Source organism: Medicago sativa, chromosome 3 (assembly GCF_051527215.1).
Source record: "Medicago sativa cultivar Bolivia chromosome 3, Bolivia_mono, whole genome shotgun sequence".
Lineage (NCBI taxonomy): Eukaryota > Viridiplantae > Streptophyta > Magnoliopsida > Fabales > Fabaceae > Medicago > Medicago sativa.
Window position 1 is genome coordinate 24,242,600 of NC_140751.1, and position 72,089 is coordinate 24,314,688.

Here is a 72,089-nt window from a genome sequence, read left to right on the forward strand (position 1 = left end):
ATATTACCCTCTCTGAGAGTGTGACATAGTTGAAAAGTCCAATCTTTAGCCATGTATTTTCTAACAATAGCTATCTCATTTCCATAATTGTGAGTGGAAACATCAACATACTACACTAGGTGAATAGTATGCATAGAATCAGTGTAACGAATAATGTCTCTCGGGCCTTCTTCCCAACAAATTTGAATCACATGCATTAATGCCATGATTTCAGCATGAAGAATATTTGAGTAGCCAATATTACCATGAAAGCCACACATAAATTGTTCATCGAAGTCTCTAATTAAGCCACCGAATCCTGTCATCCCCGGGTTGGTTTGAGCACTAACATCCACATTAAGAATGTATGAGTCATGATGGCCTTTTTGCCAAGAAATAAGATGAGGTTGAATGCGAGTAATCTCCTTATGCATGCTGCTGAAAGCTTCAGTAACATTATGAGTCATAACCTCGATCTTTGACAGAGTAGCCATTAGAGGCATGTTTATATCATCAAAAACCTTTGCATTTCTAGCACACCAAATACTCCACATGGTATTAGGAATCACAATGCCAAGCTTGTCAACACTATCATGGGACCACATGAATATCGAGCTATCCTCCTCAGGTAAACCGAAACTAGGACCCACCATCAAGTTCCATATACTTTTGCTCGGTTGCAATTAAACAAACAATGAATTAAGGTCTCGGGTTCATTATCACAAATCGGACAAATGGAGTCTAATGGGATACCTCGATGATTCAATATAGTTCGTGTTGGGATCGCAAGATGCATCACTTGCCAAAGGAAGAATTGGATGTTGGCTAGGATTTTAAGTTTCCACACCCAATTCCAAGAATCTCTAGGTAAGAGAGGAACTGTCTCTTCATCATTCAACCAACTATATGTAGATTTTGCCGAGTAGGCACCAGAGGTACAATTATTCCAAATCCAGTTATCAGTGACATCATCCACTAGGTGAGCCGTCGTTTCCAAAATCTTACTTCTGACAACTTGAGGCTGCATAGTATAAACATTTTGTAGGTTACCTCCATCCCTGGTAATAATATCTCGAATTTGAAGATCAATATCTTGAATTTGAACAAACGGCACAAGATGACATAAGGGATCTTTTAGCAACCAAGGTTCTTACCACATACTAGTGGTACCATTTCCAATTTTGAAATGAAATCCATCCTCCAATACTTTAAGTGCTTTATTACAATGGCATTCCAAATAGGAGAGCCCTTGCTATTTCTCGTAAGGAAAATATTAGATCCCTGAAGATACCTTGCTGAAAGAATTTGAGACCATAAATGATTACTAGTTTTAAACATACCCCACACAAGTTTACCAAGTAACGCAATGTTTTGTTTCCTCGCAATTCTCACTCCAAGACCCCCATGTTTTGTTTCCTCGCAATTCTCACTCCAAGACCCCCATAGACAGATAATAAATATTCATTTATTTATCCAATAAAAATAATAATATTCACTTATTTATCAATAAAAAATATTCACTTAGTCCACAATTCGACTTACCAGGGTTTTTTTTAAATTTTTTTGGTACAATTTACCAGGGTAATTTAATTTCATATTGTAGAGAAATAAAAAACCAAAGTTCATAATACCGATAACATCCTTCAAAAAAAATAATACCGATAACATATATTTATATATGGTAAATTCTAGACTGATACTACTCACACCACAAAATATCTAAGTTACAACCAAAAATTATCAATATATCCTTTGATTTAGTTCACGTGTTCACACACATTAGTTGTATATCCATAGTTTACTTAGTTTATGTAAATTGAGTTTACATAAGTTTTTTTTTTTGGTTACATGAGATAAGAAAGAGAAAAAAAACAAAAGAAAAAAGAAGCAAAGAAAAACTACGTCCTAATAAAGGACACTCCCATAGCATCAGCTAGTAAGGCTGAGGATAGACATGGTAATGGTTGATGTACCATCACAAGAGTCTCTGATTGATTAGCACCTATTTTTGCAAGTATATCCGCGCAAGAGTTTAATTATGTGGGCAAATATCATAACAATAATTATGTTAGCTATTTATCAATTGTGTGCCTTAGTTGATAAGTGATCAAATTAAGTAATAAGGCTATTAGATTTGTAATTGGATAATTAATTAAATATTTAATTAGTTAATATGGACTCAATGATTGGATGTCCGGATGGCCCATTAACGGAATAATGGGAAACCCTAATGGCCATCCAATATAAAAGAGGCTATGGTACCCAATACACTGTACACAGCGAACTCTCTCTTCTTCTCCCCATCTGAAGAGAACTTGAGGCATAAAGGTATCGGTTGAGGAAGAACCAAATCAGCCGCCGCTAACGTTCTTGTTTGTTTCAGATCACCTCTCTGTTTACCGTTGACATTGAGAGGGTTGCCATAAAGCTTTATCCAAGTATTCCTAATGCCCTAATTGTTAATATCCTTGATAAATCAAACATGTCGTAGATCCGTTCATATTCATGTTCAATGTTTTGTCTTGCTTCCGCTATTGATTCATAATTTTATGAAATCTCTTTTTATTAAGACCTAAATTTCCAACAAGTGGTATCAGAGCGGTCTTCATGTTTGATTTATTGGGATTAACCCTAAATTATACTATTTGAAATTCTTTCGATCCAAATTTGTGTGTAAATAATTTGCTGCGATCGATGATTGTTTGATGGATTCTTTCGGCTTTATTTGGTTTTGTTTCTCACGATATTTATGCAATTCATATGTTGATCAGCACGTGAACTACTTTTTTTTTTCTTTGGTTTTACACTATTTTTGTTGAATCAAATTATTTTGATAAAACGGTGTGCTGTTTTGGTTCCGAGATGAACACCTATAATGATACTTTGTTTTTGGGTTTTGGTTTTCATATATGAAACTTTAGTGTATAAGGTCAATAATAGACCATAGTACTTTTACATTCTTTCAAATTTTCACTATATTTTTAAGGTGTCATCATCAAAAGAAAAGGGGAAATAGTAATGTTTATCATGTTATGTAATTAAGAGCATTACTAATTTAAGTTTTTTCTCTTTGTTGAAATTTGAGACGCCAATGAAATTGTGTAAAATATTGGAACCGAAAGGAAATAGTTGTGTCTATGCATTATTGTTATTTTGGCAATTCATGAGCACATATATGGCTTATTGTTTTCTGACTTTGATAACTTGACATGATCTAAGGATTTGCATATGGTTTTCAAATTGATCAGTATAATCGATTCTCTTTATATAGATATATACAAGAATATTTGGATTCTGATCAAATTTAAACAATTGTTTAAATTTTGGTTTTCTTATTTTTCAATCAAATCTTTCGGTTTAACTTATTCATAAAGTTTGTTGCATTGTTATATCTATTCGGTCTTTCAATTGTTCTTTCAAAACCAATACTTGTTTAAAGACTTATAAATGTTATTCTATGGTCCTGCACACTTGAACAAATATTAGCACATCCAATTGAACTTTTAATACCTTGTTATCATCAAAACTTAAGCTGCCAATGTTAAACACATTTTGTTCCAACAAATCTCTCCCTTTTTGATGATGACAAACACTAATATTAATAGTCAATTGTTGTAAATCTAATTAGCAAGTTGACTTTAGGGTCTGAGGTTTGTAAGCTCCCCCTAAGTCTAATAGCCCTTAAGGTGAGGCTGTAAGCTCCCCATGAGTTCTATTCAAGTTAATTAAATTCATTTTAAACATAAAAATGTCACTCAGAAATAATTCACATGAAATCCAAAGACTAAGAGATGAGAAGAAGGTTCTCCTAAATTAATTTTAATCTTAATTTAGTGGACTCAGAGCCTAAATGTTATATGTCTTACTCCTCCTTTTGTCATCAACAAAAAGACTAAAAATTAAGGAAAAGAGTAAGAAAAAAATGGATTAAAAACATGAAAGTTTCTAAAGATATCAGAGCAAGAACATATCAGATGCAACATAACAAACAAAAATATTGTATCAGAGACAAACTAACAGAAGCATATCTGAAATATCATAAATAAAGAAAACAACAGAATTAGGGTGTGGAATTAGGGTTGTTGTTGCTTCATCATTTCAAGAAGAGTAGCAATCCCACTCTTAATCTCTGATTGCTCAGCCATGGTTTCCACAAGTTGTTTCTGCAATCTCATCTCAAGCTTTTTTGTCCTCTTGATTTGAGCTTCTTGAATAGCTATATGTTGCTTCTGCTCTTCCTTAACTTCTTCCAGTTTTATTCTAAGGTCTTCAGATACCATTTTCTGCTCAAATAAATCTTCCTGAAGTTTCTCAATCTCTTCAGGGTCTTCCATGTTCAGACTCTTCAGAACAGCTTTCTGTGGCTTAATAAGCATCTGAGTGATCCAAGAAGTGTCTAAACCTGATCTGACAGCTTCAGGAATCTTCTTTGAGTAATCAATGTAGTGTGGAGAGTCTGATAGTTGTTTCATTGATCTCTTGACTTCCACAGCTTCCATACTCTCAATTACTTCATCTAACCACTTCTTCAGAGCCTGGTTCAGAGCTTGAACAGACAATCTTTGAAGATCATCAAGTACTTTATTCACTACTTCCTTGAGATTGTTCTATTTATCTTTTTAGGTCTCAAGGTGAATAGCTTGATTCCCACCTGAGAGATTAACGACCACGTCATCACCGTTAACGCCCCAAATGGACGTAGGGACTAATTTGATTGAAATATGACAAATTCGGGGACGTTTTTGTTTGATTCGTGAAAATCCAAGGACAAATTTAGTTATTCACTCATTAACAAAAACATGAAGTATAAAAAATGCAGAAAAGCAAAAAAGGAAAGTGAAAGAAAAATAATATTATTACTAATAAGAGCAAGTTACATACATGATTCGATCAATAGTTACTAAGGATTTTTATATCCTAGGTAAACGGATGTGCAATCTAGTTGGCAAATTTTCATGAATGACACGTGCTTTTCTTAAGAAAATCTACTACTATCATAAGAAAATGGAAAATGTTATTTCTCTAGAAAAATAGTATCAAGAATTTTTAAAGACACAACTGACAAGTTTTAATTGCATGATTTATTTGTTCACTTCCTATTTTTCTGTCATACCTCCTTGAATTGTGGCAAATAGTGCATTATGATTGGCTGCTCTTTATTCTTGATGTTATTTTTCTAGAGATATATCATTGCTTTAAGAAAATCTACTACTATAATTTTTTTTAGCAGGTTTCAGTTAGTCTCGATATTTTGTATTTTTCTTTTCGGTTTTAGTATGTGATAATAGAATTTTTTTTTTTTATAATCCAACTATAATTTGTTTATATTGGTTTTCATCCACCTATAATAGATTTTTTTTTTTACTTCTCAGTATTTTAATTTGTTTTAAAAATTTGGTGTTGGTTGGGTTCAATTCTTGATACCACTCTTCATTTTCAATCTCTTGAAGACATTTGGACTATCTGTAACAAATCATGGTCCCCTTGGCGCAAACTTGTCATCAAATCTGCTATATTTCATCTGATAAATGTTATTTGGTTTTCCAGGAACCAAATAAGATTCAATGGGGAGATATGCAATTAACTCAATCATAGCCAATGTTAATTTGTCAGGAAACAATACTACTTTAGCCTTCTATTAGAGACTTTACAATTGTTAAGAAGTTCAATGTCAAAATTCACCCTCCCAAAGCTCCTTCCTTCAAATAAGTAATTTGAAGTCCTCCTTATGTTAATTGGGTCAATTGTAATACAGATGGAGCATTTGATGGCAGTGTTTCATCATGTAGAGGTATATTTAGGAACAATGATGCAGTGTTCATGTCTTGCTTTGCTGAGAGGTATATTTAGGGTCAGCTTATCATGCTGAGCTATTTGCTGCCCTTAGATCGAGAGTTGTGATCAGAAATATACCCAGTGGTCCCATTCAGCACCCCCCCCCCCCCCCCCCCCAAAAAAAAGTTTCTATCTCTAAATTATCTCTCATCACTCTATTGTTTTTGGTACATAAATTGTCTACTATATGATGCTTTGTATACATCTGTGATGATTGTTTACACGTTTTCCTTGTCTATTTATTTAGAACTCGATCAAGTGAGAAATGATAATTAAATGCAAGTATTGTCGCTGAATATAGGAGTGATTGATATGGGACGCAGGGGGTGCGGTTATGGTGCATAAAGATATTTCCTTATGCACCCTGCATAAATCCAGAAATGGTTTTGGAGTACAACTCACAGAAGCCATTTCCACAGTAAAATAGTTTTGGAGTACAACATACTATAATTTTATGCAGGGTGCTGGAAACCATTAAGTACATCTAATGGTTTTGGAGTACAACTCACAAAAACCATTTCTGGATTTATGCAGGGTGCATAAAGATTTTCCTTATGCACCATAACTTTTTGTTCATTTCATATGTGGTTATTGTACAAATGTAAATTAATACTGAGGTGTGGAAGCTTGATATCATGCTCAAGGGGGAGCAAGTCCACTTCAATCTCTTGAATGGTTGAATGCAGTAAGAGGGGAATTTTCCTAATATCAGAAACATTATCTTGCAAATGAATGGGTGAAGCTATTTCAAAGTTTGAAGCAATTATGCATTAAAGGCTCACACTATCTACAATGAATAGGTATAGTTTGTACTTGGTTATATCAATTAATTATTTTACTGTGATGAGTCACATATGATTGTTATTCACTTGTACACCATTACTTTCATACCTTTTACTTCAAATAGATGAAATGTGTTTTTCAAATGATGGGTTATATAGTATAAGAATGCAAACTATGATGCACAAAATAGGATCGCATTGCTTTTTGTGTCTCTTCTGTGATCTTTTGTGATCTTAAGTATATCAATTTGAAAAATAAGCAATCTTGGAAATAAGAAATGCACAAAATAGATATAATATTTCTGAACATAGTTGTTTACAATTAGTTCCTTCCTAACATATACATACATTGCAACTAGCTCTTCCCAATGAAAGCCTAAATAACTGTTTAATCAAGAATGATAATTTCTCCTTCTTCCCAATCTCTATTAAGAAACTTTTCCTCATTCAAATCATTCACTCCCATAATCTCATCCTTTAGAACCAACCCTACAAATATCTTCAATGGATTCAACTTGTTGCAATCTTGCAATGAATGACCGCACAGATTCTCCAGCTCGTTATAAGAAAACAAATTATCATCAATAAACGCCGTTCTTTTTGTGCTTTGTATCATCAATTTAGCAGCTTCTCTTTGTTTCTTCCTTTCCAAGTTACCTTTATTGCAACCAAACATATTACTTTGTGCATCCAATATGCTATCCACAACATGTTGCTTCTTAACCTTCTTTTCCACGGAATTCGGACTCTTCTTCTCTTCAAATTCAAACTTCCTTTTATTTCTTGCACTACAAGACATTGATCCACAAACTTTTGTGATATTTTCCTTTCCTTTGCTTCTGTGAGATACTTCTGTGATATTTTCTTCTTTGTTGTTTTGTCTCTCAGCTGCCCATCTTTCCTCCAAGGATTTCCACTTCATCTCAAATAGTTCACTTAATTTCATTGCTATTCTTTGAATTGTATGGCTCTTGTAATGCAACTTATTGGCATTGCAAAATATGATCCTAACATCACTTGCAAATTGATCTGTTGTGAGGTATAAACCCTTCTCCAGCTTCAACTTCACGGTTTCAAATTCCATTAATGCTGGACCTGTTTTTAGATTATTCCAAAATCACAATAGCAAGAATTAGCATTGATTCCACATTAATCACATATATTTGGCTACTTTTAATCAAGTCTAGAATTAGCAAGACTTACGAGGGTAATTTAATTTCATATTGTAGTGTGAAATAAAAACTAAAGTTCACAGTACTGAAACTATATATTTATACGGTAAATTCATTTAAAATCAGTTATTTCAGTTAAAACTTGACAAATCAATTTCCCTTAAAAAAATAAACCTTGAAAATCTTTTTAAAGTAATGAGCAAGACTTACAAGGTTAATTTAATTTCATACTGTATAGAAATAAAAACAGAAATCACAGTATCTAAAACAAAATATGATATATATGGTATATTCTCTTAAAAATCAGTTAATTCAGTTAACACCTTCACAAATCAATTTCCCTTAAAAAACCAAATAAACATTGACACATCAATTTGAACAAATAACAAAGCTTTAAAATACTGAACATACCTGAAATATCATTTGAATCACAACGAGCTAATCTCTTTGAATTCATTGCATCCTTGAAATCTTGTCCATCCGGATTTAACATTAGCCTTTTCAAAGTAATAATACACTGTCGTTTCTTGAAATTATCCATGTTTGTCACACCCATATTACTTCTTGAATGTACCTTTGCATGTATAGAATGGGTTTGTTGAGTCTCCTTGTTGGAATGAGAAACCAAAACATCATTGATTGTGTTGTTGTTATGGAAAGTGTGTAGTGATGTAACAGACTTTGGTTTGAGTTTCTTGTGAAAAACATCATAGAAAAATTGGTTTGCCATTGTGTTCGTGTTGTGTAGTGTAGGTTTCACGCTAATGTGTGATAATACTTTTTTGTTTGGTTTTCCCTCGGACCTTAGGGTTTTATGAATTAAAAGATAATGAAATAAAACTCAATAAAAAAATAGTGATGAAATAATTCTATTGGTGACTTTCTCATGTCTAGGATCAAGATCCAAATACCCTTCTCTCATAAATTCACAGCCGTAGATTTCCACTCCTATCAACGGTTTCTATTTTGACATCTTCTCATATTTTCCTAAAAATTCTTCAATATATTGTATTTGAAAATTTAGCTAAAATTTTGGTTGTGTTGTTATTTTATCCCTTTATTTTTCTCGTAACAGCTTATTTACTTAAAATCAAATAGATATACCTACTTGTGAAAGAAAAAAACTAGATATACTTTACATTGAAAACGAGTTGTACCTTACGATCCAAATAAAATCAATTATTCTAAATTCATACCCTAATTTGTAAAAAAAAAAATATCTTTTTTCTCTACACGTTTTAGTATATTTTTTTTGGTTACATGAGAAAAAGTCAAAGCAAAACAAAAAAAAAAAAAAAAAAAAGGAGACTATTGGCCGCGAGGATAAGCAACACCCATACTGTCTGCCGTAAGCAATAAACGAAGCTCAGCTGGAGGGTTATGCAAGATCAATAAATCACTCGTAGACCTTGTTCCAAGCTTGGCTAAGAAGTCAGCACACATATTACCCTCTCTGAGAGTGTGACATAGTTGAAAAGTCCAATCTTTAGCCATGTATTTTCTAACAATAGCTATCTCATTTCCATAATTGTGAGTGGAAACATCAACATACTACACTAGGTGAATAGTATGCATAGAATCAGTGTAACGAATAATGTCTCTCGGGCCTTCTTCCCAACAAATTTGAATCACATGCATTAATGCCATGATTTCAGCATGAAGAATATTTGAGTAGCCAATATTACCATGAAAGCCACACATAAATTGTTCATCGAAGTCTCTAATTAAGCCACCGAATCCTGTCATCCCCGGGTTGGTTTGAGCACTAACATCCACATTAAGAATGTATGAGTCATGATGGCCTTTTTGCCAAGAAATAAGATGAGGTTGAATGCGAGTAATCTCCTTATGCATGCTGCTGAAAGCTTCAGTAACATTATGAGTCATAACCTCGATCTTTGACAGAGTAGCCATTAGAGGCATGTTTATATCATCAAAAACCTTTGCATTTCTAGCACACCAAATACTCCACATGGTATTAGGAATCACAATGCCAAGCTTGTCAACACTATCATGGGACCACATGAATATCGAGCTATCCTCCTCAGGTAAACCGAAACTAGGACCCACCATCAAGTTCCATATACTTTTGCTCGGTTGCAATTAAACAAACAATGAATTAAGGTCTCGGGTTCATTATCACAAATCGGACAAATGGAGTCTAATGGGATACCTCGATGATTCAATATAGTTCGTGTTGGGATCGCAAGATGCATCACTTGCCAAAGGAAGAATTGGATGTTGGCTAGGATTTTAAGTTTCCACACCCAATTCCAAGAATCTCTAGGTAAGAGAGGAACTGTCTCTTCATCATTCAACCAACTATATGTAGATTTTGCCGAGTAGGCACCAGAGGTACAATTATTCCAAATCCAGTTATCAGTGACATCATCCACTAGGTGAGCCGTCGTTTCCAAAATCTTACTTCTGACAACTTGAGGCTGCATAGTATAAACATTTTGTAGGTTACCTCCATCCCTGGTAATAATATCTCGAATTTGAAGATCAATATCTTGAATTTGAACAAACGGCACAAGATGACATAAGGGATCTTTTAGCAACCAAGGTTCTTACCACATACTAGTGGTACCATTTCCAATTTTGAAATGAAATCCATCCTCCAATACTTTAAGTGCTTTATTACAATGGCATTCCAAATAGGAGAGCCCTTGCTATTTCTCGTAAGGAAAATATTAGATCCCTGAAGATACCTTGCTGAAAGAATTTGAGACCATAAATGATTACTAGTTTTAAACATACCCCACACAAGTTTACCAAGTAACGCAATGTTTTGTTTCCTCGCAATTCTCACTCCAAGACCCCCATGTTTTGTTTCCTCGCAATTCTCACTCCAAGACCCCCATAGACAGATAATAAATATTCATTTATTTATCCAATAAAAATAATAATATTCACTTATTTATCAATAAAAAATATTCACTTAGTCCACAATTCGACTTACCAGGGTTTTTTTTAAATTTTTTTGGTACAATTTACCAGGGTAATTTAATTTCATATTGTAGAGAAATAAAAAACCAAAGTTCATAATACCGATAACATCCTTCAAAAAAAATAATACCGATAACATATATTTATATATGGTAAATTCTAGACTGATACTACTCACACCACAAAATATCTAAGTTACAACCAAAAATTATCAATATATCCTTTGATTTAGTTCACGTGTTCACACACATTAGTTGTATATCCATAGTTTACTTAGTTTATGTAAATTGAGTTTACATAAGTTTTTTTTTTTGGTTACATGAGATAAGAAAGAGAAAAAAAACAAAAGAAAAAAGAAGCAAAGAAAAACTACGTCCTAATAAAGGACACTCCCATAGCATCAGCTAGTAAGGCTGAGGATAGACATGGTAATGGTTGATGTACCATCACAAGAGTCTCTGATTGATTAGCACCTATTTTTGCAAGTATATCCGCGCAAGAGTTTAATTATGTGGGCAAATATCATAACAATAATTATGTTAGCTATTTATCAATTGTGTGCCTTAGTTGATAAGTGATCAAATTAAGTAATAAGGCTATTAGATTTGTAATTGGATAATTAATTAAATATTTAATTAGTTAATATGGACTCAATGATTGGATGTCCGGATGGCCCATTAACGGAATAATGGGAAACCCTAATGGCCATCCAATATAAAAGAGGCTATGGTACCCAATACACTGTACACAGCGAACTCTCTCTTCTTCTCCCCATCTGAAGAGAACTTGAGGCATAAAGGTATCGGTTGAGGAAGAACCAAATCAGCCGCCGCTAACGTTCTTGTTTGTTTCAGATCACCTCTCTGTTTACCGTTGACATTGAGAGGGTTGCCATAAAGCTTTATCCAAGTATTCCTAATGCCCTAATTGTTAATATCCTTGATAAATCAAACATGTCGTAGATCCGTTCATATTCATGTTCAATGTTTTGTCTTGCTTCCGCTATTGATTCATAATTTTATGAAATCTCTTTTTATTAAGACCTAAATTTCCAACAAGTGGTATCAGAGCGGTCTTCATGTTTGATTTATTGGGATTAACCCTAAATTATACTATTTGAAATTCTTTCGATCCAAATTTGTGTGTAAATAATTTGCTGCGATCGATGATTGTTTGATGGATTCTTTCGGCTTTATTTGGTTTTGTTTCTCACGATATTTATGCAATTCATATGTTGATCAGCACGTGAACTACTTTTTTTTTTCTTTGGTTTTACACTATTTTTGTTGAATCAAATTATTTTGATAAAACGGTGTGCTGTTTTGGTTCCGAGATGAACACCTATAATGATACTTTGTTTTTGGGTTTTGGTTTTCATATATGAAACTTTAGTGTATAAGGTCAATAATAGACCATAGTACTTTTACATTCTTTCAAATTTTCACTATATTTTTAAGGTGTCATCATCAAAAGAAAAGGGGAAATAGTAATGTTTATCATGTTATGTAATTAAGAGCATTACTAATTTAAGTTTTTTCTCTTTGTTGAAATTTGAGACGCCAATGAAATTGTGTAAAATATTGGAACCGAAAGGAAATAGTTGTGTCTATGCATTATTGTTATTTTGGCAATTCATGAGCACATATATGGCTTATTGTTTTCTGACTTTGATAACTTGACATGATCTAAGGATTTGCATATGGTTTTCAAATTGATCAGTATAATCGATTCTCTTTATATAGATATATACAAGAATATTTGGATTCTGATCAAATTTAAACAATTGTTTAAATTTTGGTTTTCTTATTTTTCAATCAAATCTTTCGGTTTAACTTATTCATAAAGTTTGTTGCATTGTTATATCTATTCGGTCTTTCAATTGTTCTTTCAAAACCAATACTTGTTTAAAGACTTATAAATGTTATTCTATGGTCCTGCACACTTGAACAAATATTAGCACATCCAATTGAACTTTTAATACCTTGTTATCATCAAAACTTAAGCTGCCAATGTTAAACACATTTTGTTCCAACAATCTCTCCCTTTTTGATGATGACAAACACTAATATTAATAGTCAATTGTTGTAAATCTAATTAGCAAGTTGACTTTAGGGTCTGAGGTTTGTAAGCTCCCCCTAAGTCTAATAGCCCTTAAGGTGAGGCTGTAAGCTCCCCATGAGTTCTATTCAAGTTAATTAAATTCATTTTAAACATAAAAATGTCACTCAGAAATAATTCACATGAAATCCAAAGACTAAGAGATGAGAAGAAGGTTCTCCTAAATTAATTTTAATCTTAATTTAGTGGACTCAGAGCCTAAATGTTATATGTCTTACTCCTCCTTTTGTCATCAACAAAAAGACTAAAAATTAAGGAAAAGAGTAAGAAAAAAATGGATTAAAAACATGAAAGTTTCTAAAGATATCAGAGCAAGAACATATCAGATGCAACATAACAAACAAAAATATTGTATCAGAGACAAACTAACAGAAGCATATCTGAAATATCATAAATAAAGAAAACAACAGAATTAGGGTGTGGAATTAGGGTTGTTGTTGCTTCATCATTTCAAGAAGAGTAGCAATCCCACTCTTAATCTCTGATTGCTCAGCCATGGTTTCCACAAGTTGTTTCTGCAATCTCATCTCAAGCTTTTTTGTCCTCTTGATTTGAGCTTCTTGAATAGCTATATGTTGCTTCTGCTCTTCCTTAACTTCTTCCAGTTTTATTCTAAGGTCTTCAGATACCATTTTCTGCTCAAATAAATCTTCCTGAAGTTTCTCAATCTCTTCAGGGTCTTCCATGTTCAGACTCTTCAGAACAGCTTTCTGTGGCTTAATAAGCATCTGAGTGATCCAAGAAGTGTCTAAACCTGATCTGACAGCTTCAGGAATCTTCTTTGAGTAATCAATGTAGTGTGGAGAGTCTGATAGTTGTTTCATTGATCTCTTGACTTCCACAGCTTCCATACTCTCAATTACTTCATCTAACCACTTCTTCAGAGCCTGGTTCAGAGCTTGAACAGACAATCTTTGAAGATCATCAAGTACTTTATTCACTACTTCCTTGAGATTGTTCTATTTATCTTTTTAGGTCTCAAGGTGAATAGCTTGATTCCCACCTGAGAGATTAACGACCACGTCATCACCGTTAACGCCCCAAATGGACGTAGGGACTAATTTGATTGAAATATGACAAATTCGGGGACGTTTTTGTTTGATTCGTGAAAATCCAAGGACAAATTTAGTTATTCACTCATTAACAAAAACATGAAGTATAAAAAATGCAGAAAAGCAAAAAAGGAAAGTGAAAGAAAAATAATATTATTACTAATAAGAGCAAGTTACATACATGATTCGATCAATAGTTACTAAGGATTTTTATATCCTAGGTAAACGGATGTGCAATCTAGTTGGCAAATTTTCATGAATGACACGTGCTTTTCTTAAGAAAATCTACTACTATCATAAGAAAATGGAAAATGTTATTTCTCTAGAAAAATAGTATCAAGAATTTTTAAAGACACAACTGACAAGTTTTAATTGCATGATTTATTTGTTCACTTCCTATTTTTCTGTCATACCTCCTTGAATTGTGGCAAATAGTGCATTATGATTGGCTGCTCTTTATTCTTGATGTTATTTTTCTAGAGATATATCATTGCTTTAAGAAAATCTACTACTATAATTTTTTTTAGCAGGTTTCAGTTAGTCTCGATATTTTGTATTTTTCTTTTCGGTTTTAGTATGTGATAATAGAATTTTTTTTTTTTATAATCCAACTATAATTTGTTTATATTGGTTTTCATCCACCTATAATAGATTTTTTTTTTTACTTCTCAGTATTTTAATTTGTTTTAAAAATTTGGTGTTGGTTGGGTTCAATTCTTGATACCACTCTTCATTTTCAATCTCTTGAAGACATTTGGACTATCTGTAACAAATCATGGTCCCCTTGGCGCAAACTTGTCATCAAATCTGCTATATTTCATCTGATAAATGTTATTTGGTTTTCCAGGAACCAAATAAGATTCAATGGGGAGATATGCAATTAACTCAATCATAGCCAATGTTAATTTGTCAGGAAACAATACTACTTTAGCCTTCTATTAGAGACTTTACAATTGTTAAGAAGTTCAATGTCAAAATTCACCCTCCCAAAGCTCCTTCCTTCAAATAAGTAATTTGAAGTCCTCCTTATGTTAATTGGGTCAATTGTAATACAGATGGAGCATTTGATGGCAGTGTTTCATCATGTAGAGGTATATTTAGGAACAATGATGCAGTGTTCATGTCTTGCTTTGCGGAGAGGTATATTTAGGGTCAGCTTATCATGCTGAGCTATTTGCTGCCCTTAGATCGAGAGTTGTGATCAGAAATATACCCAGTGGTCCCATTCAGCACCCCCCCCCCCCCCCCAAAAAAAAAGTTTCTATCTCTAAATTATCTCTCATCACTCTATTGTTTTTGGTACATAAATTGTCTACTATATGATGCTTTGTATACATCTGTGATGATTGTTTACACGTTTTCCTTGTCTATTTATTTAGAACTCGATCAAGTGAGAAATGATAATTAAATGCAAGTATTGTCGCTGAATATAGGAGTGATTGATATGGGACGCAGGGGGTGCGGTTATGGTGCATAAAGATATTTCCTTATGCACCCTGCATAAATCCAGAAATGGTTTTGGAGTACAACTCACAGAAGCCATTTCCACAGTAAAATAGTTTTGGAGTACAACATACTATAATTTTATGCAGGGTGCTGGAAACCATTAAGTACATCTAATGGTTTTGGAGTACAACTCACAAAAACCATTTCTGGATTTATGCAGGGTGCATAAAGATTTTCCTTATGCACCATAACTTTTTGTTCATTTCATATGTGGTTATTGTACAAATGTAAATTAATACTGAGGTGTGGAAGCTTGATATCATGCTCAAGGGGGAGCAAGTCCACTTCAATCTCTTGAATGGTTGAATGCAGTAAGAGGGGAATTTTCCTAATATCAGAAACATTATCTTGCAAATGAATGGGTGAAGCTATTTCAAAGTTTGAAGCAATTATGCATTAAAGGCTCACACTATCTACAATGAATAGGTATAGTTTGTACTTGGTTATATCAATTAATTATTTTACTGTGATGAGTCACATATGATTGTTATTCACTTGTACACCATTACTTTCATACCTTTTACTTCAAATAGATGAAATGTGTTTTTCAAATGATGGGTTATATAGTATAAGAATGCAAACTATGATGCACAAAATAGGATCGCATTGCTTTTTGTGTCTCTTCTGTGATCTTTTGTGATCTTAAGTATATCAATTTGAAAAATAAGCAATCTTGGAAATAAGAAATGCACAAAATAGATATAATATTTCTGAACATAGTTGTTTACAATTAGTTCCTTCCTAACATATACATACATTGCAACTAGCTCTTCCCAATGAAAGCCTAAATAACTGTTTAATCAAGAATGATAATTTCTCCTTCTTCCCAATCTCTATTAAGAAACTTTTCCTCATTCAAATCATTCACTCCCATAATCTCATCCTTTAGAACCAACCCTACAAATATCTTCAATGGATTCAACTTGTTGCAATCTTGCAATGAATGACCGCACAGATTCTCCAGCTTGTTATAAGAAAACAAATTATCATCAATAAACGCCGTTCTTTTTGTGCTTTGTATCATCAATTTAGCAGCTTCTCTTTGTTTCTTCCTTTCCAAGTTACCTTTATTGCAACCAAACATATTACTTTGTGCATCCAATATGCTATCCACAACATGTTGCTTCTTAACCTTCTTTTCCACGGAATTCGGACTCTTCTTCTCTTCAAATTCAAACTTCCTTTTATTTCTTGCACTACAAGACATTGATCCACAAACTTTTGTGATATTTTCCTTTCCTTTGCTTCTGTGAGATACTTCTGTGATATTTTCTTCTTTGTTGTTTTGTCTCTCAGCTGCCCATCTTTCCTCCAAGGATTTCCACTTCATCTCAAATAGTTCACTTAATTTCATTGCTATTCTTTGAATTGTATGGCTCTTGTAATGCAACTTATTGGCATTGCAAAATATGATCCTAACATCACTTGCAAATTGATCTGTTGTGAGGTATAAACCCTTCTCCAGCTTCAACTTCACGGTTTCAAATTCCATTAATGCTGGACCTGTTTTTAGATTATTCCAAAATCACAATAGCAAGAATTAGCATTGATTCCACATTAATCACATATATTTGGCTACTTTTAAGACTAATGCTTAATGGCACGACACTGCCGTCGTCAAATACACACGACCCCGTGTATTCCAACAACACACTATTTGCTCAAAAAATTAATTTTAATTAAAATTTGATTTAAACAATTTTAGGGATGCCACGTATAAGTCGTGCACTGTCGTGCCTAAAATAAGTCGTGCATTATAGCAGTGCTCAAAAATCAAGTCTAGAATTAGCAAGACTTACGAGGGTAATTTAATTTCATATTGTAGTGTGAAATAAAAACTAAAGTTCACAGTACTGAAACTATATATTTATACGGTAAATTCATTTAAAATCAGTTATTTCAGTTAAAACTTGACAAATCAATTTCCCTTAAAAAAATAAACCTTGAAAATCTTTTTAAAGTAATGAGCAAGACTTACAAGGTTAATTTAATTTCATACTGTATAGAAATAAAAACAGAAATCACAGTATCTAAAACAAAATATGATATATATGGTATATTCTCTTAAAAATCAGTTAATTCAGTTAACACCTTCACAAATCAATTTCCCTTAAAAAACCAAATAAACATTGACACATCAATTTGAACAAATAACAAAGCTTTAAAATACTGAACATACCTGAAATATCATTTGAATCACAACGAGCTAATCTCTTTGAATTCATTGCATCCTTGAAATCTTGTCCATCCGGATTTAACATTAGCCTTTTCAAAGTAATAATACACTGTCGTTTCTTGAAATTATCCATGTTTGTCACACCCATATTACTTCTTGAATGTACCTTTGCATGTATAGAATGGGTTTGTTGAGTCTCCTTGTTGGAATGAGAAACCAAAACATCATTGATTGTGTTGTTGTTATGGAAAGTGTGTAGTGATGTAACAGACTTTGGTTTGAGTTTCTTGTGAAAAACATCATAGAAAAATTGGTTTGCCATTGTGTTCGTGTTGTGTAGTGTAGGTTTCACGCTAATGTGTGATAATACTTTTTTGTTTGGTTTTCCCTCGGACCTTAGGGTTTTATGAATTAAAAGATAATGAAATAAAACTCAATAAAAAAATAGTGATGAAATAATTCTATTGGTGACTTTCTCATGTCTAGGATCAAGATCCAAATACCCTTCTCTCATAAATTCACAGCCGTAGATTTCCACTCCTATCAACGGTTTCTATTTTGACATCTTCTCATATTTTCCTAAAAATTCTTCAATATATTGTATTTGAAAATTTAGCTAAAATTTTGGTTGTGTTGTTATTTTATCCCTTTATTTTTCTCGTAACAGCTTATTTACTTAAAATCAAATAGATATACCTACTTGTGAAAGAAAAAAACTAGATATACTTTACATTGAAAACGAGTTGTACCTTACGATCCAAATAAAATCAATTATTCTAAATTCATACCCTAATTTGTAAAAAAAAAAATATCTTTTTTCTCTACACGTTTTAGTATATTTTTTTTGGTTACATGAGAAAAAGTCAAAGCAAAACAAAAAAAAAAAAAAAAAAAAGGAGACTATTGGCCGCGAGGATAAGCAACACCCATACTGTCTGCCGTAAGCAATAAACGAAGCTCAGCTGGAGGGTTATGCAAGATCAATAAATCACTCGTAGACCTTGTTCCAAGCTTGGCTAAGAAGTCAGCACACATATTACCCTCTCTGAGAGTGTGACATAGTTGAAAAGTCCAATCTTTAGCCATGTATTTTCTAACAATAGCTATCTCATTTCCATAATTGTGAGTGGAAACATCAACATACTACACTAGGTGAATAGTATGCATAGAATCAGTGTAACGAATAATGTCTCTCGGGCCTTCTTCCCAACAAATTTGAATCACATGCATTAATGCCATGATTTCAGCATGAAGAATATTTGAGTAGCCAATATTACCATGAAAGCCACACATAAATTGTTCATCGAAGTCTCTAATTAAGCCACCGAATCCTGTCATCCCCGGGTTGGTTTGAGCACTAACATCCACATTAAGAATGTATGAGTCATGATGGCCTTTTTGCCAAGAAATAAGATGAGGTTGAATGCGAGTAATCTCCTTATGCATGCTGCTGAAAGCTTCAGTAACATTATGAGTCATAACCTCGATCTTTGACAGAGTAGCCATTAGAGGCATGTTTATATCATCAAAAACCTTTGCATTTCTAGCACACCAAATACTCCACATGGTATTAGGAATCACAATGCCAAGCTTGTCAACACTATCATGGGACCACATGAATATCGAGCTATCCTCCTCAGGTAAACCGAAACTAGGACCCACCATCAAGTTCCATATACTTTTGCTCGGTTGCAATTAAACAAACAATGAATTAAGGTCTCGGGTTCATTATCACAAATCGGACAAATGGAGTCTAATGGGATACCTCGATGATTCAATATAGTTCGTGTTGGGATCGCAAGATGCATCACTTGCCAAAGGAAGAATTGGATGTTGGCTAGGATTTTAAGTTTCCACACCCAATTCCAAGAATCTCTAGGTAAGAGAGGAACTGTCTCTTCATCATTCAACCAACTATATGTAGATTTTGCCGAGTAGGCACCAGAGGTACAATTATTCCAAATCCAGTTATCAGTGACATCATCCACTAGGTGAGCCGTCGTTTCCAAAATCTTACTTCTGACAACTTGAGGCTGCATAGTATAAACATTTTGTAGGTTACCTCCATCCCTGGTAATAATATCTCGAATTTGAAGATCAATATCTTGAATTTGAACAAACGGCACAAGATGACATAAGGGATCTTTTAGCAACCAAGGTTCTTACCACATACTAGTGGTACCATTTCCAATTTTGAAATGAAATCCATCCTCCAATACTTTAAGTGCTTTATTACAATGGCATTCCAAATAGGAGAGCCCTTGCTATTTCTCGTAAGGAAAATATTAGATCCCTGAAGATACCTTGCTGAAAGAATTTGAGACCATAAATGATTACTAGTTTTAAACATACCCCACACAAGTTTACCAAGTAACGCAATGTTTTGTTTCCTCGCAATTCTCACTCCAAGACCCCCATGTTTTGTTTCCTCGCAATTCTCACTCCAAGACCCCCATAGACAGATAATAAATATTCATTTATTTATCCAATAAAAATAATAATATTCACTTATTTATCAATAAAAAATATTCACTTAGTCCACAATTCGACTTACCAGGGTTTTTTTTAAATTTTTTTGGTACAATTTACCAGGGTAATTTAATTTCATATTGTAGAGAAATAAAAAACCAAAGTTCATAATACCGATAACATCCTTCAAAAAAAATAATACCGATAACATATATTTATATATGGTAAATTCTAGACTGATACTACTCACACCACAAAATATCTAAGTTACAACCAAAAATTATCAATATATCCTTTGATTTAGTTCACGTGTTCACACACATTAGTTGTATATCCATAGTTTACTTAGTTTATGTAAATTGAGTTTACATAAGTTTTTTTTTTTGGTTACATGAGATAAGAAAGAGAAAAAAAACAAAAGAAAAAAGAAGCAAAGAAAAACTACGTCCTAATAAAGGACACTCCCATAGCATCAGCTAGTAAGGCTGAGGATAGACATGGTAATGGTTGATGTACCATCACAAGAGTCTCTGATTGATTAGCACCTATTTTTGCAAGTATATCCGCGCAAGAGTTTAATTATGTGGGCAAATATCATAACAATAATTATGTTAGCTATTTATCAATTGTGTGCCTTAGTTGATAAGTGATCAAATTAAGTAATAAGGCTATTAGATTTGTAATTGGATAATTAATTAAATATTTAATTAGTTAATATGGACTCAATGATTGGATGTCCGGATGGCCCATTAACGGAATAATGGGAAACCCTAATGGCCATCCAATATAAAAGAGGCTATGGTACCCAATACACTGTACACAGCGAACTCTCTCTTCTTCTCCCCATCTGAAGAGAACTTGAGGCATAAAGGTATCGGTTGAGGAAGAACCAAATCAGCCGCCGCTAACGTTCTTGTTTGTTTCAGATCACCTCTCTGTTTACCGTTGACATTGAGAGGGTTGCCATAAAGCTTTATCCAAGTATTCCTAATGCCCTAATTGTTAATATCCTTGATAAATCAAACATGTCGTAGATCCGTTCATATTCATGTTCAATGTTTTGTCTTGCTTCCGCTATTGATTCATAATTTTATGAAATCTCTTTTTATTAAGACCTAAATTTCCAACAAGTGGTATCAGAGCGGTCTTCATGTTTGATTTATTGGGATTAACCCTAAATTATACTATTTGAAATTCTTTCGATCCAAATTTGTGTGTAAATAATTTGCTGCGATCGATGATTGTTTGATGGATTCTTTCGGCTTTATTTGGTTTTGTTTCTCACGATATTTATGCAATTCATATGTTGATCAGCACGTGAACTACTTTTTTTTTTCTTTGGTTTTACACTATTTTTGTTGAATCAAATTATTTTGATAAAACGGTGTGCTGTTTTGGTTCCGAGATGAACACCTATAATGATACTTTGTTTTTGGGTTTTGGTTTTCATATATGAAACTTTAGTGTATAAGGTCAATAATAGACCATAGTACTTTTACATTCTTTCAAATTTTCACTATATTTTTAAGGTGTCATCATCAAAAGAAAAGGGGAAATAGTAATGTTTATCATGTTATGTAATTAAGAGCATTACTAATTTAAGTTTTTTCTCTTTGTTGAAATTTGAGACGCCAATGAAATTGTGTAAAATATTGGAACCGAAAGGAAATAGTTGTGTCTATGCATTATTGTTATTTTGGCAATTCATGAGCACATATATGGCTTATTGTTTTCTGACTTTGATAACTTGACATGATCTAAGGATTTGCATATGGTTTTCAAATTGATCAGTATAATCGATTCTCTTTATATAGATATATACAAGAATATTTGGATTCTGATCAAATTTAAACAATTGTTTAAATTTTGGTTTTCTTATTTTTCAATCAAATCTTTCGGTTTAACTTATTCATAAAGTTTGTTGCATTGTTATATCTATTCGGTCTTTCAATTGTTCTTTCAAAACCAATACTTGTTTAAAGACTTATAAATGTTATTCTATGGTCCTGCACACTTGAACAAATATTAGCACATCCAATTGAACTTTTAATACCTTGTTATCATCAAAACTTAAGCTGCCAATGTTAAACACATTTTGTTCCAACAATCTCTCCCTTTTTGATGATGACAAACACTAATATTAATAGTCAATTGTTGTAAATCTAATTAGCAAGTTGACTTTAGGGTCTGAGGTTTGTAAGCTCCCCCTAAGTCTAATAGCCCTTAAGGTGAGGCTGTAAGCTCCCCATGAGTTCTATTCAAGTTAATTAAATTCATTTTAAACATAAAAATGTCACTCAGAAATAATTCACATGAAATCCAAAGACTAAGAGATGAGAAGAAGGTTCTCCTAAATTAATTTTAATCTTAATTTAGTGGACTCAGAGCCTAAATGTTATATGTCTTACTCCTCCTTTTGTCATCAACAAAAAGACTAAAAATTAAGGAAAAGAGTAAGAAAAAAATGGATTAAAAACATGAAAGTTTCTAAAGATATCAGAGCAAGAACATATCAGATGCAACATAACAAACAAAAATATTGTATCAGAGACAAACTAACAGAAGCATATCTGAAATATCATAAATAAAGAAAACAACAGAATTAGGGTGTGGAATTAGGGTTGTTGTTGCTTCATCATTTCAAGAAGAGTAGCAATCCCACTCTTAATCTCTGATTGCTCAGCCATGGTTTCCACAAGTTGTTTCTGCAATCTCATCTCAAGCTTTTTTGTCCTCTTGATTTGAGCTTCTTGAATAGCTATATGTTGCTTCTGCTCTTCCTTAACTTCTTCCAGTTTTATTCTAAGGTCTTCAGATACCATTTTCTGCTCAAATAAATCTTCCTGAAGTTTCTCAATCTCTTCAGGGTCTTCCATGTTCAGACTCTTCAGAACAGCTTTCTGTGGCTTAATAAGCATCTGAGTGATCCAAGAAGTGTCTAAACCTGATCTGACAGCTTCAGGAATCTTCTTTGAGTAATCAATGTAGTGTGGAGAGTCTGATAGTTGTTTCATTGATCTCTTGACTTCCACAGCTTCCATACTCTCAATTACTTCATCTAACCACTTCTTCAGAGCCTGGTTCAGAGCTTGAACAGACAATCTTTGAAGATCATCAAGTACTTTATTCACTACTTCCTTGAGATTGTTCTATTTATCTTTTTAGGTCTCAAGGTGAATAGCTTGATTCCCACCTGAGAGATTAACGACCACGTCATCACCGTTAACGCCCCAAATGGACGTAGGGACTAATTTGATTGAAATATGACAAATTCGGGGACGTTTTTGTTTGATTCGTGAAAATCCAAGGACAAATTTAGTTATTCACTCATTAACAAAAACATGAAGTATAAAAAATGCAGAAAAGCAAAAAAGGAAAGTGAAAGAAAAATAATATTATTACTAATAAGAGCAAGTTACATACATGATTCGATCAATAGTTACTAAGGATTTTTATATCCTAGGTAAACGGATGTGCAATCTAGTTGGCAAATTTTCATGAATGACACGTGCTTTTCTTAAGAAAATCTACTACTATCATAAGAAAATGGAAAATGTTATTTCTCTAGAAAAATAGTATCAAGAATTTTTAAAGACACAACTGACAAGTTTTAATTGCATGATTTATTTGTTCACTTCCTATTTTTCTGTCATACCTCCTTGAATTGTGGCAAATAGTGCATTATGATTGGCTGCTCTTTATTCTTGATGTTATTTTTCTAGAGATATATCATTGCTTTAAGAAAATCTACTACTATAATTTTTTTTAGCAGGTTTCAGTTAGTCTCGATATTTTGTATTTTTCTTTTCGGTTTTAGTATGTGATAATAGAATTTTTTTTTTTTATAATCCAACTATAATTTGTTTATATTGGTTTTCATCCACCTATAATAGATTTTTTTTTTTACTTCTCAGTATTTTAATTTGTTTTAAAAATTTGGTGTTGGTTGGGTTCAATTCTTGATACCACTCTTCATTTTCAATCTCTTGAAGACATTTGGACTATCTGTAACAAATCATGGTCCCCTTGGCGCAAACTTGTCATCAAATCTGCTATATTTCATCTGATAAATGTTATTTGGTTTTCCAGGAACCAAATAAGATTCAATGGGGAGATATGCAATTAACTCAATCATAGCCAATGTTAATTTGTCAGGAAACAATACTACTTTAGCCTTCTATTAGAGACTTTACAATTGTTAAGAAGTTCAATGTCAAAATTCACCCTCCCAAAGCTCCTTCCTTCAAATAAGTAATTTGAAGTCCTCCTTATGTTAATTGGGTCAATTGTAATACAGATGGAGCATTTGATGGCAGTGTTTCATCATGTAGAGGTATATTTAGGAACAATGATGCAGTGTTCATGTCTTGCTTTGCTGAGAGGTATATTTAGGGTCAGCTTATCATGCTGAGCTATTTGCTGCCCTTAGATCGAGAGTTGTGATCAGAAATATACCCAGTGGTCCCATTCAGCACCCCCCCCCCCCCCCCCCCCCCAAAAAAAAAGTTTCTATCTCTAAATTATCTCTCATCACTCTATTGTTTTTGGTACATAAATTGTCTACTATATGATGCTTTGTATACATCTGTGATGATTGTTTACACGTTTTCCTTGTCTATTTATTTAGAACTCGATCAAGTGAGAAATGATAATTAAATGCAAGTATTGTCGCTGAATATAGGAGTGATTGATATGGGACGCAGGGGGTGCGGTTATGGTGCATAAAGATATTTCCTTATGCACCCTGCATAAATCCAGAAATGGTTTTGGAGTACAACTCACAGAAGCCATTTCCACAGTAAAATAGTTTTGGAGTACAACATACTATAATTTTATGCAGGGTGCTGGAAACCATTAAGTACATCTAATGGTTTTGGAGTACAACTCACAAAAACCATTTCTGGATTTATGCAGGGTGCATAAAGATTTTCCTTATGCACCATAACTTTTTGTTCATTTCATATGTGGTTATTGTACAAATGTAAATTAATACTGAGGTGTGGAAGCTTGATATCATGCTCAAGGGGGAGCAAGTCCACTTCAATCTCTTGAATGGTTGAATGCAGTAAGAGGGGAATTTTCCTAATATCAGAAACATTATCTTGCAAATGAATGGGTGAAGCTATTTCAAAGTTTGAAGCAATTATGCATTAAAGGCTCACACTATCTACAATGAATAGGTATAGTTTGTACTTGGTTATATCAATTAATTATTTTACTGTGATGAGTCACATATGATTGTTATTCACTTGTACACCATTACTTTCATACCTTTTACTTCAAATAGATGAAATGTGTTTTTCAAATGATGGGTTATATAGTATAAGAATGCAAACTATGATGCACAAAATAGGATCGCATTGCTTTTTGTGTCTCTTCTGTGATCTTTTGTGATCTTAAGTATATCAATTTGAAAAATAAGCAATCTTGGAAATAAGAAATGCACAAAATAGATATAATATTTCTGAACATAGTTGTTTACAATTAGTTCCTTCCTAACATATACATACATTGCAACTAGCTCTTCCCAATGAAAGCCTAAATAACTGTTTAATCAAGAATGATAATTTCTCCTTCTTCCCAATCTCTATTAAGAAACTTTTCCTCATTCAAATCATTCACTCCCATAATCTCATCCTTTAGAACCAACCCTACAAATATCTTCAATGGATTCAACTTGTTGCAATCTTGCAATGAATGACCGCACAGATTCTCCAGCTCGTTATAAGAAAACAAATTATCATCAATAAACGCCGTTCTTTTTGTGCTTTGTATCATCAATTTAGCAGCTTCTCTTTGTTTCTTCCTTTCCAAGTTACCTTTATTGCAACCAAACATATTACTTTGTGCATCCAATATGCTATCCACAACATGTTGCTTCTTAACCTTCTTTTCCACGGAATTCGGACTCTTCTTCTCTTCAAATTCAAACTTCCTTTTATTTCTTGCACTACAAGACATTGATCCACAAACTTTTGTGATATTTTCCTTTCCTTTGCTTCTGTGAGATACTTCTGTGATATTTTCTTCTTTGTTGTTTTGTCTCTCAGCTGCCCATCTTTCCTCCAAGGATTTCCACTTCATCTCAAATAGTTCACTTAATTTCATTGCTATTCTTTGAATTGTATGGCTCTTGTAATGCAACTTATTGGCATTGCAAAATATGATCCTAACATCACTTGCAAATTGATCTGTTGTGAGGTATAAACCCTTCTCCAGCTTCAACTTCACGGTTTCAAATTCCATTAATGCTGGACCTGTTTTTAGATTATTCCAAAATCACAATAGCAAGAATTAGCATTGATTCCACATTAATCACATATATTTGGCTACTTTTAATCAAGTCTAGAATTAGCAAGACTTACGAGGGTAATTTAATTTCATATTGTAGTGTGAAATAAAAACTAAAGTTCACAGTACTGAAACTATATATTTATACGGTAAATTCATTTAAAATCAGTTATTTCAGTTAAAACTTGACAAATCAATTTCCCTTAAAAAAATAAACCTTGAAAATCTTTTTAAAGTAATGAGCAAGACTTACAAGGTTAATTTAATTTCATACTGTATAGAAATAAAAACAGAAATCACAGTATCTAAAACAAAATATGATATATATGGTATATTCTCTTAAAAATCAGTTAATTCAGTTAACACCTTCACAAATCAATTTCCCTTAAAAAACCAAATAAACATTGACACATCAATTTGAACAAATAACAAAGCTTTAAAATACTGAACATACCTGAAATATCATTTGAATCACAACGAGCTAATCTCTTTGAATTCATTGCATCCTTGAAATCTTGTCCATCCGGATTTAACATTAGCCTTTTCAAAGTAATAATACACTGTCGTTTCTTGAAATTATCCATGTTTGTCACACCCATATTACTTCTTGAATGTACCTTTGCATGTATAGAATGGGTTTGTTGAGTCTCCTTGTTGGAATGAGAAACCAAAACATCATTGATTGTGTTGTTGTTATGGAAAGTGTGTAGTGATGTAACAGACTTTGGTTTGAGTTTCTTGTGAAAAACATCATAGAAAAATTGGTTTGCCATTGTGTTCGTGTTGTGTAGTGTAGGTTTCACGCTAATGTGTGATAATACTTTTTTGTTTGGTTTTCCCTCGGACTTTAGGGTTTTATGAATTAAAAGATAATGAAATAAAACTCAATAAAAAAATAGTGATGAAATAATTCTATTGGTGACTTTCTCATGTCTAGGATCAAGATCCAAATACCCTTCTCTCATAAATTCACAGCCGTAGATTTCCACTCCTATCAACGGTTTCTATTTTGACATCTTCTCATATTTTCCTAAAAATTCTTCAATATATTGTATTTGAAAATTTAGCTAAAATTTTGGTTGTGTTGTTATTTTATCCCTTTATTTTTCTCGTAACAGCTTATTTACTTAAAATCAAATAGATATACCTACTTTTGAAAGAAAAAAACTAGATATACTTACATTGAAAACGAGTTGTACCTTACGATCCAAATAAAATCAATTATTCTAAATCCATACGCTAATTTGTAAAAAAAAAAAAAAAAAAAAAAAAAAAAAAAAAAAAAAACTTTTTTCTCTATACGTTTTAGTATTATTTTTTTTTTTTTTGGTTATATGAGAAAAAGTCAAAGCAAAACAAAAACAAAAAAAAAAAACAAAAAAAGGAGACTAATGGCCGCGAGGATAAGCAACACCCATACTGTCTGCCGTAAGCAATAAACGAAGCTCAGCTGGAGGGTTATGCACGATCAATAAATCACTCGTAGACCTTGTTCCAAGCTTGGCTAAGAAGTCAGCACACATATTACCCTCTCTGAGAGTGTGACATAGTTGAAAAGTCCAATCTTTAGCCATGTATTTTCTAATAATAGCTATCTCATTTTCATAATGGCGAGTGGAAACATCAGCATACTACACTAGGTGAATAGTATGCATGAAATCAGTGTAACGAATAATGTCTCTCAGGCCTTCATCCCAACAAATTTGAATCTCATGCATTAATGCCATGATTTCGGCATGAAGAATATTTGAGTAGCCAATATTACCATGAAAGCCACACATAAATTGTTCATCTAAGTCTCTAATTAAGCCACTGAATCCTGCCATCCCCGGGTTGGCCGGTTTGAGCACTACCATCCACATTAAGAATATATGAGTCAGTATGGCCTTTTTGCCATGAAATAAGTTGAGGTTGAATGCGAGTAATCCCCTTATGCATAGTGATGAAAGCTTCAGTAACATTATGAGTCAAAACCTCGATCTTTGACAGAGTAGCCATTAGAGGAATGTTTATATCATCAAAAACCTTTGCATTTCTAGCACACCAAATACTCCACATGGTAATAGGAATCACAATGCCAAGCTTGTCAACACTATCATGGGACCACATGAATATCGAGCTATCCTCCTCAGGTAAACCGAAACTAGGACCCACCATCAAGTTCCATATACTTTTGCTCGGTTGCAATTAAACAAACAATGAATTAAGGTCTCGGGTTCATTATCACAAATAGGACAAATGGAGTCTAATGGAATACCTCGATGATTCAATATAGTTCGTGTTGGCTTGTTCAAAAAAAAATATAGTTCGTGTTGGGATCGCAAGATGCATCATTTGCTAAAGGAAGAATTGGATGTTGGCTGGGATTTTAAGTTTCCATACCCAACTCCAAGAATCTCTAGGCAAGAGAGGAATTGTCTCTTCATCATTCAACCAACTATATGCAGATTTTGTCGAGTATGCACCAGAGGTACAATTATTCCAAATCCAGTTATCAGTGACAGCATCCACTAGGTGAGTCGTCGTTTCCAAAATCTTACTTCTGACATCTTGAGGCAGCATAGTATAAACATTTTGTAGGTTACCTCCGTCCCTGGTAATAATATCTCGAATTTGAAGATCAATATCTTTAATTTGAACAAACGGCACAAGATGACATAAGGGATCTTTTAGCAACCAAGGTTCGTACCACATACTAGTGGTACCATTTCCAATTTTGAAATGAAATCCATCCTCCAATACTTTAAATGCTTTATTACAATGGCATTCTAAATAGGAGAGCCCTTGCTATTTCTCGTAAGGAAAATATTAGATCCCTGATGATACCTTGCTGAAAGAATTTGAGACCATAAACGATTACTAGGTTTAAACATATCCCACACAAGTTTACCAAATAACACAATGTTTTGTTTCCTCGCAATTCTCACTCCAAGACCCCCATAGATAGATAATAAATATTCATTTATTTATCCAATAAATATAATAATATTCACTTATTTATCAATAAAAAACATTCACTTAGTCCACAAGTCGACTTACCAGGGTTATTTTTTTATTTTTTTGGTACAATTTACCAGGGTAATTTAATTTCATATTGTAGAGAAATAAAAAACCAAAGTTCATAATACCGATAACATCCTTTCAAAAAAAAAATAATACCGATAACATATATTTATATATGGTAAATTCTAGACTGATACTACTCACACTACAAAATATCTAAGTTACAACCGAAAATTATCAAAATATCCTTTAATTGAGTTCACGCGTTCACACACATTAGTTGTATATCCATAATTTACTTAGTTTATATAAATTGAGTTTACATAAGTTAAGTAAATTACGTTTACATGTACATGTATAAATTGAATTCACGCGCTCACGCACATTAATTATATATACGTACTCAGTCTATTTAGTTTATATAAACTGAGTTATACATGTATAAATTGAATTCGTGCGTTTACGCACATTTACGTAAAATGAATTCACATGGTGATACGTAAACTTAAATTACACTACCTTACTACTTAATATGTAAACTTAAATCACTTTATCTTACGTAAATAATACATGTTTAATCTAAATTCACGTCTATCTTATATGTCACACACAGATCAGAACAAAACAAAAAACAACAACATCGAACAAACAATAAATACAAACTCTTCAATGAAGAATTTCATGAAATTCACTTACTTGTATGAATAAAGTACGGATCAATGAAAAAGATGATGATTCAATCTTTAATCATGGTAGTTATTGGTTGCACATCCATGGTGGAATGTGGGTGAAAAGTGGTGAAGGTTCAAATTAATAATGAAAAAAAGGTTTTAAAAAATTTACATGAAGAGGTAATTTCGGTATTGTTGTAAAATTTTAAGTAAATTTGGATGTAACTATAATTATATGGTGAGAGACTAGAAAATGTCTAAATTCTATTTAAAATCTGTTCTTTCGATTAAAAACTTGACAAATCAATTTCCCGTCAAAAGAATAAATAAACTTTAACAAAACAATTTGAACAAATAATAAACTTTAAAATAATGAACATGCTTGAAATATCATTAGAATCACACAACGAACCAATCTATCTGAATCCATTGCATCCATTTTTTTAAGCGCAAATATTATATATATATATAAATATAATATAAAGGGGATATATCTCCTGCAAGAGTCGAAACATACATACAAACTTGAGTACAAGAAGTACTCCGGTCAAGCGATAACAAAATCAAAGAAACCCTCCCGCAGAAAAACAAGAGCAAAAACTAAAACCACAACATAAACACAAAACTCCTAACAGGAACATCCAAGGACAGCCGAACAAGAGGAAGATCATGCGCATAACCCCTCAATAAATCAACCCTAGGCAAATCCTCCATAAGACACTGACGGTGCCAACACATAATGGGTTCATGATCCAACTCATAGAAGGAACAGACGCGACCAGAATGTTTTTCCAAAAACAACTTCCAAAAGGCGAACTTAACCATATCCACCAACTCAAGCACATACGTCTCCTTTTGTTACAATAAACAAACACAAAACATATTAAAAAGATGTTTAAGTGTCAAATGATTCTGATGAGGCGAAATTGTCTTTTTACGGATCATTAACTTTCATATTAAAAAAGGAAAAAAAAATGTGTTTTTACTAATAATAAACTTTCATAATTAGAAAATAGATAATTTAGAGATTTTTTGGAAAAAATAAAGTAAGAATCTATTTTGTGTTTTTAATAAAAACTCATTTTTAAATAATTTAGTTTGTTTAGATACAACTATATAAAAGTCTCCGTGACCTTAGCTCAGCTAACGGGGACAATGCATTATATATGCAGGGGTCGAGGTTTGAACTCCGAACACCTCACTTCTCCACATTTAAAATGTATGAACTCCAGTCACTAGACTACTTGACAAAAAAAAAACAATAAAACTAATAAAAGAAATTGTTTGTTACAAAATCATCTCAAACTTTTGACAATTACTTTTTCTCTCTGGAAAATATGATTTTTTTTTACAAAATACATAGAAGAGTTAAAATATGTTGAGATGCCAAATGATTAGGTAAGGCAAAATTTTGTTTTTGCTGGTCATTAATTCATTATAGAATAGAGAATAGAAACCTCTCCAAGAATAGAGAATAGAAAGAGTTAACTTTCATAACTAGAGAATAGATTATAAAAATGGGTAAAAATTCAAAATGAAAGCAACAAAGCTACCTTCTTTTTTCTTTTAAGGAAAAAGCTACCTTTTATATACCCAGATTTAGAAGATGAAAAAAGAAATAAACAAACTAATATAAGCTCTTAAATCAATGAAGTGACCGAAATTAAGAGGAGAAAACAACTCAAGTTTAGTACATCTGTCTATGATATCAAAGGCCCCAAGTCAACCAAAGCACACAAGATGCAACACAGAAAAAAGATTCAATTAAAAGTTTAGAACTCTTCTTAGTGATTTAAAAATAAAAACAAACTGGGTGCACAATGAGAATAACAAGAATAGATATGAGAGACTACGGGTATGGTTACTCAATTTTGGTGTATGATGTTGCCGTCGCAAATCAATACAACAACAACAACAACCAAACATTTTCCCATTAAGTGCGGTCGGCATATCAATGCTCACATTATTTAAATCTTGAACCAGATTGCAATTCAGTACATGTAGGTTTGACATAATAGCGCATTAAAAGATAAAAGAGTGACACAATCATCAAAAACCAATGGAGCTTGATAACATTCACCTCACCCAAAGTAATGAAATATGTATCTATTGTAGAGAAAAACAATGCATACGAAGTTTTATTACACATGATTGTGGCGAATCACAACTAGAAGAAATAATCAATAGCACTAAATTTTCTCTACTTGACTAACATGCCCCATCTGTTCTGGAAAATTATTTGATTTCGGCATGTTCCACCAAAATCTACCATGATCACTAGGTTTTCCTTTATTTTTTCTGCTACTATTATCTTTTCTTTCTTATTGAAATTCAGCAAGGTAGGTTTGACATAATAGCTAGAATCATATGGAAGATGAGACCGCCATATGCGGCTGGAAAAAGAGATTGCATTTGATTCTTTTTTTTTTTTTGGTACAGAGTTGCATTTGATCTTTACAAAAACTTATTCTCACAATAGTTCCCCTATATGCTCCCAATAATTAATTTAGTAAGCTACAACTCATTTAGAATCCTAATGATCTAATAAACTATTATTACATCATGATCCTTCACTTTTTGAGACTTGGTGAGTGTTTGGATTGAGGTTTGCATCATGTTTCTCACTTCCCAATGCACTTTTGATGTGATTTTTGTGAAGCTACAATTGCAAGTTTCTACACAGTCGTGCGTTTGAGCCCATTTGTACGCTGTTCCAAACAAGCTATTAGCTAATTTGAAAGGCCTTTAAATGACTATGTAGTTGGTGGCAATAGGAAACTTCGATATGCTTATCATTTATGGAACATTAGAGATGACGTTAAATGACCGCATTGGATGCCATTTGACTCGATTACATGTCATTGAAGTTCAATTAATTATAACCGATATATGATGAATAGAAAAGGTCATGTAAAGTTGAGCACATTTCAGGAACAACAAAGAAAAATGAATCGATGGATTGATCAAAGATAACCAAGACTCAAAAGAAAATTTCATTAAAAGGGCGACTACTTCAACAAAAATTGTGCATGCAACTGAAACAAATTTTCCATGGGCGAGATTAATAGCTCATCAACAAAAAGCGCGTTAGAATTTAACTGTGGAGAAGAACGCGTATGGAAGCAATATTATCTCACCATTAATTCATGAAAATAAATGACGAATTATCATAAACAATTCTTGGATTTTGCGATTTGTTTTTGCAGGTGAAGATAAAAATGAAGCAGCCTATTTGCCAAAAATTACAGGTTTGCCCACTTACGAAAAACAAGAGGAGAACGACGCATGTAAGTCTTTCCCTCCAAAGGGAAAGCAGTCACGTAAGACTTCACCTCTACCGTGAAAGCAGTCACGTAAGACTTCAACTCTAGCACGGATGCAGTTAATAATACTTTGCCTCTAGCAGGGAAGCAGTTCTTCAGACTTTGCGTCTAGCAGGAAAGCAGTTCGTAAGACCTCACCTCTAGCACGAATGTAGTCCGTAAGGCTTTACCTCTAACAGCGATGCAGTCGTAATACGTCACCTTAAACAGGGAACCAACCCGTAAGACTCTCCCTATAAAGGAGCAGCATATAAGACTTTCCACGACGGAAGCATCAACAAGTTTGAAATTCCTAAATATACAAGACTTCCCACGACAGAAACATCAACAAGGTTGAAATTCCTGAAACGGTTCAATTAATCTATAATGCATAAACACTATAGAGACAGTACTAACACCAGCAGTTAAGGTAACTACATATGTCGGTGTTGTTTGTAACTGCCTTTAATCTGAAAATTGATTGTAAAATAGTGATTAACGGCTGAAGCATTGCATTCATCTAATACTCGTTGTCCAATTCCTTTTCCTTTTTGAGTTTTTGACGAATTTCCTTAGTAGCTTTTTTTTCATTCCTGCCAAATTCTTATTACTTTCCACTTCAGATAAAATAGTACTCCCTCCGTTTCAAAATGAGTGTCGCTTTAGAGAAAAAAAATTTGTTTCAAAATGAATGTCACTTTCAGTTTCCAATGCAATAATAACTTTTTCTTTTCAATTGTATCCTCCAATTAATACGCAACACACTACTTCCAAAGTATTACTTTTAAAACTAAAATAAGGATAATTTGGTAAAATAACCATTCTCCTTCTTTTTAATCATTGCATTTCTTAATATGTGTGTAAACACCTAAAACGACACTCATTTTGAAACGGAGGGAGTACCTCTTTTCCCTCAAATTTGGTCGTGTTGTTCACAGGTGCTTTGACATAATTCTGTTATGCAGGTATTTGCACTGAAATGATGAGGGATTGATACGAATGTCCTTATCGTACAAAATGTAAAATACTGAGGAGTCTTGATTCGACATATGCATTTTGTTCTGCAATTTGGTTTCTTACAGATTAACAATTTGGTTCAGCAAAGACAGTTTGGTTTGAAAACATAGAAACCAATGCACTGAACCTTATAAGTTATAACCAGTTCATTGCAGTTTCATTTTACTGAACTGTAAAGAGTTCGGTGTGGTTTACCGAAGTAACACTAGGCTATAATGAATCATGGAAAGTAGTCATTTTTAGATTTATATGAAACTCATAAGAATAACTTAGTCTTAACAATACTAGGATCATTGTATTACTAGAATTGTGACTGGGATCATAAACCACTAAACTTCTGATCCTATGTACTTGAAGGTTTGTTGCTCTATATTTAGGCTTCTAGCAGACACATAATGTGGTTGTGGATGCAAGATCCGCTCCTGTCGTATAACAGAAACAGGTTCCAACTGTTTTCTGACTACACCGTGCGATTTTTTCCATAGTTCACGACCTCCTTTCTGTCTTTTTATTAATGTGGCCTTCCTCGGTAGAACTTATAACTTATTAGATGGATATATAGATATATGGCATTCTTAATCCTTTTGATATTCCATACTTACCCTTTATAGAGAAGAAATGCAGGGAACTGATAATATCTTAAACCAGACGTTGGCAGTAATAAAGAAACCAGACAAGCAATTGAGGAATAATCAGTGGATAAAATTTCATTATATATATTGAATATGTACATAATTTCTTACATGAAGTTCCTTCCTATGATAATACATGCATTGCAATTAGCTACAATCATTCCTAAAGATAAAAAGCTAATTAATCTAGAGTGATAATTTCTCCTTCTTCCCAATCTCTATTAAGAAACTTCTCCTCATTCAAATCATTCACTCCCATGATCTCATCCTTTAGAACCAACCCTACAAATGTCTTCAATGGATTCAACTTGTTGCAATCTTGCAATGAATGACCGCACAGATTCTCCAGCTCGTTATAAGACAACAAACTAACATCAATAAACGCCGTTCTTTTTATGCTTTGTATCATCAATTTAGCAGCTTCCCTTTGTTTCTTCCTTTCCAAGCTACCTTTATTGCAACCAAACATATTACTTTGTGCATCCAATATGCTATCCACAACATGTTGCTTCTTAACCTTCTTTTCCACGGAATTCGGACACTTCTTCTCTTCAAATTCAAACTTCCTTTTATTTCTTGCACTACAAGACATTGATCCACAAACTTTTGTGATATTTTCCTTTCCTTTGCTTCTGTGAGATACTTCTGTGATATTTTCTTCTTTGTTGTTTTGTCTCTCAGCTGCCCATCTTTCCTCCAAGGATTTCCACTTCATCTCAAATAGTTCACTTAATTTCATTGCTATTCTTTGAATTGTATGGCTCTTGTAATGCAACTTATTGGCATTGCAAAATATGATCCTAACATCACTTGCAAATTGATCTGTTGTGAGGTATAAACCCTTCTCCAGCTTCAACTTTACGGTTTCAAATTCCATTAATGCTGGACCTGTTTTTAGATTATTCCAAAATCACAATAGCAAGAATTAGCATTGATTCCACATTAATCACATATATTTGGCTACTTTTAATCAAGTCTAGAATTAGCAAGACTTACGAGGGTAATTTAATTTCATATTGTAGTGTGAAATAAAAACTAAAGTTCACAGTACTGAAACTATATATTTATACGGTAAATTCATTTAAAATCAGTTATTTCAGTTAAAACTTGACAAATCAATTTCCCTTAAAAAAAATAAACCTTGAAAATCTTTTTAAAGTAATGAGCAAGACTTACAAGGTTAATTTAATTTCATACTGTATAGAAACAAAAACAGAAATCACAGTATCTAAAACAAAATATGATATATATGGTATATTCTCTTAAAAATCAGTTAATTCAGTTAACACCTTCACAAATCAATTTCCCTTAAAACCCTAAGGTCCGAGGGAAAACCAAACAAAAAAGTATTATCACACATTAGCGAATAAAACTAGATATACTTTACATTGAAAACGAGTTGTACCTTACGATCCAAATAAAATCAATTATTCTAAATTCATACCCTAATTTGTAAAAAAAAAATAAAAAATCTTTTTTAATTTCTCTACACGTTTTAGTATATTTTTTTTGGTTACATGAGAAAAAGTCAAAGCAAAACAAAAACAAAAACAAAAAAAAGGAGACTATTGGTCGCGAGGATAAGCAACACCCATACTGTCTGCCGTAAGCAATAAACGAAGCTCAGCTGGAGGGTTATGCACGATCAATAAATCACTCGTAGACCTTGTTCCAAGCTTGGCTAAGAAGTCAGCACACATATTACCCTCTTTGAGAGTGTGACATAGTTGAAAAGTCCAATCTTTAGCCATGTATTTTCTAATAATAGCTATCTCATTTCCATAATTGTGAGTGGAAACATCAACATACTGCACTAGGTGAATAGTATGCATGGAATCAGTGTAACGAATAATGTCTCTCAGGCCTTCTTCCCAACAAATTTGAATCCCATGCATTAATGCCATGATTTCGGCATGAAGAATATTTGAGTAGCCAATATTACCATGAAAGCCACACATAAATTGTTCATCGAAGTCTCTAATTAAGCCACCGAATCCTGCCATCCCCGGGTTGGTTTGAGCACTAACATCCACATTAAGAATGTATGAGTCAGGATGGCCTTTTTGCCAAGAAATAAGTTGAGGTTGAATGCGAGTAATCTCCTTATGCATGCTGCTGAAAGCTTCAGTAACATTATGAGTCATAACCTCGATCTTTGACAGAGTAGCCATTAGAGGCATGTTTATATCATCAAAAACCTTTGCATTTCTAGCACACCAAATACTCCACATGGTATTAGGAATCACAATGCCAAGCTTGTCAACACTATCATGGGACCACATGAATATCGAGCTATCCTCCTCAGGTAAACAGAAACTAGGACCCACCATCAAGTTCCATATACTTTTGCTCGGTTGCAATTAAACAAACAATGAATTAAGGTCTCGGGTTCATTATCACAAATAGGACAAATGGAGTCTAATAGGATACCTCGATGATTCAATATAGTTCGTGTTGGGATCGCAAGATGCATCACTTGCCAAAGGAAGAATTGGATGTTGGCTAGGATTTTAAGTTTCCATACCCAATTCCAAGAATCTCTAGGTAAGAGAGGAACTGTCTCTTCATCATTCAACCAACTATATGTAGATTTTTCCGAGTAGGCACCAGAGGTACAATTATTCCAAATCTAGTTATCAGTGACATCATCCACTAGGTGAGCCGTCGTTTCCAAAATCTTACTTCTGACATCTTGAGGCTGCATAGTATAAACATTTTGTAGGTTACCTCCATCCCTGGTAATAATATCTCGAATTTGAAGATCAATATCTTGAATTTGAACAAACGGCACAAGATGACATAAGGATTCTTTTAGCAACCAAGGTTCTTACCACATGCTAGTGGTACCATTTCCAATTTTGAAATGAAATCCATCCTCCAATACTTTAAGTGATTTATTACAATGGCATTCCAAATAGGAGAGCCCTTGCTATTTCTCATAAGGAAAATATTAGATCCCTGAAGATACCTTGCTGAAAGAATTTGAGACCATAAATGATTACTAGGTTTAAACATATCCCACACAAGTTTACCAAGTAACGCAATGTTTTGTTTCCTCGCAATTCTCACTCCAAGACCCCCATAGACAGATAATAAATATTCATTTATTTATCCAATAAAAATAATAATATTCACTTATTTATCAATAAAAAAATATTCACTTAGTCCACAAGTCAACTTACCAGGGTTTTTTTTTTAATTTTTTTGGTACAATTTACCAGGGTAATTTAATTTCATATTGTAGAGAAATAAAAAACCATAGTTCATAATACCGATAACATCCTTCAAAAAAAATAATACCGATAACATATATTTATATATGGTAAATTCTAGACTGATACTACTCATATCACAAAATATCTAAGTTACAACCGAAAATTTTCAATATATCCTTTAATTTAGTTCACATGTTCACACACATTAGTTGTATATCCATAGTTTACTTAGTTTATGTAAACTGAGTTTACATATAAGTTAAGTAAACTACGTTTACATGTATATGTATAAATTGAATTCACGCGCTCACGCACATTAGTTATATATACGTACTCAGTCTATTTAGTTTATATAAACTGAGTTATACATGTATAAATTGAATTTGTGCGTTTACGCACATTTACGTAAAATGAATTCACATGGTGATACGTAAACTTAAATTACACTACCTTACTACTTAATACGTAAACTTAAATGACGTTTTCTTATGTAAATAATACATGTTTAATCTAAATTCACGTCTATCTTATATGTCACACACAGATCAGAACAAAACAAAAAACAACAACATCGAACAAACAATAAATACAAACTCTTCAATGAAGAATTTCATGAAATTCACTTACTTGTATGAATAAAGTACGGATCAATGAAAAAGATGATGATTCAATCTTTAATCATGGTAGTTATTGGTTGCACATCCATGGTGGAATGTGGGTGAAAAGTGGTGAAGGTTCAAATTAATAATGAAAAAAAGGTTTTAAAAAATTTACATGAAGAGGTAATTTCGGTATTGTAAAATTTTAAGTAAATTTGGGTGTAACTAATAAGGAGAATGTTAACCAGTGCCCCCGGGGCATTGGTTAAGCACCAAATAAAGTAAGTTTTTATCAAAAAGTAATGTAATTATTACTTGATAAAAAGTGGCAGTTTATATTTCCAAGACAGAAATTTTATTTATGGATTCCTTAACCAGTGCCCCGGGGGCACCGGTTAACAAGACCCATAAATATATGGTGTGAGACTAGAAAATGTCTAAATTCTATTTAAAATCGGTTCTTTCGATTAAAAACTTGACAAATCAATTTCCCGTCAAAAGAATAAATAAACTTTAACAAAACAATTTCAACAAATAATAAACTTTAAAATAATGCTTGAAATCAATTTCCCGTCAAAAGAATAAATAAACTTTAACAAAACAATTTCAACAAATAATAAACTTTAAAATAATGCTTGAAATATCATTAGAATCACAACGAACCAATCTATCAGAATCCATTGCATCCATTTTTTTAAGCGCAAATATATATTATATATATATATAATATAAAGGGGATATATCTCCTACAAGAGTTGAAACATACATACAAACTTGAGTACAAGAAGTACTCCGGTCAAGCGATAACAAAATCAAAGAAACCCTCCCGCAAAAAAACAAGAGCGAAAACTAAAACCACAACATAAACACAAAACTCCTAACAGGAACACCCAACGACAGCCGAACAAGAGGAAGATCATGCGCATAACCTCTCAATAAACCAACCCCTAGGCAAATCCGCCACAAGACACTGATGGTGCCAACACATAATGGGTTCATGATCCAACTCATAGAAGGAACAGACACGACCAGAATGTTTTTCTAAAAACGACTTCCAAGAGGAGAACTTAACCATATCCACCAACTCAAGCACATACGTCTCCTTTTGTTACAATAAACAAACATAAAATATGTTAAAAATATGTTTAAGTGTCAAATGATTCTGATGAGGCGAAATTGTGTTTTTGCGGATCATTAACTTTCATATTAAAAAGGAAAAAAATGTGTTTTTACTAATAATAAACTTTCATAATTAGAAAATAGATAATTTAGAGATTTTTTGGAAAAAATAAAGTAAGAATCTATTTTGTGATTTTAATAAAAACTCATTTTTACATAATTTAGTTTGTTTAGATACAACTATATAAAAGTCCCCGTGAACTTAGCTCAGCTAACGGGGACAATGCATTATATGCAGGGGTCGAGTTTTGAACTCCGAACACATCATTTCTCCACATTTAAAATGTATGAACTCCAGTCACTAGGCTACTTGACAAAAAAAAACAATAGAACTAATAAAAGAAATTGTTTGTTATAAAATCATCTCAAACTTTTGACAATTATTTTTTCTCTGGAAAATATGATTTTTTTTGTTACAAAATACATAGAAGAGTTAAAATATGTTGAGATGTCAAATGATTAGGATAAGGCAAAATTTTGTTTTTGCTGGTCATTAATTCATTATAGAATAGAGAATAGAAACCTCTCCAAGAATAGAGAATAGAAAGAGTTAACTTTCATAACTAGAGAATAGATTATAAAAATGGGTAAAAATTCAAATTGAAAGCAACAAAGCTATACCTTCTTTTTTTTTTTTAATGAAAAAGCTACCTTTTATATACCCAGATTTAGAAGATGAAAAAAGAAATAAACAAACTAATATAAGCTCTTAAATCAATGAAGTGACCCAAATTAAGAGGATAAAACAACTCAAGTTTAGTACATCTGTCCATGATATCAAAGGCCCCAAGTCAACCAAAGCACACAAGATGCAACACAAAGAAAAAAGATTCAATTAAAAATTTAGAACTCTACTTAGAGATTTAAAAATAAAAACAAACTGGGTGCACAATGAGAATAACAAGAATAGATATGAGAGACTACGGGTATGGTTACTCAATTTTGGTGTATGATGTTGCCGTCGCAAATCAATACAACAACAACAACAACAACCAAACATTTTCCCATTAAGTGCGGTCGGCATATCAATGCTCACATTATTTAAATCTTGAACCAGATTGCAATTCAGTACATGTAGGTTTGACATAATAGCGCATTAAAAGATAAAAGAGCGACACAATCATCAAAAACCAATGGAGCTTGATAACATTCACCTCACCCAAAGTAATGAAATATGTATCTATTGTAGAGAAAAACAATGCATACGAAGTTTTATTACACATGATTGTGGCGAATCACAACTAGAAGAAATAATCAATAGCACTAAATTTTCTCTACTTGACTAACATGCCCCATCTGTTCTGGAAAATTATTTGATTTCGGCATGTTCCACCAAAATCTACCATGATCACTAGGTTTTCCTTCATTTTATCTGCTACTATTATCTTTTCTTTCTGATTGCAATTCAGAAAGGTAGGTTTGACATAATAGCTTGAATCATATGGAAGATGAGACCGCCATGCGGCTGGAAAAAGAGATTGCATTTGATTCTTTTTTTTTTTTTTTGGTACAGAGTTGCATTTGATCTTTACAAAAACTTATTCTCACAATAAATATAGGTCCCCTATATGCTCCCAATAATTAATTTAGAATCCTAATGAGCTCTTAATGAAAGCTAAGAATAACAGCTTAAAGGTTTTAGCCCGTGATCTAAACTATTATTACATTATGATCATTCACTTTTTGAGACTTAGGTAATATCATTTATGGAAGATTAGAGATGAGATGACGTTAAAGTTGAGCACATTTCAGGAACAACGAAGAAAAATGAATTGATGGATTGATCAAAGATAACCAAGACTCAAGAAAATTTCATTAAAAGGGCGACTACTTCAACAAACATTGTGCATGCAACTGAAACAAATTCTCCATGGGCGAGAGATTAATAGCTCATCAACAAAAAGCGCGTTAGAATTTAACTGTGGAGAAGAACGCGTTTGGAAGCAATGTTATCTCACCATTAATTCATGAAAATAAATGACGAATTATCATAAACAATTCTTGGATTTTGCGATTTGTTTTTGCAGGTGAAGATAAAAATGAAGCAGCCTATTTGCCAAAAATTACAGGTTTGCCCACTAACGAAAAACAAGAGGAGAACGACGCATGTAAGTCTTTCCCTCCAAAGGGAAAGCAGTCACGTAAGACTTCACCTCTACCGTGAAAGCAGTCACGTAAGACTTCAACTCTAGCACGGATGCAGTTCATAATACTTTGCCTCTAGCAGGGATCTTCAGACTTTGCGTCTAGCAGAAAAGCAGTTTGTAAGACTTCACCTCTAGCACGAATGCAGTCCGTAAGGCTTTACCTCTAACAGGGATGCAGTCGTAATACGTCACCTTTAACAGGGAACCAACCCGTAAGACTCTCCCTATAAAGGAGCAGCATATAAGACTTTCCATGACGGAAGCATCAACAAGGTTGAAATTCCTAAATATACAAGACTTCCCACGACAGAAACATCAACAAGGTTGAAATTCCTGAAACGGTTCAATTAATCTATAATGCATAAACACTATAGAGACAGTACTAACACCAGCAGTTAAGGTAACTACATATGTCGGTGTTGTTTATGACAGCCTTTAATCCGAAAATTGATTGTAAAATAGTGATTAACGGCTGAAGCATTGCATTTTGATCACAGGGTGATACCATGCTTGCTACATTCAGTCATGGTGGCAATTCTTAACTCGAACTCTATAGGTTGATTATGACCCTTCTGGTTATGAGTATCCCCGAGTCGTACTTTATTATAATGCTTTGTGATTGTTTAACATTGCAGGAATATATTTGAAAGAGATGTAGAGGAAGAAATAGTTCCAGCAATACAAAAATTAGTGCTGATTAAATGCAACTATAAGCTGAGAATAAGGCTTTTACATTTCACTTGTAATAACGATCTTATAAGTAGAAGAAGAAACCATTACATCCTTGAACTAGACTCACAAGCACCTCATTATTCATTGAAGCACTTAAGAATTTGTGATTGCTTGCACCCTCTCTCACTCTTTCAATTCAATGAGCTCACTCTCTCTGCTTCTTTTTTGTCCAATTCATCTAATACTTCTGTCCAATTCCTTTTTCTTTTCGAGTTTTCGACGAATTTCCTTAGTAGCCTTTTTTCATGGCTTCCAAATTCTCATTACTTTACCATTGTTTTCCCTCAAATTTGCTCGTGCTGTTCACCGGTGCTTGGACATAATTCTGTTATGCAGGTATTGGCACTGAAATGATGATACGAATGTCCTTATCGTAAAAAATGTAAAATACTGAGGAGACTTGATTCGACATATGCATTTTGTTCTGCAATTTCGTTTCTTACAGATTAACAATTTGGTTCAGCAAAGACAGTTTGGTTTGAAAACATAGAAACCAGTGCACTGAACCGTATAAGTTATAACCAGTTCATTGCAGTTTCATTTTACTGAACTGTAAAGAGTTCGGTGTGGTTTACCGAAGTAACACTAGGCTACAATGAATTGTGGAAAGTAGCCATTTGTAGATTTATATCAAACTCATAAGAATAACATAGTCTTAACAAGCCTCTTCAAAAAAAAACATAGTCTTAATAATACTAGGATCATTGTATTACTAGAATTATGATTGGGATCATAAACCACTAAACTTCTGATCCTATGTACATGAAGGTTTGTTGCTCTATATTTAGGCTTCTAGCAGACACATAATGTGGTTGTGGATGCAAGATCGGCACCTGTCGTATAACAGAAACAGGTTCCAACTGTTTTCTGATTACACCATGAGATTTTTTCCATAGTTCACGACCTCCTTTCTGTCCTTTTATTAATGTGGCCTTCCTGGGTAGAACTTATAACTTATTAGATGGATATATAGATATATGCCATTCTTAATCCTTTTGATATTCCATACTTACCCTTTATAGAGAAGAAATGCAGGGAACTGATAATATCTTAAACCAGACGTTGGCAGTAATAAAGAAACCAGACAAGCAATTGAGGAATAATGAGTGGATAAAATTTCATTATATATATTGAACATGAATATAGTTTCTTACATGAAGTTCCTTCCTATCATAATACATGCATTGCAATTAGCTACAATCATTCCTAAAGATAAAAAGCTAATTAATCGAGAATGATGATTTCTCCTTCTTCCCAATCTTTGTTAAGAAACTTCTCCTCATTCAAATCATTCACTCCCATAAGCTCATCCTTTAGAACCAACCCTACAAATGTCTTCAATGGATTCAACTTGTTGCAATCTTCCAATGAATGACCGCAGAGTTTCTCCAGCTCTTTGTATGACAGTAAATTATCTTCAATAAACGCTGTTCTTTTTATGCTTTGTATCATCAATTTAGCAGCTTCCCTTTGTTTCTTCCTTTCCAAGCTACCTTTATTGTAACCAAACATATTACTTTGTGCATCCAATATGCTATCCACAACATGTTGCTTCTTAACCTTCTTTTCCACGGAATTTGGACACTTCTTCTCTTCAAATTCTAACTTCCTTTTATTTCTTGCACTACAAGACATTGATCCACAAACTTTTGTGACATTTTCCTTTCCTTTGCTTCTGTGAGATACTTCTGTGATATTTTCTTCTTTGTTGTTTTGTCTCTCAGCTGCCCATCTTTCCTCCAAAGATTTCCACTTCATCTCAAATAGCTCACTTAATTTCATTGCTATTCTTTGAATTTTATGGCTCATGTGATGCAACTTTTTGGCATTGCAAAATATGATCCTAACATCACTTGCAAATTGATCTGTTGTGAGGTATAAACCCTTCTCCAGCTTCAACTTTACGGTCTCAAATTTCAATAATGCTGGACCTGATTTTAGATGATTCCAAAATCACAATAGCAAGAATTAGCATTGATTCCACATTAATCACATATATTTGGCTACTTTTAATCAAGTCTAGAATTAGCAAGACTTACGAGGGTACTTTAATTTCATATTGTAGTGTGAAATAAAAACTAAAGTTCATGGTACCAAAACTTTTATTTATACGGTAAATTCATTTAAAATCAGTTATAAAACTTTTTAAAAAAAATAAATAAACCTTGAAAATCTTTTTAAAGTAATGAACAAAAACAAGCTTTAAAATAATGAACATACCTGAAATATCATTATAATAGCAACGAGCCAATCTCTTTGAAGCCATTGCATCCTTGAAATCTTCTCCATCCGGATTTAACATTAGCCTTTTCAAAGTAACAAAACATTGTTGTTTCTTGAACCGGTCCATTATATAACCAAGGAACTTTTTCTCTGAGAGTGCTTTAGAATGTGTTTTTTGAGTCTCCATAGTGTTGGAACGAGAAACCAAAACATCATTGATTGTGTTGTTGTTATGGGAAGTGTCTAGTGATGTAGCAGACTTTGGTTTGAGATTTTTGTGAAAAACTTCATAGAAAAACTTGTTTTCCATAGTGATTGTGTTGTGTACGTTTCACGCTATGTAATATGTGCGATATTTTTTTGTTTGCTCTAAACTCATGTAGGGTTTTGTAAATAAAAAAATAATGAACACTACCAAAAAAAATAAAAAAATAATGAAATAAAGCTGAATAAAAATAAATAGTAATAATGAAATAATTCTATTGGTGACTTTCTCATGTTTAGGATCAAGATCCAAATACCCTTCTGTCATAAACTCACAGCCGTAGATTTCCACTCCTATCAACGGTTTCTATTTTGACATCTTCTCAAATTTTCCTGAAATTTTTTCAATATATTATATTTGAAAATTTAGCTAAAATTTTGGTCGTATTGTTATTTATCCCTTTTTTTAGGGATTGTTATTTTGTCCCTCGTTTTGTTTTTCTTGTAACAACTAATTAACTTATCCTTCCTTCCAAAAAAAACTAATTAACTTACTTACGTGAATTTTTTATATTTCGATTTTTATTTGTTAACTTTTATATTTTGTTTAAATGTTTCGGTAGACACATGTTTTTTATAAGTTAAGAGAGAGGACAGACATCAAAAGAAGCAAGGACATTCCAATTCATCCAATACCGCCAATCTTAATAGATTTTATTTATAAAAAAAAAAAACTAAAAAGGGGAAAAAGTATATACAAGAGGGGGACTACGCCAAAAACCCTCAAAACAAGAAATAAAAAGGAAAAGATAAACAACAGATTAAGGGAATCGGTAAGTAGGTAGACCACCTCTGTCTATGTAGAAATCAAAGTGTAAAACCGACAGTAATTCAATCAACCAAGCCCTGAACTGAATACAAGAAAGAATAAATAGATGTAAGATCCATCACACAGGGAAAATTATTTAAAGCAACTCTAGAATCTGAGTTACCAATACCTCGAACATTCCAATAAATGATATTCTATTGAGCAGTTGGAGAGGAGTCCCCCCTAGAACGGGTTCGATACGACGGCTTCCCAAAAACTTGGGCTTGTTTCGATTTCTGTTTCAAGTGCAAAGTAAAAGAACAGATTTGAGAGAAGAAAAATAAAGGATATTTGTACTTAAAGAGAAATGATATTTGTACAACCATTTTGTGACAACTTTTTGACAACTCTCTCTCTCATACTCACATTATATTTTTATCCTCTCTCTTCCTTTTCTCTCTCTATTGTTTTTGACCAATAAGAAGAAAGAAAAAGAAAGTTGTCACACTAGTTGTCACAAATGGTTGTACAAATATCACTACTCTTACTTAAAATATATTAAAATTGTAAAAAAAATAAAGAAGAATGAATTTGAGGGAACTTGGATGTATAAGAGAGCGACAACTGTGGTCTTTTTTGTTTGTTTTGAGAATGACTATACTTAAAATATATTAAAATTGTAAAAAAATAAAAAAGAATGAATTTGAGGGAACGTGGATGTATAAGAGAGTGACAACCGTGGTCTTTTTTGTTTGTTTTGAGAATGACTATACTTATGTTTGTTGTAATAAGAATAATATAACTTTAATATATACAATAGAAGTAAGTTGGTATTGTTAAAAAAAATATTAAAATTCTAGAAACTAAAGAGGGATGAATTAGAGGGAAATTGGATGTATAAGAGAATGACACTTGCGAATTGTTGTAATAAGAATAACATTATTTTAATACATATAGTAGATAGTAGATATCCCTCAAAAAAGTAGATAGTATATTTCTTTCTGTGGTGGTCGGGGTTTGAACCATGGACCAATACATATAGTAGATAGATAGTAGATATAGTAGATTTAAATAATATAATAAAAGGATAAAATATTATTATTAAGTTTAATAGGAGTACTTGAAATGAAGGTATTAGAATGCTTGAAGGGTTATTGTTAGGAAAAAATTGTGATATCTTGTTAAGAATGAAAGAATTGTTATTCGGAGGAGAAAATTAAGGAATAAGAAAAGGATTATTGAAATTATTAATATATTTTTTATTGTTTTTTTTTTTTTGACAAAATATATTTTTTATTGTTAGAAAATCTTTTTGTGAATTTGGGGAAGTTAGATGCATAAGAGGATGCTTAAAGATAAAGGAGTAGTAACTAAATGAATACTGTTTAAAATTTTGGATATGAGATATTTACGCTAATTGAAAATAAATTTGAGTTATTCGGAGGAGAAAATTAAGGAATGAGAAAAGGATTATTGAAATTATTAATATATTTTTTACTGTTAGAAAATCTTTTTGTGAATTTGGGGAAGTTGGATGCATAAGCGGACGCTAAAAGATAAAGGAGTAGTAACTAAATGAATCCTGTTTAAAATTTTCGATATGAGATATTTACGCTAAATTGAAAATAAATTTGAAACTGGTTAAAATATTTAATTTTAGAAAATAAAAAAAGGTTAAACTAAAATTAATATGGGAGTGACACACATACATAAAAAAAAATATTTTTTTCGAGGAAAAAAAACAAAATAAATATAATTTTATTTAAATATGAATATGATTAAATAACTAAATTTATTGAAAATCAGTCAAAAGAAAACTAAATTTAATTTTTGAAAGAAAATATACTTATAGCATTTCATCAATAATAAGTTGTTCAATACAACAAGGTACAATATAGTAATAAGTAGTAGGACTAGCTAATAATGTGGCAACCTCTGCTAAAGTGTGAGTTATCTCATTTGTTTGTCGTCTATTATACTTAACCTTCGAGTTTGTGAAGTGTGCAGTCCACATTTTCGAAGAATACGTCAATTAGTCATTCATAGCATAGTATAACGCCAAGGCTTCCCCCATTGGAACCGAACAACCAACTAAAAAACGAAATTCATTGAAAAATATGTTAAAATGAAATTAGAAAAATTTAAGATATCATGATTAGTTTGTTGAGATATTAATGCTACATAAAATATTATAAAATATCTAGTTTATTTTTTAATTAGCAAAATTTTATTAAAAATTAGGTCTCTGCACAAGACGACAGAGACCGGTGTTACAGAAAGTACAAACTAAGGCACCGTATATAAGCTGAGCACCCAAAAACAAATACCAACAAAGGCACCCCTGCAATCAACACCCATAAGGACAACACCCACCAAAATAAACATCCCCCTAAAACTGACTCCTATAATTACCAACCACTGGAAGAAAAAAAAACGACATCTAAAACACTCATCGCCACTACTTACCTCAAAAGAACACCCTTGTAAAAGAGAACACAATCCTCATCACCAACACTGAGCCACATCCGAAGAACTCCTTCTCTAAAGATCATTCAGCTTCCACCACCGCGCAACCTCCGGTCCACAGAAGGAACACCAAAAAAGCCCAAAACCAAACTAGAACCAGAGAACTGACTCCCGATCTCGAACCAAAAGCGATCGGCCCACCAGACTTCAGAACCAAATCAGAAGGGAACCCCTTACCCCCGGTCCACTAGAGAAACATTGTAGCCAACCAAGCAATAACGCCTCTAGACGCGAACTCCCGATCGCAAAGCAAAATGACCGGCCCATCAGAATCCAGCACAAAATAAGTAAGACAGACGACGTGACTTGCAGTGGAGCAAACATCAATCAAAAAGGAAAAAAATGTCAACTCGAAGGACACACACCCTCAAAACACTCTAAACTCAAACAAGAGCTAGCGACAACGAGTATGGACCCGAATAACATAGGCAACCTCCAATAGAAATCACCCATAACAACCACCCACCTCATCTCCTAAGAAACACCAACCACCACCCACAAATATCTAGTGGATAAGATCAAAGTAATATACTTCCTCCGATCACATTTATAAGTAAATATTGTCTTTTCAAGTTCATTGAATAACATGTGTATTTCGACTATAATATAGTGTAAATACATCAGTTATACGTGAAAATGACATGTGGCATAAAAATATTACTTTACACACACACACATACCAAACTATTGATTGATTGATTGTTGAATAAAATAGTTTTATATTTTGCAAAATGATCATTAGACACGTAAAATTAAGGGTGTGGAATATTGTATCAGAGACAAACTAACAGAAGCATATCTGAAATATCATAAATAAAGAAAACAACAGAATTAGGGTGTGGAATTAGGGTTGTTGTTGCTTCATCATTTCAAGAAGAGTAGCAATCCCACTCTTAATCTCTGATTGCTCAGCCATGGTTTCCACAAGTTGTTTCTGCAATCTCATCTCAAGCTTTTTTGTCCTCTTGATTTGAGCTTCTTGAATAGCTATATGTTGCTTCTGCTCTTCCTTAACTTCTTCCAGTTTTATTCTAAGGTCTTCAGATACCATTTTCTGCTCAAATAAATCTTCCTGAAGTTTCTCAATCTCTTCAGGGTCTTCCATGTTCAGACTCTTCAGAACAGCTTTCTGTGGCTTAATAAGCATCTGAGTGATCCAAGAAGTGTCTAAACCTGATCTGACAGCTTCAGGAATCTTCTTTGAGTAATCAATGTAGTGTGGAGAGTCTGATAGTTGTTTCATTGATCTCTTGACTTCCACAGCTTCCATACTCTCAATTACTTCATCTAACCACTTCTTCAGAGCCTGGTTCAGAGCTTGAACAGACAATCTTTGAAGATCATCAAGTACTTTATTCACTACTTCCTTGAGATTGTTCTATTTATCTTTTTAGGTCTCAAGGTGAATAGCTTGATTCCCACCTGAGAGATTAACGACCACGTCATCACCGTTAACGCCCCAAATGGACGTAGGGACTAATTTGATTGAAATATGACAAATTCGGGGACGTTTTTGTTTGATTCGTGAAAATCCAAGGACAAATTTAGTTATTCACTCATTAACAAAAACATGAAGTATAAAAAATGCAGAAAAGCAAAAAAGGAAAGTGAAAGAAAAATAATATTATTACTAATAAGAGCAAGTTACATACATGATTCGATCAATAGTTACTAAGGATTTTTATATCCTAGGTAAACGGATGTGCAATCTAGTTGGCAAATTTTCATGAATGACACGTGCTTTTCTTAAGAAAATCTACTACTATCATAAGAAAATGGAAAATGTTATTTCTCTAGAAAAATAGTATCAAGAATTTTTAAAGACACAACTGACAAGTTTTAATTGCATGATTTATTTGTTCACTTCCTATTTTTCTGTCATACCTCCTTGAATTGTGGCAAATAGTGCATTATGATTGGCTGCTCTTTATTCTTGATGTTATTTTTCTAGAGATATATCATTGCTTTAAGAAAATCTACTACTATAATTTTTTTTAGCAGGTTTCAGTTAGTCTCGATATTTTGTATTTTTCTTTTCGGTTTTAGTATGTGATAATAGAATTTTTTTTTTTTATAATCCAACTATAATTTGTTTATATTGGTTTTCATCCACCTATAATAGATTTTTTTTTTTACTTCTCAGTATTTTAATTTGTTTTAAAAATTTGGTGTTGGTTGGGTTCAATTCTTGATACCACTCTTCATTTTCAATCTCTTGAAGACATTTGGACTATCTGTAACAAATCATGGTCCCCTTGGCGCAAACTTGTCATCAAATCTGCTATATTTCATCTGATAAATGTTATTTGGTTTTCCAGGAACCAAATAAGATTCAATGGGGAGATATGCAATTAACTCAATCATAGCCAATGTTAATTTGTCAGGAAACAATACTACTTTAGCCTTCTATTAGAGACTTTACAATTGTTAAGAAGTTCAATGTCAAAATTCACCCTCCCAAAGCTCCTTCCTTCAAATAAGTAATTTGAAGTCCTCCTTATGTTAATTGGGTCAATTGTAATACAGATGGAGCATTTGATGGCAGTGTTTCATCATGTAGAGGTATATTTAGGAACAATGATGCAGTGTTCATGTCTTGCTTTGCTGAGAGGTATATTTAGGGTCAGCTTATCATGCTGAGCTATTTGCTGCCCTTAGATCGAGAGTTGTGATCAGAAATATACCCAGTGGTCCCATTCAGCACCCCCCCCCCCCCCCCCCCAAAAAAAAAGTTTCTATCTCTAAATTATCTCTCATCACTCTATTGTTTTTGGTACATAAATTGTCTACTATATGATGCTTTGTATACATCTGTGATGATTGTTTACACGTTTTCCTTGTCTATTTATTTAGAACTCGATCAAGTGAGAAATGATAATTAAATGCAAGTATTGTCGCTGAATATAGGAGTGATTGATATGGGACGCAGGGGGTGCGGTTATGGTGCATAAAGATATTTCCTTATGCACCCTGCATAAATCCAGAAATGGTTTTGGAGTACAACTCACAGAAGCCATTTCCACAGTAAAATAGTTTTGGAGTACAACATACTATAATTTTATGCAGGGTGCTGGAAACCATTAAGTACATCTAATGGTTTTGGAGTACAACTCACAAAAACCATTTCTGGATTTATGCAGGGTGCATAAAGATTTTCCTTATGCACCATAACTTTTTGTTCATTTCATATGTGGTTATTGTACAAATGTAAATTAATACTGAGGTGTGGAAGCTTGATATCATGCTCAAGGGGGAGCAAGTCCACTTCAATCTCTTGAATGGTTGAATGCAGTAAGAGGGGAATTTTCCTAATATCAGAAACATTATCTTGCAAATGAATGGGTGAAGCTATTTCAAAGTTTGAAGCAATTATGCATTAAAGGCTCACACTATCTACAATGAATAGGTATAGTTTGTACTTGGTTATATCAATTAATTATTTTACTGTGATGAGTCACATATGATTGTTATTCACTTGTACACCATTACTTTCATACCTTTTACTTCAAATAGATGAAATGTGTTTTTCAAATGATGGGTTATATAGTATAAGAATGCAAACTATGATGCACAAAATAGGATCGCATTGCTTTTTGTGTCTCTTCTGTGATCTTTTGTGATCTTAAGTATATCAATTTGAAAAATAAGCAATCTTGGAAATAAGAAATGCACAAAATAGATATAATATTTCTGAACATAGTTGTTTACAATTAGTTCCTTCCTAACATATACATACATTGCAACTAGCTCTTCCCAATGAAAGCCTAAATAACTGTTTAATCAAGAATGATAATTTCTCCTTCTTCCCAATCTCTATTAAGAAACTTTTCCTCATTCAAATCATTCACTCCCATAATCTCATCCTTTAGAACCAACCCTACAAATATCTTCAATGGATTCAACTTGTTGCAATCTTGCAATGAATGACCGCACAGATTCTCCAGCTCGTTATAAGAAAACAAATTATCATCAATAAACGCCGTTCTTTTTGTGCTTTGTATCATCAATTTAGCAGCTTCTCTTTGTTTCTTCCTTTCCAAGTTACCTTTATTGCAACCAAACATATTACTTTGTGCATCCAATATGCTATCCACAACATGTTGCTTCTTAACCTTCTTTTCCACGGAATTCGGACTCTTCTTCTCTTCAAATTCAAACTTCCTTTTATTTCTTGCACTACAAGACATTGATCCACAAACTTTTGTGATATTTTCCTTTCCTTTGCTTCTGTGAGATACTTCTGTGATATTTTCTTCTTTGTTGTTTTGTCTCTCAGCTGCCCATCTTTCCTCCAAGGATTTCCACTTCATCTCAAATAGTTCACTTAATTTCATTGCTATTCTTTGAATTGTATGGCTCTTGTAATGCAACTTATTGGCATTGCAAAATATGATCCTAACATCACTTGCAAATTGATCTGTTGTGAGGTATAAACCCTTCTCCAGCTTCAACTTCACGGTTTCAAATTCCATTAATGCTGGACCTGTTTTTAGATTATTCCAAAATCACAATAGCAAGAATTAGCATTGATTCCACATTAATCACATATATTTGGCTACTTTTAATCAAGTCTAGAATTAGCAAGACTTACGAGGGTAATTTAATTTCATATTGTAGTGTGAAATAAAAACTAAAGTTCACAGTACTGAAACTATATATTTATACGGTAAATTCATTTAAAATCAGTTATTTCAGTTAAAACTTGACAAATCAATTTCCCTTAAAAAAATAAACCTTGAAAATCTTTTTAAAGTAATGAGCAAGACTTACAAGGTTAATTTAATTTCATACTGTATAGAAATAAAAACAGAAATCACAGTATCTAAAACAAAATATGATATATATGGTATATTCTCTTAAAAATCAGTTAATTCAGTTAACACCTTCACAAATCAATTTCCCTTAAAAAACCAAATAAACATTGACACATCAATTTGAACAAATAACAAAGCTTTAAAATACTGAACATACCTGAAATATCATTTGAATCACAACGAGCTAATCTCTTTGAATTCATTGCATCCTTGAAATCTTGTCCATCCGGATTTAACATTAGCCTTTTCAAAGTAATAATACACTGTCGTTTCTTGAAATTATCCATGTTTGTCACACCCATATTACTTCTTGAATGTACCTTTGCATGTATAGAATGGGTTTGTTGAGTCTCCTTGTTGGAATGAGAAACCAAAACATCATTGATTGTGTTGTTGTTATGGAAAGTGTGTAGTGATGTAACAGACTTTGGTTTGAGTTTCTTGTGAAAAACATCATAGAAAAATTGGTTTGCCATTGTGTTCGTGTTGTGTAGTGTAGGTTTCACGCTAATGTGTGATAATACTTTTTTGTTTGGTTTTCCCTCGGACTTTAGGGTTTTATGAATTAAAAGATAATGAAATAAAACTCAATAAAAAAATAGTGATGAAATAATTCTATTGGTGACTTTCTCATGTCTAGGATCAAGATCCAAATACCCTTCTCTCATAAATTCACAGCCGTAGATTTCCACTCCTATCAACGGTTTCTATTTTGACATCTTCTCATATTTTCCTAAAAATTCTTCAATATATTGTATTTGAAAATTTAGCTAAAATTTTGGTTGTGTTGTTATTTTATCCCTTTATTTTTCTCGTAACAGCTTATTTACTTAAAATCAAATAGATATACCTACTTTTGAAAGAAAAAAACTAGATATACTTACATTGAAAACGAGTTGTACCTTACGATCCAAATAAAATCAATTATTCTAAATCCATACGCTAATTTGTAAAAAAAAAAAAAAAAAAAAACTTTTTTCTCTATACGTTTTAGTATTATTTTTTTTTTTTTTGGTTATATGAGAAAAAGTCAAAGCAAAACAAAAACAAAAAAAAAAAAACAAAAAAAGGAGACTAATGGCCGCGAGGATAAGCAACACCCATACTGTCTGCCGTAAGCAATAAACGAAGCTCAGCTGGAGGGTTATGCACGATCAATAAATCACTCGTAGACCTTGTTCCAAGCTTGGCTAAGAAGTCAGCACACATATTACCCTCTCTGAGAGTGTGACATAGTTGAAAAGTCCAATCTTTAGCCATGTATTTTCTAATAATAGCTATCTCATTTTCATAATGGCGAGTGGAAACATCAGCATACTACACTAGGTGAATAGTATGCATGAAATCAGTGTAACGAATAATGTCTCTCAGGCCTTCATCCCAACAAATTTGAATCTCATGCATTAATGCCATGATTTCGGCATGAAGAATATTTGAGTAGCCAATATTACCATGAAAGCCACACATAAATTGTTCATCTAAGTCTCTAATTAAGCCACTGAATCCTGCCATCCCCGGGTTGGCCGGTTTGAGCACTACCATCCACATTAAGAATATATGAGTCAGTATGGCCTTTTTGCCATGAAATAAGTTGAGGTTGAATGCGAGTAATCCCCTTATGCATAGTGATGAAAGCTTCAGTAACATTATGAGTCAAAACCTCGATCTTTGACAGAGTAGCCATTAGAGGAATGTTTATATCATCAAAAACCTTTGCATTTCTAGCACACCAAATACTCCACATGGTAATAGGAATCACAATGCCAAGCTTGTCAACACTATCATGGGACCACATGAATATCGAGCTATCCTCCTCAGGTAAACCGAAACTAGGACCCACCATCAAGTTCCATATACTTTTGCTCGGTTGCAATTAAACAAACAATGAATTAAGGTCTCGGGTTCATTATCACAAATAGGACAAATGGAGTCTAATGGAATACCTCGATGATTCAATATAGTTCGTGTTGGCTTGTTCAAAAAAAAATATAGTTCGTGTTGGGATCGCAAGATGCATCATTTGCTAAAGGAAGAATTGGATGTTGGCTGGGATTTTAAGTTTCCATACCCAACTCCAAGAATCTCTAGGCAAGAGAGGAATTGTCTCTTCATCATTCAACCAACTATATGCAGATTTTGTCGAGTATGCACCAGAGGTACAATTATTCCAAATCCAGTTATCAGTGACAGCATCCACTAGGTGAGTCGTCGTTTCCAAAATCTTACTTCTGACATCTTGAGGCAGCATAGTATAAACATTTTGTAGGTTACCTCCGTCCCTGGTAATAATATCTCGAATTTGAAGATCAATATCTTTAATTTGAACAAACGGCACAAGATGACATAAGGGATCTTTTAGCAACCAAGGTTCGTACCACATACTAGTGGTACCATTTCCAATTTTGAAATGAAATCCATCCTCCAATACTTTAAATGCTTTATTACAATGGCATTCTAAATAGGAGAGCCCTTGCTATTTCACGTAAGGAAAATATTAGATCCCTGAAGATACCTTGCTGAAAGAATTTGAGACCATAAACGATTACTAGGTTTAAACATATCCCACACAAGTTTACCAAATAACACAATGTTTTGTTTCCTCGCAATTCTCACTCCAAGACCCCCATAGATAGATAATAAATATTCATTTATTTATCCAATAAATATAATAATATTCACTTATTTATCAATAAAAAACATTCACTTAGTCCACAAGTCGACTTACCAGGGTTATTTTTTTATTTTTTTGGTACAATTTACCAGGGTAATTTAATTTCATATTGTAGAGAAATAAAAAACCAAAGTTCATAATACCGATAACATCCTTTCAAAAAAAAAATAATACCAATAACATATATTTATATATGGTAAATTCTAGACTGATACTACTCACACTACAAAATATCTAAGTTACAACCGAAAATTATCAAAATATCCTTTAATTGAGTTCACGCGTTCACACACATTAGTTGTATATCCATAATTTACTTAGTTTATATAAATTGAGTTTACATAAGTTAAGTAAATTACGTTTACATGTACATGTATAAATTGAATTCACGCGCTCACGCACATTAATTATATATACGTACTCAGTCTATTTAGTTTATATAAACTGAGTTATACATGTATAAATTGAATTCGTGCGTTTACGCACATTTACGTAAAATGAATTCACATGGTGATACGTAAACTTAAATTACACTACCTTACTACTTAATATGTAAACTTAAATCACTTTATCTTACGTAAATAATACATGTTTAATCTAAATTCACGTCTATCTTATATGTCACACACAGATCAGAACAAAACAAAAAACAACAACATCGAACAAACAATAAATACAAACTCTTCAATGAAGAATTTCATGAAATTCACTTACTTGTATGAATAAAGTACGGATCAATGAAAAAGATGATGATTCAATCTTTAATCATGGTAGTTATTGGTTGCACATCCATGGTGGAATGTGGGTGAAAAGTGGTGAAGGTTCAAATTAATAATGAAAAAAAGGTTTTAAAAAATTTACATGAAGAGGTAATTTCGGTATTGTTGTAAAATTTTAAGTAAATTTGGATGTAACTATAATTATATGGTGAGAGACTAGAAAATGTCTAAATTCTATTTAAAATCTGTTCTTTCGATTAAAAACTTGACAAATCAATTTCCCGTCAAAAGAATAAATAAACTTTAACAAAACAATTTGAACAAATAATAAACTTTAAAATAATGAACATGCTTGAAATATCATTAGAATCACACAACGAACCAATCTATCTGAATCCATTGCATCCATTTTTTTAAGCGCAAATATTATATATATATATAAATATAATATAAAGGGGATATATCTCCTGCAAGAGTCGAAACATACATACAAACTTGAGTACAAGAAGTACTCCGGTCAAGCGATAACAAAATCAAAGAAACCCTCCCGCAGAAAAACAAGAGCAAAAACTAAAACCACAACATAAACACAAAACTCCTAACAGGAACATCCAAGGACAGCCGAACAAGAGGAAGATCATGCGCATAACCCCTCAATAAATCAACCCTAGGCAAATCCTCCATAAGACACTGACGGTGCCAACACATAATGGGTTCATGATCCAACTCATAGAAGGAACAGACGCGACCAGAATGTTTTTCCAAAAACAACTTCCAAAAGGCGAACTTAACCATATCCACCAACTCAAGCACATACGTCTCCTTTTGTTACAATAAACAAACACAAAACATATTAAAAATATGTTTAAGTGTCAAATGATTCTGATGAGGCGAAATTGTCTTTTTACGGATCATTAACTTTCATATTAAAAAAGGAAAAAAAAATGTGTTTTTACTAATAATAAACTTTCATAATTAGAAAATAGATAATTTAGAGATTTTTTGGAAAAAATAAAGTAAGAATCTATTTTGTGTTTTTAATAAAAACTCATTTTTAAATAATTTAGTTTGTTTAGATACAACTATATAAAAGTCTCCGTGACCTTAGCTCAGCTAACGGGGACAATGCATTATATATGCAGGGGTCGAGGTTTGAACTCCGAACACCTCACTTCTCCACATTTAAAATGTATGAACTCCAGTCACTAGACTACTTGACAAAAAAAAAACAATAAAACTAATAAAAGAAATTGTTTGTTACAAAATCATCTCAAACTTTTGACAATTACTTTTTCTCTCTGGAAAATATGATTTTTTTTTACAAAATACATAGAAGAGTTAAAATATGTTGAGATGCCAAATGATTAGGTAAGGCAAAATTTTGTTTTTGCTGGTCATTAATTCATTATAGAATAGAGAATAGAAACCTCTCCAAGAATAGAGAATAGAAAGAGTTAACTTTCATAACTAGAGAATAGATTATAAAAATGGGTAAAAATTCAAAATGAAAGCAACAAAGCTACCTTCTTTTTTCTTTTAAGGAAAAAGCTACCTTTTATATACCCAGATTTAGAAGATGAAAAAAGAAATAAACAAACTAATATAAGCTCTTAAATCAATGAAGTGACCGAAATTAAGAGGAGAAAACAACTCAAGTTTAGTACATCTGTCTATGATATCAAAGGCCCCAAGTCAACCAAAGCACACAAGATGCAACACAGAAAAAAGATTCAATTAAAAGTTTAGAACTCTTCTTAGTGATTTAAAAATAAAAACAAACTGGGTGCACAATGAGAATAACAAGAATAGATATGAGAGACTACGGGTATGGTTACTCAATTTTGGTGTATGATGTTGCCGTCGCAAATCAATACAACAACAACAACAACCAAACATTTTCCCATTAAGTGCGGTCGGCATATCAATGCTCACATTATTTAAATCTTGAACCAGATTGCAATTCAGTACATGTAGGTTTGACATAATAGCGCATTAAAAGATAAAAGAGTGACACAATCATCAAAAACCAATGGAGCTTGATAACATTCACCTCACCCAAAGTAATGAAATATGTATCTATTGTAGAGAAAAACAATGCATACGAAGTTTTATTACACATGATTGTGGCGAATCACAACTAGAAGAAATAATCAATAGCACTAAATTTTCTCTACTTGACTAACATGCCCCATCTGTTCTGGAAAATTATTTGATTTCGGCATGTTCCACCAAAATCTACCATGATCACTAGGTTTTCCTTTATTTTTTCTGCTACTATTATCTTTTCTTTCTGATTGCAATTCAGCAAGGTAGGTTTGACATAATAGCTAGAATCATATGGAAGATGAGACCGCCATATGCGGCTGGAAAAAGAGATTGCATTTGATTCTTTTTTTTTTTTTGGTACAGAGTTGCATTTGATCTTTACAAAAACTTATTCTCACAATAGTTCCCCTATATGCTCCCAATAATTAATTTAGTAAGCTACAACTCATTTAGAATCCTAATGATCTAATAAACTATTATTACATCATGATCCTTCACTTTTTGAGACTTGGTGAGTGTTTGGATTGAGGTTTGCATCATGTTTCTCACTTCCCAATGCACTTTTGATGTGATTTTTGTGAAGCTACAATTGCAAGTTTCTACACAGTCGTGCGTTTGAGCCCATTTGTACGCTGTTCCAAACAAGCTATTAGCTAATTTGAAAGGCCTTTAAATGACTATGTAGTTGGTGGCAATAGGAAACTTCGATATGCTTATCATTTATGGAACATTAGAGATGACGTTAAATGACCGCATTGGATGCCATTTGACTCGATTACATGTCATTGAAGTTCAATTAATTATAACCGATATATGATGAATAGAAAAGGTCATGTAAAGTTGAGCACATTTCAGGAACAACAAAGAAAAATGAATCGATGGATTGATCAAAGATAACCAAGACTCAAAAGAAAATTTCATTAAAAGGGCGACTACTTCAACAAAAATTGTGCATGCAACTGAAACAAATTTTCCATGGGCGAGATTAATAGCTCATCAACAAAAAGCGCGTTAGAATTTAACTGTGGAGAAGAACGCGTATGGAAGCAATATTATCTCACCATTAATTCATGAAAATAAATGACGAATTATCATAAACAATTCTTGGATTTTGCGATTTGTTTTTGCAGGTGAAGATAAAAATGAAGCAGCCTATTTGCCAAAAATTACAGGTTTGCCCACTAACGAAAAACAAGAGGAGAACGACGCATGTAAGTCTTTCCCTCCAAAGGGAAAGCAGTCACGTAAGACTTCACCTCTACCGTGAAAGCAGTCACGTAAGACTTCAACTCTAGCACGGATGCAGTTAATAATACTTTGCCTCTAGCAGGGAAGCAGTTCTTCAGACTTTGCGTCTAGCAGGAAAGCAGTTTGTAAGACCTCACCTCTAGCACGAATGTAGTCCGTAAGGCTTTACCTCTAACAGCGATGCAGTCGTAATACGTCACCTTAAACAGGGAACCAACCCGTAAGACTCTCCCTATAAAGGAGCAGCATATAAGACTTTCCACGACGGAAGCATCAACAAGTTTGAAATTCCTAAATATACAAGACTTCCCACGACAGAAACATCAACAAGGTTGAAATTCCTGAAACGGTTCAATTAATCTATAATGCATAAACACTATAGAGACAGTACTAACACCAGCAGTTAAGGTAACTACATATGTCGGTGTTGTTTGTAACTGCCTTTAATCTGAAAATTGATTGTAAAATAGTGATTAACGGCTGAAGCATTGCATTCATCTAATACTCGTTGTCCAATTCCTTTTCCTTTTTGAGTTTTTGACGAATTTCCTTAGTAGCTTTTTTTTCATTCCTGCCAAATTCTTATTACTTTCCACTTCAGATAAAATAGTACTCCCTCCGTTTCAAAATGAGTGTCGCTTTAGAGAAAAAAAATTTGTTTCAAAATGAATGTCACTTTCAGTTTCCAATGCAATAATAACTTTTTCTTTTCAATTGTATCCTCCAATTAATACGCAACACACTACTTCCAAAGTATTACTTTTAAAACTAAAATAAGGATAATTTGGTAAAATAACCATTCTCCTTCTTTTTAATCATTGCATTTCTTAATATGTGTGTAAACACCTAAAACGACACTCATTTTGAAACGGAGGGAGTACCTCTTTTCCCTCAAATTTGGTCGTGTTGTTCACAGGTGCTTTGACATAATTCTGTTATGCAGGTATTTGCACTGAAATGATGAGGGATTGATACGAATGTCCTTATCGTACAAAATGTAAAATACTGAGGAGTCTTGATTCGACATATGCATTTTGTTCTGCAATTTGGTTTCTTACAGATTAACAATTTGGTTCAGCAAAGACAGTTTGGTTTGAAAACATAGAAACCAATGCACTGAACCTTATAAGTTATAACCAGTTCATTGCAGTTTCATTTTACTGAACTGTAAAGAGTTCGGTGTGGTTTACCGAAGTAACACTAGGCTATAATGAATCATGGAAAGTAGTCATTTTTAGATTTATATGAAACTCATAAGAATAACTTAGTCTTAACAATACTAGGATCATTGTATTACTAGAATTGTGACTGGGATCATAAACCACTAAACTTCTGATCCTATGTACTTGAAGGTTTGTTGCTCTATATTTAGGCTTCTAGCAGACACATAATGTGGTTGTGGATGCAAGATCCGCTCCTGTCGTATAACAGAAACAGGTTCCAACTGTTTTCTGACTACACCGTGCGATTTTTTCCATAGTTCACGACCTCCTTTCTGTCTTTTTATTAATGTGGCCTTCCTCGGTAGAACTTATAACTTATTAGATGGATATATAGATATATGGCATTCTTAATCCTTTTGATATTCCATACTTACCCTTTATAGAGAAGAAATGCAGGGAACTGATAATATCTTAAACCAGACGTTGGCAGTAATAAAGAAACCAGACAAGCAATTGAGGAATAATCAGTGGATAAAATTTCATTATATATATTGAATATGTACATAATTTCTTACATGAAGTTCCTTCCTATGATAATACATGCATTGCAATTAGCTACAATCATTCCTAAAGATAAAAAGCTAATTAATCTAGAGTGATAATTTCTCCTTCTTCCCAATCTCTATTAAGAAACTTCTCCTCATTCAAATCATTCACTCCCATGATCTCATCCTTTAGAACCAACCCTACAAATGTCTTCAATGGATTCAACTTGTTGCAATCTTGCAATGAATGACCGCACAGATTCTCCAGCTCGTTATAAGACAACAAACTAACATCAATAAACGCCGTTCTTTTTATGCTTTGTATCATCAATTTAGCAGCTTCCCTTTGTTTCTTCCTTTCCAAGCTACCTTTATTGCAACCAAACATATTACTTTGTGCATCCAATATGCTATCCACAACATGTTGCTTCTTAACCTTCTTTTCCACGGAATTCGGACACTTCTTCTCTTCAAATTCAAACTTCCTTTTATTTCTTGCACTACAAGACATTGATCCACAAACTTTTGTGATATTTTCCTTTCCTTTGCTTCTGTGAGATACTTCTGTGATATTTTCTTCTTTGTTGTTTTGTCTCTCAGCTGCCCATCTTTCCTCCAAGGATTTCCACTTCATCTCAAATAGTTCACTTAATTTCATTGCTATTCTTTGAATTGTATGGCTCTTGTAATGCAACTTATTGGCATTGCAAAATATGATCCTAACATCACTTGCAAATTGATCTGTTGTGAGGTATAAACCCTTCTCCAGCTTCAACTTTACGGTTTCAAATTCCATTAATGCTGGACCTGTTTTTAGATTATTCCAAAATCACAATAGCAAGAATTAGCATTGATTCCACATTAATCACATATATTTGGCTACTTTTAATCAAGTCTAGAATTAGCAAGACTTACGAGGGTAATTTAATTTCATATTGTAGTGTGAAATAAAAACTAAAGTTCACAGTACTGAAACTATATATTTATACGGTAAATTCATTTAAAATCAGTTATTTCAGTTAAAACTTGACAAATCAATTTCCCTTAAAAAAAATAAACCTTGAAAATCTTTTTAAAGTAATGAGCAAGACTTACAAGGTTAATTTAATTTCATACTGTATAGAAACAAAAACAGAAATCACAGTATCTAAAACAAAATATGATATATATGGTATATTCTCTTAAAAATCAGTTAATTCAGTTAACACCTTCACAAATCAATTTCCCTTAAAACCCTAAGGTCCGAGGGAAAACCAAACAAAAAAGTATTATCACACATTAGCGAATAAAACTAGATATACTTTACATTGAAAACGAGTTGTACCTTACGATCCAAATAAAATCAATTATTCTAAATTCATACCCTAATTTGTAAAAAAAAAATAAAAAATCTTTTTTAATTTCTCTACACGTTTTAGTATATTTTTTTTGGTTACATGAGAAAAAGTCAAAGCAAAACAAAAACAAAAACAAAAAAAAGGAGACTATTGGTCGCGAGGATAAGCAACACCCATACTGTCTGCCGTAAGCAATAAACGAAGCTCAGCTGGAGGGTTATGCACGATCAATAAATCACTCGTAGACCTTGTTCCAAGCTTGGCTAAGAAGTCAGCACACATATTACCCTCTTTGAGAGTGTGACATAGTTGAAAAGTCCAATCTTTAGCCATGTATTTTCTAATAATAGCTATCTCATTTCCATAATTGTGAGTGGAAACATCAACATACTGCACTAGGTGAATAGTATGCATGGAATCAGTGTAACGAATAATGTCTCTCAGGCCTTCTTCCCAACAAATTTGAATCCCATGCATTAATGCCATGATTTCGGCATGAAGAATATTTGAGTAGCCAATATTACCATGAAAGCCACACATAAATTGTTCATCGAAGTCTCTAATTAAGCCACCGAATCCTGCCATCCCCGGGTTGGTTTGAGCACTAACATCCACATTAAGAATGTATGAGTCAGGATGGCCTTTTTGCCAAGAAATAAGTTGAGGTTGAATGCGAGTAATCTCCTTATGCATGCTGCTGAAAGCTTCAGTAACATTATGAGTCATAACCTCGATCTTTGACAGAGTAGCCATTAGAGGCATGTTTATATCATCAAAAACCTTTGCATTTCTAGCACACCAAATACTCCACATGGTATTAGGAATCACAATGCCAAGCTTGTCAACACTATCATGGGACCACATGAATATCGAGCTATCCTCCTCAGGTAAACAGAAACTAGGACCCACCATCAAGTTCCATATACTTTTGCTCGGTTGCAATTAAACAAACAATGAATTAAGGTCTCGGGTTCATTATCACAAATAGGACAAATGGAGTCTAATAGGATACCTCGATGATTCAATATAGTTCGTGTTGGGATCGCAAGATGCATCACTTGCCAAAGGAAGAATTGGATGTTGGCTAGGATTTTAAGTTTCCATACCCAATTCCAAGAATCTCTAGGTAAGAGAGGAACTGTCTCTTCATCATTCAACCAACTATATGTAGATTTTTCCGAGTAGGCACCAGAGGTACAATTATTCCAAATCTAGTTATCAGTGACATCATCCACTAGGTGAGCCGTCGTTTCCAAAATCTTACTTCTGACATCTTGAGGCTGCATAGTATAAACATTTTGTAGGTTACCTCCATCCCTGGTAATAATATCTCGAATTTGAAGATCAATATCTTGAATTTGAACAAACGGCACAAGATGACATAAGGATTCTTTTAGCAACCAAGGTTCTTACCACATGCTAGTGGTACCATTTCCAATTTTGAAATGAAATCCATCCTCCAATACTTTAAGTGATTTATTACAATGGCATTCCAAATAGGAGAGCCCTTGCTATTTCTCGTAAGGAAAATATTAGATCCCTGAAGATACCTTGCTGAAAGAATTTGAGACCATAAATGATTACTAGGTTTAAACATATCCCACACAAGTTTACCAAGTAACGCAATGTTTTGTTTCCTCGCAATTCTCACTCCAAGACCCCCATAGACAGATAATAAATATTCATTTATTTATCCAATAAAAATAATAATATTCACTTATTTATCAATAAAAAAATATTCACTTAGTCCACAAGTCGACTTACCAGGGTTTTTTTTTTAATTTTTTTGGTACAATTTACCAGGGTAATTTAATTTCATATTGTAGAGAAATAAAAAACCATAGTTCATAATACCGATAACATCCTTCAAAAAAAATAATACCGATAACATATATTTATATATGGTAAATTCTAGACTGATACTACTCATATCACAAAATATCTAAGTTACAACCGAAAATTTTCAATATATCCTTTAATTTAGTTCACATGTTCACACACATTAGTTGTATATCCATAGTTTACTTAGTTTATGTAAACTGAGTTTACATATAAGTTAAGTAAACTACGTTTACATGTATATGTATAAATTGAATTCACGCGCTCACGCACATTAGTTATATATACGTACTCAGTCTATTTAGTTTATATAAACTGAGTTATACATGTATAAATTGAATTTGTGCGTTTACGCACATTTACGTAAAATGAATTCACATGGTGATACGTAAACTTAAATTACACTACCTTACTACTTAATACGTAAACTTAAATGACGTTTTCTTATGTAAATAATACATGTTTAATCTAAATTCACGTCTATCTTATATGTCACACACAGATCAGAACAAAACAAAAAACAACAACATCGAACAAACAATAAATACAAACTCTTCAATGAAGAATTTCATGAAATTCACTTACTTGTATGAATAAAGTACGGATCAATGAAAAAGATGATGATTCAATCTTTAATCATGGTAGTTATTGGTTGCACATCCATGGTGGAATGTGGGTGAAAAGTGGTGAAGGTTCAAATTAATAATGAAAAAAAGGTTTTAAAAAATTTACATGAAGAGGTAATTTCGGTATTGTAAAATTTTAAGTAAATTTGGGTGTAACTAATAAGGAGAATGTTAACCAGTGCCCCCGGGGCATTGGTTAAGCACCAAATAAAGTAAGTTTTTATCAAAAAGTAATTGATGTAAGATTTTTCCTACACGTCATATAACTATGTACACGTGAGTATATATAGGATCGTTTCCACAGGGAGTTACGTTAATCATAAGCATTTACACAATCGTTCATATTAAGGGTTTGGATATATTCAAGTTTGTTTGTAACACTATATCCATAAATTACACTAAAATAAAAACGAGAGGGGATCGAACTATTTCGCTTGCGGTATAAGATAACGAGCAAGCATAACAGCAGCAATCTCTCGATCGATTAACAGACTCTAGCTTTATAACCAATATTATTACAATCATTTCTACAATATCCTTCGTGTCCAAAGCGACATCGTTATTTCTAGGTTATCGTTTAAACATTCGTGTCCAAATTCCTTAAACGATAACAAAGTCGATCGGATAACTTAATCGACCGTGTCCAGCCTGGTTAAGCATCCGAAAGCATTAAAATCTTGATTAAAAGTAATTATCAAAGGTTTACAAACTTGTCAAGAGTGATATAACATAAGATAGATTGTTATTCTAGTTCTAGATTCAAGAGTTTGTGTCCAAATCATCTTGAATCTCTTTGAAAGCATTAAAAGCAAGAATAACAACAATATTGAATCATATAGCTAGAACCATATATATTAAAAGATCAAAAGATTACATAATAGCTTGATTGTTACCTCAATACTACAAAGAAGGTTAGTTACATATAGACATGTAAACTAATGCAAGGAATGAAGGAAAGATGAAGATTCCATGCCAAGATCCTTGATGTCTCAATGAATCTAGGGTTGAATCTACTCCTTAATCACTTGCTTTGTGTTTCTCTCTATGAAATAGCTCTAACCTCTCTCTAGAAATGTGTAAAATGTTTTCAATGGAATAGTGAATCCTAAAAGAGAGGTAAAAATGCTATTTAAATGGCCTGTGTTTTTGCACCTGCGCTAATAGCGCAACTCACGCTAATAGCGTGGTAAGGCGGCCTATAATCTGGCCAATGGGAGCCTGCCACGTTGTTCTTGCCCTGCTGCTACGCTCCAGCCACGCTAATAGCGTGGCTCTCTGGAGCATTTACGCTAATAGCGTGAAATACGCTAATAGCGTAGCTCTTCAAACCCAGCTTTTGCTTCCACGCTCCAGGTACGCATATAGCGTAGCTCTCTGGACATTGTACGCTAATAGCTCAGAATACGCTATTAGCGTACTCTTCAAGAGTACTCCAGATCCACGCCCCAGGTGCGCTAATGGCGTATCCCTCTGGCCTTGGGCATTTCTTCATCACGCCAATAGCGTAGGATACGCTAATGGCGTAGTTTCTTGAACTTTGACAATTCTTGCTCCTTGCTTGTAATTTCCTGCACAAAAAGGGTAGACTAAGGCTCAAAAGCATAAATGACATATTAACACAATATTTGGAGTTTTCCATAGAGAATCTTGCAAAACAAGTCACTAAAACGACTAAACTCCTATGCGAAATATATCACTTATAAACACTTATCAAACTCTCCCCAACTTGGCTTTTTGTTTGTCCTCAAACAAATTAATTGAAAAGGAAACTAACAAGGCTTTGGACAAGGTTTTCAACATGGTGTCAAACAATTCAAAACAAAAATAAACAAATGGTGATTCAAAAATGATCGCGTGGACAAGCATGAAGTCCTCCGCTACTCTAGGTTCAAACTAAGAATGCGACAAATGTCCTAAGCACAAACTATACATCATAAACTTCAAGACATAAACATAACTATCTATGAACCACACCTAACACACTTCTTTGAAAGTAAATGCAATATAAAGATAACAATGAATGAGGTAATGAACACACATCCAACAATCATGCTAACATCCTATTTAAGTTAGGTGTCCATCCAAATATCGTCTCAAAAAGCATAAAAGCATGGATCAAAAGGTCTTGCAAGGGTTATAACTTGGCCGGGCTACAAAAGAAATGTCATATGTGGGGCAATTGATCAGAGAGCCTATCAAAGAGGAACATTTTTTTGTATCACAACTTGAAATCCATATACTTCCCTACCAAAAATTAAAACCTTTGGTGATTAACAATCAAACTTATAACCTTGACAACTTATTCTATTTTTGATTTTTCTCTTTCTTTTTCTTTTCTTTTCTTTTCTTTTTTCAAATGTACAATTTTTTCTTTGATTCAATGTTGTCAGGTTATTTTACAGCTTCACCATAACTTAACATATAATGCCTCCTTTTTCTCCCCAACTTGAATACAACAAAAAACTCTAATTGAATGTTCCCCTATCCTAAGGCAAGGGACAAAGTACAAAAAGGTTAAGGGTTCAACAAAGTAAAAATATCAAAGTCCTATAAGATTCAACCATGAACTGGATTTTTGAAAAATTTCAGGCAAATTCAACAAGCATTGTGCTTATGAATATTGACAGTTCATGTTTGAGGACTTGATTCATTAGGCTCAGATTGGGGTAACAGATACTCGCTCTTCTCACAGGTAGGCTTTATGTGGTCAAGTAGGTTACTCTCAATTCAAAAAGTGCCTTGATCCTTTCCATGCTTTCAAACAATTCAAAATAATTATCAGATTTAACATAACTAAAACAGGTTAGACAGTGATTATCGGTCTCCAGCATATATACAACAGATTGAAGCTACCTCACATTTATGTTAAGTACTAAGTGGTTCAAAAATATTTATGTCTATGAAAAAATTAAATGATATATATTTTGTGCAAAGTACAAGTTTCAAATTCTTATTAAAAACCTAGAATAACAGGAAACCAATACCTTGGCCTTACGCTTTATCACAAGTAATATCATTATCACTCACCTGCTTTTGCTCAAACATGGCTCCATGGAGCACTTAAAGATTTATTGTTCATGAGCAATTTTCTTTTGAGAGACACAAGCAAGATGTAAACAAAAATTTCATCCAAAGCATAAGTTATTAAACCAAAAAGCTAAGTTATTAAACCATATAAAAAGTAACAAAGTAACAAAGTAACAAAGTAACAAATCAAGCACTAAAAACCACAGTGCTTGAAGAGTACAAAATACAACCAAAATAAACAGATGTTCCAACATGAAATAAAAACATAGAGTTATAAAGCAAAAAGAAAAACATCACTAAAAATCCAACAGATCACTGATCATCCTCTCCAGCATCATCCATGTCAAGATCCTGGTACACATCATCATCATCACCCATGACTCCAGCATCATCAGGTGTCGCCTCATCATCAACAGCATCAGCCACCCCCACATAAGGATTTGGCCTGCCCTCAGGCCAATGAACATAAGCCTGGTACTGCTCAGGAGTCATCACCGGGTATTCAGCATTTCCCGGATGCATGTGAGCATTGTAGAGGTCCTGGTGTATGCCCATGTTACTCCTCCAAATTGCTTCATTCTGGTCCATCAGGAAGCTATTCTGGTCCCTCACGTACTGGTTATGCATCTGCTGCTCCAGCATAAAGGTCTGCAAACCTGAAAAGTCAAAAGAACCAGCACCCTCAGATGGGCCACCTTCATCATCAGAGAAATGGTATTGGGCTGCCCTCAGCTCTGATTTCTCCCAAGTGCGAATATGAGAGTCAGTAATGGCCCCCTCAATATCCTCATCATAAGGTCCAGTAATGGCCACTCCATTGGCCTTCAGCAATCCCATAATCAAACCCGGGTAGAATAGTGCCACCTTCTTAGCACCAGTGGCAACTTTCAAAGCCACAGCCTTCATCTCATTAGCAATGATGCGAGCAATATCAACAGGCACTCCTTTCATAATGCACCAGATGAGTGGTAGAACGGCTTTTGGAGCATCGGAAGTATGGGCTCTAGGTAGGGCATTGTGGACAAGGAATTGGAAAACTAAGCGGGCAGTAGCGGTCATCTCCTTGGTAAGTGCATGCCTAATCTCTCCCTTGTCATTTTTGACAAAGAGCCTACCCTTGTTCATTATATCACGCTCAATTTGCTGATATTTCCAATTTCCTTGAGCGTTTCTCTTAGCATAGGTACACAAGGTGGGCATTGTGGGGTCCTCAGATGGCTCAAGGTTTAAGGCATTTCCAAGGAAATCATTGATTGCATCCCTATCAAAAGGGATTTGCTTTCCTCGGACATAAGAAGTCCAAGAGAAAGTCTCAGCAAGGGCTGCGGGTGAGGCATCAGGGACAGCATTACAATAGAACTCCCTGATTAGGTCGGTGTTAATCTCAGTTGCGGGCACCAGGAGTTTGGTCCATTTGCGACCGGTAAAAATGTGGAGCATGTCAGAGTGTTCGCCACCCGGTTGAATGTCAAAGGTTTTCTCGTGCCAGGTTTTGTACTGTGCCATCTTCTTAAACCTGGCAGAGTGGGCAGGGGTGGGGAAACGGTTTGGGATTGCAGGTGCAGCAGAGGAAGAGGCACCTTTGCCTCTAGGACGCTTAGTCCCGGTAGTTTTTTCAACATTTTTCGGTGCCATCTGCAACAAAACCAGGAAACGCCAACATATTGCATAGAAAATATTAGCACAAACTACAATTGGTCATTTAAAAATATCAAAAATTTTGAAAATCTGGGCAAGTAAGAAGATCTACGCTATTAGCGCCTGCCACGCTAATAGCGAAATTTTTCTGGAAAAGTTGCGCTATTAGCGTAATTTTCGCTATTAGCGTAGCTCTTCGTACCTGCAATTTTCAAATTTTCAAAATCTTTGTTCCTGCAATTTCTCAGCACAATCCAGCATATTTCAACCCTAGGTTTCATCCTATGTCTCTAAAACACAATAGAATCATGAAAAGGAATCAAAATCACAACATTGGCATACAAATCATTCAAAACCCTTATTTTTCAAATTTACAAAATGGGTCAAAATCAAAAGATGAATGTTTGTTGCATGTGGGTTATGATTATTGTTCCTTTTCCAACTATTATCAATGAAGATCAGTCTCTATTCACAAATCAAAACTCTAACCCTAACCTAACCATCTCTAATCATGTCAAAAGCATGGTTTTTTCAAATTTAAGAACAAAGATAGGAAGAGAAGATCAAACCTTGTTAATGCAGAGAGAAGCAACACAAATGCAAGAAGAAATGATGCAAAAATGGATGCTTGAACCAAAATGAAAAGTGGGTTTGATTTCTAGGGTTAGGGAATGGGAGAGAAGTTTTTATGTGTGGTTATGAGATAATGGACAAATGAAACCGTAAAAGAGGAAAAAGAGGGGTTGTGGGAAGTTATGGGGAGTTAATCCCCTGGGCCCACAAAATTTTTTTCTCCCACGCTAATAGCGTGGCTCTCTGGAGCTCTCACGCTAATAGCGCAAATTTCGCTATTGGCGTGAGGCTTCAGGATCAGTTTTTTTTTCAAAGTCTTTCATTTCTGCTGTTAATGTATATGTACTACTACTATATGCAATAACCATAAAAAATACTTACAAAACTGGGTGTGCCTCCCAGCAAGAGCTTGTTTTACGTCCTTAGCTTGACGCATTTTGAAGAAATCATGGCTCGATTAGTGAAATCGTCGTCAAACACCGATCAATTTCACCACCGAAGTAGGGCTTAAGCCTTTGCCCATTAACAGTCCAGTTGGCTTTGGTGACTGGATCCTCAAGTTCCACAGCTCCGTACGGTTTGACCTCTTTAACCATGAAAGGTCCGGACCACTTGGACTTCAATTTGCCCGGAAACAACCTCAGTCTTGAATTGAAAAGTAATACCATTTGTCCCGGCATGAATTGTCTCAGAGTGATCTTCTTGTCATGATACTTCTTGGTCCTTTCTTTGTAGAGCTTTGAAGATTCATAAGCTTGATTTCGCAATTCTTCAAGCTCATGCATTTGAACTTTTCTTCTTTCACCGGCTTTCTCTTGATCGAAGTTTAGGAACTTCAATGCCCAAAAGGCTTTATGTTCGAGCTCGACCGGTAAGTGACAAGATTTGCCATAAACCATTTGGAAAGGAGTGAGGCCTATAGGAGACTTGTATGCAGTCCTATATGCCCACAAAGCTTCATCAAGTTTAGCCGACCAATCCTTCCGAGATGTAGAGACCGTCTTCTCAAGTATGCGTTTGACCTCCCGGTTAGAAACTTCGGCTTGTCCATTCGTTTGCGGATGATACGGTGATGCTACTTTGTGCTTGACTCCATAATGATCTAGGGCCTTGGCAAGTTGTGTGTTGCAAAAGTGTGACCCTCCATCACTAATGAGAACTCTTGGTGTACCAAACCGGGTGAAGATATTCTTTTTTAGGAACTTCACTACCGTCTTGCTATCGGCTTTAGGCGATGCTACGGCTTCCACCCACTT

The 72,089-nt window shown here is 33.4% G+C and overlaps 7 protein-coding genes across 7 annotated transcripts; all 7 read right to left on the minus strand.

Moving 5' to 3' along the window:
- Nucleotides 1-6,984: 6,984 nt before the first annotated feature.
- LOC146936551 (uncharacterized) lies at nt 6,985-8,498 on the minus strand. Its single transcript, XM_085757708.1, has 2 exons — nt 8,180-8,498; nt 6,985-7,691 (listed from the first exon to the last, which is right to left on the minus strand). The coding sequence occupies exons 1-2, from the start codon at nt 8,496-8,498 to the stop codon at nt 6,985-6,987; spliced, it is 1,026 nt and encodes a 341-aa protein (XP_085613834.1).
- A 7,691-nt stretch (nt 8,499-16,189) lies between these two features.
- Nucleotides 16,190-17,891, minus strand: LOC146936552 (uncharacterized). The gene is made up of 2 exons (XM_085757709.1): nt 17,573-17,891; nt 16,190-16,896 (listed from the first exon to the last, which is right to left on the minus strand). The coding sequence occupies exons 1-2, from the start codon at nt 17,889-17,891 to the stop codon at nt 16,190-16,192; spliced, it is 1,026 nt and encodes a 341-aa protein (XP_085613835.1).
- Nucleotides 17,892-25,588: 7,697 nt separating this feature from the next.
- On the minus strand, nt 25,589-27,102 carry LOC146936553 (uncharacterized). Its single transcript, XM_085757710.1, has 2 exons — nt 26,784-27,102; nt 25,589-26,295 (listed from the first exon to the last, which is right to left on the minus strand). Exons 1-2 carry the CDS (start codon nt 27,100-27,102, stop codon nt 25,589-25,591), a joined length of 1,026 nt encoding a protein of 341 aa, XP_085613836.1.
- Nucleotides 27,103-35,079: 7,977 nt separating this feature from the next.
- Nucleotides 35,080-35,842, minus strand: LOC146936554 (uncharacterized). Its single transcript, XM_085757711.1, has one exon. The coding sequence runs from the start codon at nt 35,829-35,831 to the stop codon at nt 35,136-35,138; it is 696 nt and encodes a 231-aa protein (XP_085613837.1). The 5' UTR covers nt 35,832-35,842; the 3' UTR covers nt 35,080-35,135.
- An 8,098-nt stretch (nt 35,843-43,940) lies between these two features.
- On the minus strand, nt 43,941-45,359 carry LOC146936555 (uncharacterized). Its single transcript, XM_085757713.1, has 2 exons — nt 45,047-45,359; nt 43,941-44,757 (listed from the first exon to the last, which is right to left on the minus strand). Exons 1-2 carry the CDS (start codon nt 45,357-45,359, stop codon nt 44,051-44,053), a joined length of 1,020 nt encoding a protein of 339 aa, XP_085613839.1. The 3' UTR covers nt 43,941-44,050.
- Nucleotides 45,360-52,363: 7,004 nt separating this feature from the next.
- On the minus strand, nt 52,364-53,877 carry LOC146936556 (uncharacterized). The gene is made up of 2 exons (XM_085757714.1): nt 53,559-53,877; nt 52,364-53,070 (listed from the first exon to the last, which is right to left on the minus strand). Exons 1-2 carry the CDS (start codon nt 53,875-53,877, stop codon nt 52,364-52,366), a joined length of 1,026 nt encoding a protein of 341 aa, XP_085613840.1.
- A 7,960-nt stretch (nt 53,878-61,837) lies between these two features.
- LOC146936557 (uncharacterized) lies at nt 61,838-62,592 on the minus strand. Its single transcript, XM_085757715.1, has one exon. The coding sequence runs from the start codon at nt 62,587-62,589 to the stop codon at nt 61,894-61,896; it is 696 nt and encodes a 231-aa protein (XP_085613841.1). The 5' UTR covers nt 62,590-62,592; the 3' UTR covers nt 61,838-61,893.
- Between the last annotated feature and the right edge of the window lie 9,497 nt (nt 62,593-72,089).

What these genes read in the sequence shown, in the direction of transcription:
- LOC146936557 (XM_085757715.1), bottom strand. Translation starts at nt 62,589, where the DNA reads ATGGAATTTGAAACCGTAAAGTTGAAGCTGGAGAAGGGTTTATACCTC.
- LOC146936555 (XM_085757713.1), bottom strand. Translation starts at nt 45,359, where the DNA reads ATGGAAAACAAGTTTTTCTATGAAGTTTTTCACAAAAATCTCAAACCA. An exon ending in CTATTATAATGATATTTCAG is followed by an intron (nt 44,758 to 45,046) that starts GTATGTTCATTA and finishes ATCTAAAATCAG; the next exon opens with GTCCAGCATTATTGAAATTT.
- LOC146936551 (XM_085757708.1), bottom strand. Translation starts at nt 8,498, where the DNA reads ATGGCAAACCAATTTTTCTATGATGTTTTTCACAAGAAACTCAAACCA. An exon ending in TGATTCAAATGATATTTCAG is followed by an intron (nt 7,692 to 8,179) that starts GTATGTTCAGTA and finishes ATCTAAAAACAG; the next exon opens with GTCCAGCATTAATGGAATTT.
- LOC146936556 (XM_085757714.1), bottom strand. Translation starts at nt 53,877, where the DNA reads ATGGCAAACCAATTTTTCTATGATGTTTTTCACAAGAAACTCAAACCA. An exon ending in TGATTCAAATGATATTTCAG is followed by an intron (nt 53,071 to 53,558) that starts GTATGTTCAGTA and finishes ATCTAAAAACAG; the next exon opens with GTCCAGCATTAATGGAATTT.
- LOC146936554 (XM_085757711.1), bottom strand. Translation starts at nt 35,831, where the DNA reads ATGGAATTTGAAACCGTAAAGTTGAAGCTGGAGAAGGGTTTATACCTC.
- LOC146936553 (XM_085757710.1), bottom strand. Translation starts at nt 27,102, where the DNA reads ATGGCAAACCAATTTTTCTATGATGTTTTTCACAAGAAACTCAAACCA. An exon ending in TGATTCAAATGATATTTCAG is followed by an intron (nt 26,296 to 26,783) that starts GTATGTTCAGTA and finishes ATCTAAAAACAG; the next exon opens with GTCCAGCATTAATGGAATTT.
- LOC146936552 (XM_085757709.1), bottom strand. Translation starts at nt 17,891, where the DNA reads ATGGCAAACCAATTTTTCTATGATGTTTTTCACAAGAAACTCAAACCA. An exon ending in TGATTCAAATGATATTTCAG is followed by an intron (nt 16,897 to 17,572) that starts GTATGTTCAGTA and finishes ATCTAAAAACAG; the next exon opens with GTCCAGCATTAATGGAATTT.